The sequence below is a fragment of the Erigeron canadensis genome, chromosome 1 (genome assembly GCF_010389155.1).
Source record: "Erigeron canadensis isolate Cc75 chromosome 1, C_canadensis_v1, whole genome shotgun sequence".
Classification (NCBI taxonomy): Eukaryota; Viridiplantae; Streptophyta; class Magnoliopsida; order Asterales; family Asteraceae; genus Erigeron; species Erigeron canadensis.
Window position 1 is genome coordinate 42,043,468 of NC_057761.1, and position 63,829 is coordinate 42,107,296.

General features: G+C 30.0%; 5 protein-coding genes across 5 annotated transcripts; all 5 read right to left on the bottom strand.

Moving 5' to 3' along the window:
* Positions 1–4,089: 4,089 nt before the first annotated feature.
* On the bottom strand, positions 4,090–9,936 carry LOC122583386. Its single transcript, XM_043755798.1, has 4 exons — positions 9,780–9,936; positions 7,980–8,212; positions 6,823–7,492; positions 4,090–6,070 (listed from the first exon to the last, which is right to left on the bottom strand). Exons 2-4 carry the CDS (start codon positions 8,208–8,210, stop codon positions 4,353–4,355), a joined length of 2,619 nt encoding a protein of 872 aa, XP_043611733.1. The 5' UTR covers positions 8,211–8,212; positions 9,780–9,936; the 3' UTR covers positions 4,090–4,352.
* A 29,413-nt stretch (positions 9,937–39,349) lies between these two features.
* Positions 39,350–39,802, bottom strand: LOC122592744 (unknown protein 1-like). The gene has a single exon (XM_043765042.1). The coding sequence runs from the start codon at positions 39,800–39,802 to the stop codon at positions 39,428–39,430; it is 375 nt and encodes a 124-aa protein (XP_043620977.1). The 3' UTR covers positions 39,350–39,427.
* Positions 39,803–45,147: 5,345 nt separating this feature from the next.
* LOC122607049 (dehydrodolichyl diphosphate synthase CPT3-like) lies at positions 45,148–46,916 on the bottom strand. The gene is made up of 2 exons (XM_043779974.1): positions 46,813–46,916; positions 45,148–46,203 (listed from the first exon to the last, which is right to left on the bottom strand). Exon 2 carries the CDS (start codon positions 46,168–46,170, stop codon positions 45,352–45,354), a length of 819 nt encoding a protein of 272 aa, XP_043635909.1. The 5' UTR covers positions 46,171–46,203; positions 46,813–46,916; the 3' UTR covers positions 45,148–45,351.
* Positions 46,917–48,913: 1,997 nt separating this feature from the next.
* On the bottom strand, positions 48,914–52,138 carry LOC122607038 (hyoscyamine 6-dioxygenase-like). Its single transcript, XM_043779964.1, has 4 exons — positions 51,919–52,138; positions 51,549–51,781; positions 49,955–50,270; positions 48,914–49,450 (listed from the first exon to the last, which is right to left on the bottom strand). Exons 1-4 carry the CDS (start codon positions 52,114–52,116, stop codon positions 49,202–49,204), a joined length of 996 nt encoding a protein of 331 aa, XP_043635899.1. The 5' UTR covers positions 52,117–52,138; the 3' UTR covers positions 48,914–49,201.
* A 6,513-nt stretch (positions 52,139–58,651) lies between these two features.
* LOC122586170 lies at positions 58,652–59,787 on the bottom strand. Its single transcript, XM_043758278.1, has 3 exons — positions 59,473–59,787; positions 59,316–59,388; positions 58,652–59,091 (listed from the first exon to the last, which is right to left on the bottom strand). The coding sequence occupies exons 1-3, from the start codon at positions 59,509–59,511 to the stop codon at positions 58,733–58,735; spliced, it is 471 nt and encodes a 156-aa protein (XP_043614213.1). The 5' UTR covers positions 59,512–59,787; the 3' UTR covers positions 58,652–58,732.
* Between the last annotated feature and the right edge of the window lie 4,042 nt (positions 59,788–63,829).

The following is a 63,829-nucleotide window of genomic DNA, read 5'->3' on the forward strand; positions in this document are numbered from 1 at the left end:
AAAACTTTAAATATAAACCCTACGTAAAGACATTACGATCAAGTGAGTCACAGTCATACTATATATATATATATATATATATATATATAAAAGATACCAGATTTGTTACCTGATCAAATAGAATGTTGATCTTACGAAACTATTCGAATATGCTAACTCGCATAGACTAACTAGCACCACAACAGGGAGTTTCAACTAACAATTATGGAAGCTGCGTTTACGATTTTCTTTTCTTAGGAGATGACCAGCCGTAGACTATAAGGAAGAAGAACCCTAATATTTTATTGAGTTTGAATCGTTTTGTACGTATAGCTAAGGTCTCTTTTATTTTAATACAAATCCTACATAAAGCTGGCCCATTTTATTAACAAAGTTAATTACGTGTTTCTTAACCCATCAAGCTAATTAGTCCAACATTAATATATAGTTCACTTGTTAAAATATATTTTAGCTTTTATTCAAATTGTGACATATCGAGTCCAACTATCTGTTACCTTAATCATTATGTAGCTATAATACTTATGCATATAACACACATTCAAGCATATTATGCATCACAACTAATTACATTTTAGACACATAAAACATTTAAATATCTCAATTAATCATGCTTATATGCCACAAATTAAATATTAGAACATTAAATATATACATTTGAAGTGACATACGAAGCATGTTGACCAACACACAAATCAACAAGCAAACATGAAAAGTTCGGGATATTACATTTGATTACCTTATTTATCTTGTATTTTAGATTTATCTTGTATTTTAACCATCTTACCTTAATATTGATCATTTATCAGAATATAAAATTCAAAATTTATCATGTAAATAAAAATTAAAATTTATAAACTTAAAAAAAACCCTTTTATATGGATTAGAGTTTCAATTGTTTAAGAGAAACATTCAGACATTGTTTTTAGTGACATGATTTTTAGTAATAATTCATTTGATTGCACTTAAAAGAGTACTTCTCGAATTACTTGCAATCTATATTATGACAATAATAGTGGAAGTTGGAGGACTAAAAACGTCTTTGACTAAAAGTCCGGTCAAATACCCTCCGTCCCAATTTAAATGTCTTATTTTGACTTTTGAAGTCTTTCTTTCACAACTTTGACCGTAAATTGTTTCGTGTGTATTATACAATAATTTATATAAAATATATGGATAGAGTGTGTTTTATATGTATTTTTCATTGATATAACTTTCATTGAGTATTAATTATACAAACAAAAATAATTATGGTCAAAGTTAGAGAAAAAAATATTCAGCAAGTCAAATTTAGAAATTTAAATTGAGATGGATGGAGTATGATGTGAGCATTTTGATCGAATGGTGGAAAATAAATGATGAATTTCATTGTAAGGTCTAGGTTTTTTTTCATTTTTCTATTTAAAGGATCTCTTATAATATCTATACTTCTATACTATAAAAAATAGCCCCCATGTTGAAAGTTACATGAAAAAAATGTCCAAAATGCCTTGATGATTATATTATAATATTAGTCCTTTATCTTTAATTAAAACATCTGTATTCACTCTTTACATCAATTACTTTTACATCAGTTATATACACCACTCGACGCCGCCTTTACCATAAACAATCATCCCCACCACTATACCGTCTCCGTCAAGAACACCGCCGCATCGCACGGGTACCATGCTAATATATAAAAGAGGTATATGTGAAAAAGTTCATTCACAAATAAATACATCGTATTAAACTTAATCTTTTCTTTGTACATATGTAATTCTCGCATAACTTTACCCTATATAGGGCAAGGTTCATGTGAGAACTATTCACGTATGAACATAGGTGATATAATAATAACTTGATCTGTTCATATGTTAACAAATTTGTTCACATACACCATTCATATATGATCATAAGTTCTAATTTAAAGGTTCTCATGGTTCTTCCAATTTAAATGGTTCTTATATGAACATTTTCAACCCTATTATATGCATCCAAGATGAATGCACAAAACAAAAAAACATGATTTTCTCGATTTTGAGAAACCAATGTGTTGTTAAACATTTAAATATTGCTCATTAATTATACACTATGTTAGTTTTATGAACTTTTAATACATCAAAATGTAGTTTTTAAGTGTTCTCACTGTGTTCTTATTTTAAGTCTGTTCTTATTTGATTGTCCATATATATATATATATATATATATATATATATATATATATATATATATATATATATATATATATATATTGTTGTTAAAACCCTTGTCTTTATTCAAACTAGTGGGTCTATAAGCCCGCATTGCGGGCCGACTTCAATGATCGTATTTACGTGTACAATTACGTTCGAATGTTTGCGATATATTATAAAAAAAACCAAACACGCATGTTAACTGACAACTAAAAATATATATAAGAACATAAATATATGTCTATGTTTTGCTATATCAAACATAAATAAATATAATAAACCCATTTAAAAGTTTGTATAAACACATATGTTTTATTTAGTTAAAAAAAAAAAGCAAAACTGACAGGCAGTTGCACAAGAAAAAAACAAAAAATCTTTGCAACGTAGTAAAATCCGGAAGGTAATACATGATGAAACATAAAAAATAAAATGTAAAAAAACCCTTAAAAGACACTAAAATAACCCTGCTTAAAATTTTGTCATATTAAATGCATATACTTTACCATTTTTATCAAAGTACCACTAGCACTTAATATGAAATAAACACACGCTGTCATCTTGTGCATGATCCTATAATTAATGCAATTGAGGTAACTTGATGTTTCATCATCTTTTGCAAAAATATACTCGTAGTAATCTTATATCCAATGCAATTTAGTTGGTTTGATGCACTGTTATTTTAAAAACAAACGACGGCTTAAGAAAAATCGATTGAAACTTGGAAAGGAATTAGCGAAAAAAGTAAAGCGTTGCAGATTGTGCAAAAAATAGTCACCACTTTAGCAAATGTCCATAGCGATAGGCTTCCGATGATGATATGATGCTGTTAATGCTCAACAAGTGGCTAAAGAAGGAAGACTTGATATTGAGTAGTCAAGTAAATTGCAATCTCATATTTCATTAAAAATGTTGAGTTTTAACAATAATAAAGTCACCTTTTCTTATCATCATCATTCAGGTATGGATGAAAATGGTGATTCTTTTGTTTTTTTCCAGGTTCATTTTATTTACTATTAGGAAACTCTACCTTTTGGTTTTAATGTAAAGAGGATACGAACAGGAATGGGAACCGAAATGTGAACGGTATATTAGTTTGGCGTTAATCTGGCTGTCGTAAATAAATGGACTTGAAAAGTGTTAGAGGGAAAATTTAAGAAGGAATAATAAAAGGGCAAATTTGATAAAAATCATAAAATTAATGTAGTTAATATGAAATAATAATTCCTATAAAAATATGCTACATATTTAATGTTTCTTACATGTGCCCTTAGGGCATATATTAGAAAAACCACAACTAACGTTTGGCCAAAGCTATAAACAAATATCATCACGATCACTAGTCCTATCAAGACTTGTGATGTTCTTTGTCTATACAAATAAAGAAAAGACAATTCATAAAACCACCTGGTCAAAAGGGATAACACCACCAGGAAGACTGGTCAAAAGGGATAACACCACCAGGAAGACTATTAACGGCGACGTCGCCGCTAATAGTGCGGGCCCCCATACCTGTAATGGTAAATCTGACAAGAAATTAACGGGGCCCCTGTCAGTGTCAGAATATTAACGGCGACGTCGCCACTAATGCCCTAGTGGGGTTGACTTTTGTCTGGTGGTGTTACTTTAAGTCTTAAGGAAACCTATACCACACAAATGAATGACATATATATTAATATTAAACCTATATACATTTCACTTTTAATGACTACAAAAATGACTGCCAAAGCGCATAGTGGAAGGATTTTTTTTTCTTGGCACTATAATTAACATTTGTATGTGAAAATAATAGGTCCCTAAACTGGCCAGAGTCTCAGATAAGTAAGTTCGAACCATACCAAACCCACTCACTCGCCAGAGGTTAAGGTTACCCCGCAAAACAACCAGCGATCTATTATGTCAGCCAATGACTCAACAAGGATTTACAAATGATTAAATACTGTATTTGTCACCATGAAATATTTCTGAATAATACCATGTTAGAAAAACCGAACACAGATAAACATGGGTTGGGCGGGTTTAAGCGAACCCATTTTTTGGGATATATGATAGACAGACATGTACATGGCAATCCCCACAACAATTTCACTCTCAACAAAGCCATAAATGAGCTTTTCTAAAATTTGCTTTACCTCCCTCTGTATAATTCAGAGTTCATGTAGGTATATAATAAATGCACAAAAATTACGTTAACGGGACTGCCACAGAACTACCTGCAGCACACCGTTGTCTCCGGGGACGTCTAGTTGTCTTTCCCCACCCTGTTAGGCTTCTTTCCTCTAACCCCACTACCTCCGACAATGGAGGTGGCAGCGGCGGCGGCGACGGTGGTGCTGACGGAGTGGCGGCAAGAGGTGGTTGGACTGCCACCGCCAGTGACTTCCGCCTTCCCCTGGTTCCGTTCCTCCTCGTCAGTCCTACATTCCATGAATGCCCTGTGGCTTTCATTAATCCACCGAATATTTGAAGATCTTCGGTTACCTCATGCCTCGAAAGAGAAACCAGCCCCGGAAAGATGTCCCTTTGGAAGTCCCTCCTGGGCCTACCACGTCTAGCTTGACCTCTTCTTGGTCGGGTAGGTCCAGCCATCGGGCCCGCTTCTTCGGGCTCCCGAAAATCAGGAGCCAAAGGCTTTGGCATGTAATCTTCTTCTTTAGTCGGCTCTAGTTTCAAAGTCATCTCCTCATATTCATCTAACTCCTTTGAAACAGCCCCCGCATTTTCGATTACATCAACTAGTAACAGGAGACGGTCATTATCATCTGAGCAAACCGCCACCTCAGAGGAGGAGCCAGCTTGATCTTGCTGACTGGACATCCCAGTAATCGCAACTATTGCTTCAGCTGCCACCTTGGCAAGTGATTCATCATTACAATCATCAATTTTCTTGACCACATCAATGGCTTCCTCTTCTTCAACCTCTGGGACAGCAGGAGCTTCTAAATCAATATCCAGTGTTATCTTCTTTACATTATCGCTCGAGCTTTTAACAGATTCGGGTACTAGAACATCTTCCTCTTCAGTCAAACATGAATTCAGGTCAAAATGATTCTTGACCACCTCGATTTCTGTATCTGTTTCTTTCTGTGTATTACAAGTCTCCACGTAAGCGACATTGATGTCAAATCCTTTGTGTTCCATTTCTGTTTTTATTTGTCCATTTCCATGGCAACCAAGAGATGCTGAAGTAGAGAGAAGTGATGAAGAATCGTTTTTAGTAACACAAGAATTCCCAAAAACTGGAAACCCAAGAATCTTTCCATTATTACCCAATGTAGCACCTTTTTCCCCACGATCGTCATAGCGGGAATCATTATTACCCAAAGTAGCACCTTTTTCCCCGTGATCATCAAAACGGGAATCATTTTTACAGATAGCTGGTTTAGCTTGAAGCCATGGTAACGCTGGTTGATCACATTTTCTTGCACCATTGACGTCACTATTTAGATCAGTGCCTTTGGTAGTATCAGTCAAATCTATAAAGTTGGAACCCTTGAAGAAATTTTGAGACCTATCGGAAAGATTATTAAAATTCCGATTATCAAACCCACCAGAAGGCAAGCGACTACATGGATCTTTTGACCCGGATGATGACCCATGAAATAATCCATTTGGTGTAAAGCATCCATTTGTACGCAACTTGTCTCCAAAAACCACATGGTTCTGTTGAGATGATAGAAAAGACGGTTGTTTCTGAAAGGAGGTCAACTTATGAGTAAATGTACCATTCGGTTTTCCCCGTGTGTTTCCAAAATCTGGGGAATTCGTGTATGGGTATGGATTCGATGTACGTGAAGTGGGAAAGGGCAAAGGGGTTTGGTTAAATCGGGAATGATCCTGAATTCTGGTAGAAATCTCGGGATAAGTTCCAGGTGTAATGTTCATACTGCTTCTATTATTCCCTGGTAAAAGAGAGAGTACCAAGTATACCGTTAAATCTACCACGAATATATAAGCATTAGAAAAGACTGCAAATTTATTTAACTACAATAAAAACAAAATCAAAACATAAAACCTCTGCCACATTAAGAGTAGTGATGGCTAACTATGCACGTAGTAAAATAAAGTTCAAGTTTATAACTATTACTAACATTAGAGACTGCAATTTCAACATATTTAACTAAAATGGGCTGTTTGGGCTTAAATATTATCTGTAATGGGTCATATAGATAAAATAAAAAGATAAATAAACAGAGTGGAAAAGGAAATAGGTCAAATTGGTTGAAACTTGAATGTCGTCCAACTCCTAATATGTGTAATTCAAGTTTAATTATAAGATTCACTTAATAGTTTAACGATTTATATAGTTCGAAAACATAAGCAGACCCACCACCACTCAAATATCTAATCTACACTTAAATAAATACAGGACATATTGTGGACCAAAATCAATTAGGTCACAAAACTGTGATAACGACAATGCACGAATACACAATTTAAGTTGATACATCACCAGATAAGAAAAGTTGTTGAGGTGCCTAGAAACCTAACTTAAACAGCAAGTTTGTATCTCTACTCCAGGAACTACTCCCTATTTGAGTTAAAAAGCTACAAAATTATCCAACTTCGGCACTTTATATGCCAGCTCTAATCATAGTTAATAAATAAAAATGAGGCAAACAAAGAACTTAAAAGGAGACAACAAAACCATTACCTGCTTCACGCATATTGGATAACCAATCTCTTCCATTGCCTTTTCCCTCTAGCAATAGAGGGTTAAATGTGCCACCAGGTCGTCCACTATGAGACTTTTCAAAGGGCTCATTGGTTGGGCCAAGAAACTGTGATCCTTTCGGGTTAGCCGAAGGACCCATACCATCAACAGACCTGTGAGCCACCACCGTTTCTTCAACATTGATGGGTTCATTAAGATCTGCCAATCCATTGGACCCTCTAAAACATGGACCGAGTGAAGCGTCTTTATAACTCGATTCTTCGGATGCCTGCTTATATTGAATATCCTCCGGTTCTTCTTGGTCAATGTCATCAGGTGGGAGTTCAAGATCAAATAACTTTTTTCTTACTTTTGAAGGTCTGGGCTCCAAGATTTCACAATCTTTGAAACTATTATTATTCCCTTTAGAACAACTTAAAGGAGAATTACTAATATCTGCTCCGAAAATTGATGGTCTAGCAGCACAGGAGTTGGTCAATGGGAAGCTCGGTATTTGCCATTTGTGACCATCTTCATACGGTTTTTGTGATGGTAATAGACTTGAAGATGATGATGTGTCGATAGAAATCCTATGCTTATGATACTCCTTCCTTTTGATTTCTTCCATCATGTCTCTTTGTCTTCTATAAAGACGATGAAGTTCATAAACCTGATTTTCCAAAAATAAGCTTAAATAAATTAGAACTACCATACAGAAAATACCTGATTCGAGATATAAACTGGTACTTTGTAAATTTAGCTTCAACATTTATAACTTCTTATCTCTGAAATTTTTACAGTCTAGTAAGCTTAATGTATTTAGGGTGCTTTCAATGTGCGCTTTGAAAGTCACCAAAAGATTATTGAACAATCATAATCATATAATCAAGTGTCATAAAACGGGTGGTGTGTTTGGATGTCCTTTTGATGTTTAAAATTGTAATATTTAACATGTTAAGTTGTTCAAGTGTTGGCCAAATATTGATAATTTCAGCTCATATGAAAAGGATTATCCAAAACTTAACATTTGACCCCTAAGTGACAATTGATCAGAAGCTACCCTTATTCATCTGAACACTAGAATATGATTATTGCGACTAGAAGTTGCAAAATAGCTTTAAAACGCATCCGAAGGTCAATGTGTCAGCTTTTTGTACCTGATTCTTAAAGATGGCTTCATGTTCAAGCATTCTTGCCTTTAATGCATCTTTATTGCACCCCGGGTAAGTATCTGAAATGGTCCTTGGTATGAACCCGTTGTAATAATGGCTGTTAGCGGAAGGTTTGTCTCCGTAAAAGACAGGCCAGCTGCTACTATTAGAATCCTCATTTGCGTCCCTCATGGAGTACCTTTCAAAAGAGCTTTTACAGTGTACTTCAGTTCCCATTCCTATTGATCAAATTTATAAAAGTTAACTATTGCAAATACAAATTTTTAAGTATCGGTGCTGCAAAGTTCACAAGCAACTATCAAAAACGCACATTTGAAGTCTTAATGATCCAGAGTTGATATTACAACATTTTGCATAATGACAGGGAATTAATAACATTTGGACCTTAAAACATGGAAACTAATCTATGTAGTATATCTCCACTTACGAATTAAGATATACATATTAAAAAAGGGGAATCTGGGCGTTCCACATGATCCTTGATTCTCAATCTTATCGTGAAAAATGCCATGATAGCTTTTCAGCCAAATCTTTGTAGCTCGGGTTAAGATGGTAGCAAGATAACCACAACTTCGGGAAAACAACAAGATTTCCCAAATCTTGTAAGAAATTCGAAAGTGATTAAACAAATTCAAAGACAATGGAAAACCAAAAAGTAATACATTCCCACAAATGACTTGAAGCAGCAAGATACAATGCAATCTTATGCTTATAGTCAAAACAGGTATCTAACCACGGCCTATGAAAATGAGGTGTGAAATTAATTCCCAGAACAAACCGACAGAATTCATTGACTAGAGATAGAAAAGATTTCATAATCATAAATTAGAAACAAGAAATTTTGTCAATGAATCTACTCTAGTATACTCTGAAATCACATGTGCATTTGATATCCATTTAAGTAACCTCTAATAAGTGCCATACGAAATGAAAATTCAGTGAGCATTATATTCTTGTAAATTTAGACTAAAAAACGCCACAAGATATATCGTAACAGGTTATATATTATAGTTGTTTTGTTCATGGTGGACATGACGACATGTTAGCAAATGTATATGATGCAAATGTCAAACTATTTACAAGTTCCCGATAAAGAAAAAATATGGTTTACTAATTTAAGTGAAACACAGCATGTAACAAGTCTGAAAAACTAATGCTTATTACATTAGCCATATGCCCATATCATGATTATACATATGTACTAAAACCCTTGATAATAGCTGTCTAATACCCAAAAAAGAGAATCGACTTCATAATCTTTCTCGTCACAAACAAAAACAGAGTCTTGTTTCAAATTTAACATTTAATTATCCTGAACTAATCAAGCCCCAAATTTAGCTTTAAGTCCATTTCAGTTAAATAAAATTAAATGCAGCAATCAATCACATGATACAGTTATTCAATATAACCTCAAACCATTTTGTCAGGTTAAACCAGCTATATCATATAGACATATCAATCAATTATATATATGTATATATATATATAAGCATATATATCTATCAAAATTCAAGCAATCTATCACTGTAGGCACAAATTAAAATCTTAAGAACCCTTTTCATATACAAGGAAATTTGTGGAAAAAATAATTCCCTTTTACTACTTAAAATTAATAAGGAATCTAAAAATAGACAAAAATAACAGATCCCCAATAATAATTTAATCATTCATAACAAATACTTATTCTCAATTAAGTAAAAGAAAAAAACCCAAAAATATATTAAATAAAAATCAACCTCAAAAAAATCTAAAAACTATAATTAACAGTAAATTAACAGAATTTACCTTAGACCCACATCCTTATTTCAGCTCTTCAATAATTCAAAGATTCACTTATTCATTTAACAAGTGAATAAAAAAATAACAATTAATTATTAATTAACTAAAAAATTGTTGGAAAAACAATACAAAAACCAGCATTGAAAGAGGTTAGATCATATACAAAAAAAATTATATATAAATAAAATTATATTTATATTTATTATTAATTAAAAAATAAAGATTTTTTGATCTGCTGGGCCACTGTAAAAAAATAAAAAGAAGAATTTTTAGTGAGAGAAAGTAAATGGGTATTTTTATTATTTCTAGAGAGAGAAAGTAGAGTGTGTGTGTGTGTGTGTGTTTTGTAGAGAGAGAGAATAATGAGAAAGAAAGAGAGAGATCCCAGATAAGAAATCAATCTTTCTTCACACAAACAAACGACCTTCTTCTAAACAACAACAACAGTGACATGAAATTTGTCAACATCCGGTCTCCTTTTTATTCTCTGCTTTCTTTATTATTATTATATTATTATTATTATTATTATAGATATAGATAGATATATTTTTCTATTTTATTTCTTTTTTACACATACAGATAGATATACTACAAAAATGATATACTCCGTATGTAAGTATACATACATGAGTATTTTTATTATTTCAGGAAATGAATAAGAAATGTGAGCATTTCTAGATTCTCTCTACCTTGCTTTCGGTACAGATATTACTAATTAATAAATGAATATTTATTTATTACTATAACTGTCCAACATGTATTAATTACCATATATAATATCATTTCATATCATTATATTTTATGAGTATTGTATTTTCCTACAAACTCTACTTTTTATATATGTTGTAACGTTTAACATTATGTGAGTTATAATAATTGACTTTCAAGAATAAGATACAAATTTTACTCGATTGTATACGAACGAATCGAAATATTTGTAATCTAGTTTGTTCTTTTACTATTTATAAAAAATCTACACCTAAAAAATTTTAACATCACTTATTCACGTCTTAATACTAAATCACCTTCGGGCTACTTTAAAAACTAACTACAGTACATCTTTTATTTAATGTTTGTATGGAATTAGTTTAGTTGATAGATATATTTGCCTATTTATATGAATTTCAAAAGGTTAAATTGTACAATAAGGTATCCAAGTTTGTTAGCTTTTAAATTTAAGGTATTCAATTTTTATTTTATTTTTTATTAATAAAGGTATCCAAAATTGTTAACTTTTAAATTTAAGGTATTCAACTTTTTTTTTTTACCAATAAAAGGCATTCAATTTTTCAAAATATAAAAATAAAACTTTTTCTTGACATTTCTTAACCGTGGTTTTTGTTAACTTTTCGTACATGGAGGGACCACTAAGATGTTCAGAACTATCTCTATCCTTATTCTTAAACTCAAATATCTGAAGTCTTAGATATCTGAACTTCAGATATTTAACATTTTGGATTCAGATTCGGATAATGAAATTCATAATTCGGAATTTAGACATCTGACTTTAAAAATCCTCGGGAGTTACCGTTTTTTTTCATCCACCAACACAACATGAATAAATAAATCGTCAACGAAAAATAAAATAGGGTATCCAAAACTTAAATTAATAAATTCGAATTTTTTGAAATTTCGGTACTAAAAATCAAAATATTTTACTCCAAAAGTCAAATATTCGAGGTTTGGATATCCGAGATTTTGGATAAAATTGGATCAAATTACGGGTTCGAATATAGATAGTTCATAGTTTTGAACACCCTAACGGTTCCGCCATATACTAAAAATTAACAAAAATCGCAATTAAAAAATGTCAAAAAAAAAAGGTTTTAATTTCATTTTTTGAAAAGTTAGAGACCTTTTATTTATCAAAAAAAGTTGAATATCTTAAGTTTAAAAATTAACAAACTTGGATACCTTTCTGCGCAATTTACCTATTTCAAAATTTAATTCTTGATATAAGATAGTTTATGATTAATTGAAAGAGTTTAAAAATAGTATAAATTTGATACTAAAAAACATCTTTTGTTTAATGGGTTGGCTTTATTATTTTTTTTTTAAAGGCAGCACGGATAAATGTCAAGCACCCCTTATGTGGATACGTCTATGCCGTTTTGATTTCTAACACAATGGTCTATGTGTTAGATGAGCATGACATTGCTAAGGCCCTCATCAGCCACCAAATTTACATGTGACATGATTAAAACATGAGACCCCCATAAGAAAATCAATATTATAAAAAACTCCTGACCACTATGCTAACACATCAATGGTAGGTTGGTTTTATTATTAGTTTTAATTTTGTTATTTAACTTATCTTAGTCAATGATATGATTATCTACCAATATATATATAACAAAGTCCTAAATTCTTTTATGGAGAAACAAGAGACGTTAGATGAATTCAAACTTTTAGTTACAACTCTTAAATCAAAATAATTAGATCATTACCAAATTTATTATTAAGTTTACACAACATTAGTCCTTCTATTTTATAAAAGTAGTCAAAATATAACAATATATATTTAATAATAAAATATATATTTTAGATATATATAAATTTGGAAATAGTTTATTAAAAAAATATGGTATTTTAAAACAGAAAACTTTCATATGTACATATCAGATTATGGATATTTACAAGGTATGGCTTTAATACAATTACAAGTTCACATCTAAGTTTTCTATCATTTTTCTCAATAAGATTTTATGACAAGTTAAACTTCTATTAATAATTATAAGAATAAGAATAGAAACATATAATATTTAGTAAATCTTAAAAACCTATTCAATCAATTATATAATATTTAAGAATCTAACAATCTAATAAATATATGATAAGGGTATTCCGATATCATATACAGACTAAATGTTTGAAAAAAAAAACAAGTATAACTATAAAAGAGGGTTTTAAAATTATCTTTAAAAAGTTAAAGACTATTCTCTTCAATCAAATAATTTATAACCCTTAAATCACGTTAATTATATTAAACTATCTAACAATAAAATCATTAGTGTAACGAGTTGTGAACTTTCAGCTAGGATATGTCTAGAATTACATCACTTAAACAACTTTATGTTGTTCCTAGAGGCCACTGTGAGTCTGTGACTTCCACATTTAAAACCACAAACAATGGACATCTAGCTTTGGTAGCATTAAATCACTTATAAAGTTGTGAGAGTAAAGACTAATTACCTACATTATTTATATATTTTAAAATGTAATGTTAGTGAAAAAATGATACTTCCTTTGCAAAAAAGTAAACAAAAAATATCATTGTGTCAATACCCCAACGGTATCCTAAGTTCCTCAGTGGAGATTTGGCCTACGGAGACCTTGGTCCAAAACCTAGAAAGGCAAAGATTTACCCCTAATTAGTTACCGTGATGTTTAGCGGACTATTGAGCATTTTAATCTTTTGCTAATTGTGATTTAAAAGCTTATATTTGGTATCATTGTATTTCTTTTATGAACTTAAAATTAGCATCTGAATTTTATTGAATTCACATAAGTTTATACATAATTATCATGAGATTTTAAAATTCAAGGGTATCCAGACTCAATTGAATAATATAAATTATATGATTATAAAACAAACACTTAATAAGGATTTAAAAAAAAAAAATACATGGACTAACTTTAAGCCTTTATAATGAAAATACACAATATTTAAACTAACAAGCAACACTAATTAAAGCATAATATTGTTCTTACAATAAACACATAATATTGTTCTTATATTAGAAAATTACATAACTTTATCCATCTCAAAATTATCGTTACATCTTCATTTTAATTTATTTAAATTTTCTTTTAAAGTCGAACGGATAAATGATTAACATTCTCAGTTTTGTTACACCCTTGCCGGGTTTGAACCCTGACAACGTCTTAGTGCTCATTTAATTATATTAACCATATTACCGCATGCCCATTTTGTTAAGCTATAATGAACCTAATACCTTTTCCAAACAAATATATTATAAAGGCCTCATTAACATTTAATGATAAAATTATCAACTAATTAATATATATTATGATTATATATTTCTACAATCGCATATGATTTTTATTATAAATATTTATTTTAAAATAGATGAGATGATACAAAATGACTTTGTTGTAGTGTGGTTATTGTAATACTATGTTGATTTATTGAATAGATATATATTGTAGTTTAAATTAGTAATTTGATATTTGATTTTTTTTATAAAATACGAAGATAATGTCTTTTTAAGAATTATATAATTAAAAATATCTTTTAGATTGATATATCATTTCACTTAATATATTTATATATAATCTAAAATATATATGACAGCGTCCTAAATTTTTATAGAGTTGCTAGGACTATTAGATGAATTCAAACTTTTAGTTACAACCCTTAAATCAAAATAATTATATCATCACCAAATTTATTATTAAGTAAACACAATATTAACTTTTTTTATAATTAATTTCTTAACACGCTTTTACTATAATTAATAATGGAAGTTCTTCAATTGTATTTATTTTTAACCAGACATAACATAGTCACATGTTTAATAAAGATCAAAAAATGTAATTGGACATTGAGGTTAAATTGTCTTCAAGTATATACTAAATTTATGTTTGTGTCAAAAACAGAGATTGTTTATAACATTTTCTAAATAAGATGATTTTTAAAAAATGTAAACTTAAATGTAAAAAATATAGGTAAAATCAAGTTAAAAGAATATTGTATTTTATCTGTTATAATTTTTTTCTTATACAATATTTGTTTATATTGTTTAATTTAACATGTGTAACTTAAACTATTTTATAAAAACCATAACCATTAAATAAAATATAACTTTTTAGTCATAACCCTTAGATTAAAATGATAATCTTATTTCTATATTTATTTATTGAAAAATTACAACATTAGTCTTTATACTTTATTAAACTAAACAAATTCATGATGTATTTTTTTACAAATATAACATTTAAGTTGTTTTCAATTTGAAATTCTAAATTATTAATTTTGTTTTCATATGTGAAGCAACATCAAATAAATATTAAGGTTTTCATCTATAAAATAAATTTTATTATTATTATTATTATTATTATTATTATTATTATTATTATTATTATTATCTTAGAACAACAAGGGTCGGATCATGGATATCCAGATTGGATACCGTGGACCTACCTGATCCCCTCCCCCCATCCGCCCCACCCGGTAAAAGCTCCACGAAAGCCAGGACCAAATCCAGGCGGGCAATCGCAGGCCGAGAGTATCGAACGTGTGACCCCTTGGACAAAAGTCCGGGTGTCCAACCACTGAGGTAATCAGGACATTATAAAATAATTTATTAATAAAATAAAATAATAGAATATTTTAAAATTCTAAATTTTTTATTTAATATAACTCTAAAACCTTCTTCAACTCATAGTTCTTAAGAATAGACTGAATAACGTTATAATCTGGTCTAAGTTTTAAAAACGTCATGAGACAATTTGTATTCACGATCATAATTTTTCACCATCATTTATTTATATTTGTCAAATTATGATATTATAAAACGCTAACTTTACATTAAATATTTTTTTTTTCTCGCGTATTACGCGGGACAATAATCTAGTTAGTGGTTGATAATACTTACTAATTATTTGAGTTCAATGAACCCACACAATAGATACGATATGGGAAAATATTAGTATCCATAATCTATTGATATGGTATATTCTATATATTTAGATGTCGATGTTTGTTATAATAAATACTTAGTATACATACTATGGAAATTATTTTATTTTTAAAATTAGTTAATCAACCCGGATTGAATACATAAATTTTAATTAAATATTTTAAGCCAAAAAGTATGTTGTCGTGCTTTAGGTACGGTGCCTAGTATGTTATTTTAGAGTGCATAATTTTTCCCCAATACGTTGTTTTGTCTTTGGATGGATAATTAGAGTTTTTTTTTATTAAATATTGAGTGAGAGTGTCTCTATCGTGGATTAAGACAATATAGAGTGTAAACTCTCCACTCAAGATTTTTCTAAAATCACTTTTATTTATTTTTTTAACACAATTCTTCTTTATCTTTATTTATTTATTATATTTCAAGAAGATAAAGATGAGTTTATGTAACACATGATTTTTAAAATAACAAGATATTGTTAAAAAAAGTAACAAAGATATATGTAAAAAATTAAGTGTAACAACAAGTAAAACTTACAACAACAAATTAAAAACATATGAGAAGCAACTATACAGCACATTAATTCATCAAAGAGTCCCACATATTTAAAAATATAATTTTAACTAGGAAAGTTCATCTCGCGTCATTGTTGCGGGCAATTTTTTTTTTCTAACAAGATAAATAACAAGATATTGTTGAAAAAGGTAAAAAATATATGTTTTAAAAAATTAAGCGAAACAACAAGTAACAATTACAACAACAAATTAAAAACATATGAGAAACCAACAATTAATTTTGATATTAAAACAAATTTGCTCCAAAACTATAGAGCACAGTAATGCATCAAAAAGTCCCACATATTTAAAATATAATTTTAACTTGGTTTCGTGCCATTGTTGGGGGAATTTTTTTCTTTTTCACAAGCAATATCACAATCACACGATTATAAATATGATTATTCGGAGTCAGGGGTATTTGAATCACTTTATTTATTGAAAAGGGAAGTTAAGAAAATTCAAGGGGGAATTTTTCGAAATAATATTATTGTCATTTCATTGTACATATATTTGTTTAAAAGTTATAATATCAAATATATACTATTTATTTTGTGCATCAAGAACCAAATTTACAGCCGTTAATAAAATTAAAAAAAAAAAGAACCAAATTTACAACCCATGGAAAATGTAAAAGGAAAAATAAAAGTGACCAAAAAAAGATATATGATATGATTGTATAGTATAACATCTTAATATCTTATAGTATATTTTGTGATGTATAGTTAAATATTGATGATCCTTTCAAAATGAATGTAGTGGAAGGGACATACCCAGGGTTGTAAACGAACCGAACGAATACGAACAAGACTTTGTTCATGTTCATTCGTTTAACTTAACGAACGGATAAACGAACATAATGTATTGTTCACGAACGGATAACGAACATAATGACTTGCTCATGTTCACTCATTTGTGTTGATGGACGAATGTTCACGAACACAAACAAACGATGAACAAACATATAGTTATAAATATTAGACTTCAAATTCAAGATTACAAAATATCCCTCAGCTAAAAGTTTTACGGAAGATTTCTACTTATGATATGAATATTTAAAATTTATCTAATCAAAAAAGAGGTTTACATCATCTCAGTTCCAATAAAACAGGGTTATTGATCGTTTAAAAAAAGATTTCTACATGATACAAACATAAACGAATGATTGTTCACGAACATATTATTGATCGTTCATAAACATATAAATGAACGAACAAGAGCTTTGTTCATGTTCGTTCATTTAGCTAAAAGAACACAATTTTGTGTTTATGTTCGTTCATTTAACTAAATGAACGAACAAGAACGAACTTCCCGCCAAACGATTCATGTTTACAGCCCCTAGGCATACCATATTACCATTGGCTTAGTTGGTCATGGGTTTAAAACCCTCTCCAACAGCTCTCTTTGAACTTTTTACATATATAAAAATAATATATATATATATATTTCACCTGCCTCATTAAAATTGTCCACTTTTAAAGTTTTATAGTCAAACTTTACCAACTTTGACTATAAATATGTTTATCTGTGTTATATAATAGTTGATGAAAGTTATACCAATAAAATACACATTTAAAACACAATCAATTTATATAATTTTCATCAAATATTATATAACACAAACAAATAATATTTATAGTCAAAACTCATAAAGTTTGACTTTAAAAATTTAAAAATGGACAAGTTCAGTTAACAAAGAGAGTAATATACAACATAAGAGGTCAACCACTCTTTTTATTCCATTCTTTGTATGCAATCTCATATTCCATGTATATATAGCAAATGCGACTTTAAAAGAAAAACCCAAAAAATTTATGGTTTTAGTGAGACCATGTATGCAAGTATTGTTCAAGTCTTTATCATGTTACTAGATTAAACTTATACGTTGCATAATTGTTATCGTAAAAGTGTGTTAAATTTAAATAGTTCATTTCCGAATTTGTAACATAAGTCTACAATATTATAACAACAATGTAGTCAAATGCAAATTTATTTATAAAATATTCTAAAGTTGGAAGAATAAAAAGAAAAAAAAAATCACTATACTCATATTAAAATTACTGATATTAATATATAATTATTACTCTAGATAATAATAAATAAGGAAATAAGTTTAAAACTTGAAACTTTTTATTCATTATATAATCCATAAATATTATATTTTTATTAAGTATTTCAGTTAAATAGTATCACAAATACTAAAAAATAAAAGAAGAAAACAAATAACAAAAAGACTTAGTTGAAACTCAAAGAATTAACCACATTATCCTTGAATTCTCCTCACTTAATACAAATAATAACAGTAATAGTAATAATAATAATAATAATATATGTATGAGATAAAAAAAATAATCAATATAATTACAAATAGTTGATTACCTTATAGTCTCTCAACAAAAAAAAAATATCTATAAGCAATAGTAATTTGAACAATGGTAATTAAATTTAAATGTTATGTTAATATAATAACATTTAGGTGAAACCTATTATATATTTGAAAAAAATAATAATTTAAAATAGAAAACAAAACACTATGAAACTAAGAATCAATATGCGAAACAAATGAAATAAAAAGTGGGTCATTTTTTTATTTTTGATTTTTTAAATGTTATATTTTTTTATAATTTATAATTTATTGTTAAAAATATGAAAAGAGATAAACATATTTAATGACAAAGATGACATAAAAAATATTCAAGCAAATTTATATCCATTCGCAATTAAATAAGAACTATATATATATATATCATTTAAATAATGATTATATTTTTAAAAAATGACACATAAGCAAAATCATAGTTGTATTGTAAATAAAGTTGTCACATAGGAAAAACATATATTCTCTTAGTTATATATATATATAGTAATATAGTAAAGGTTCAATTGAAAACCATTTAAATTGGAAAAACCATGAGAATCACTATATTATAACCTGATGTTCATATGTGATACATATATGTGAACATATTCGTTCACATATGAACAAATCAAATTATACTTAATATAATCCATGTTCATATGTGAATGGTTCTCAATTGAACCTTACCCTATATATATACTAGCTAATCAACCCGGATTCAACCCGAACATTTTAACTAAAATTTTAAAAGAAAATAAAATCTTAAAAAGTGTATATAATTGTTGTTATTGATGTATTATAACTCGGCTTGGAGATATTAAATTGATTAAAACAATAATTTATATATATTACTCCGTAGTACCTATTCTATTAATAAAACAAAAAAAGACATTTCAAAATATTATATTAAAAAGAATTTACTATGTTTCTAATAAATGAATAAATTTGTAGACATCATAAATAAAACAAAACATTTTGAAAATATCTAATGGGCTATTTATCTTTAAAAAGATTATTAATTAAATATGACATCATAAATAAAATAAAAATATTTTGAAGAAATTTGTAGACATGACATATCATAATTGTTTTCTAAAAATAGTTTAAAAAACAATCCTACTTTATTATATATAAAGATATAGTGTATTATACTTAATATATATATATATATATATATATATAATGTGTATAAGCTCCAATGAAAACTATACTTAGGGGGTGTTTGCTATTGTGATTACAAAACAGATTATGCGTTTTCAAAATAAATCATGCGTTTTCAAAACTGCGTTTTGAAAAAGCAGGTAGGTACATGTTTCTTCAAAACTGCGTTTTCATAGCATATAATCACTTTTTCACACAAATACTTTTTAAAATTATTTGCGTTTTACAAACGTAATAATCAGATAATCACTTTAAAACGCATTCCCAAACACCCTAGTCGGGTTAAGTTATAAAAGGATTAACATGTGAGTCAACCAACGAAGACTTGGCTTCACGAGACTAAGTTTTACCATTAATTTGTTTTTGTACATAACTACATATGGACACCAGGTTAATAGGATTTCTCACATTGTGGAGTTAAATCGGTTAGGGGATCCATGTTAGTTGGTGCGTATCTTTATCCATTCTGAAGTCGTGTATGGAGTACCCGTCGTCATTCTAGTTGGCCATTCAAAATAAAAACAAGTAAAAAAATATATATTAAAGATTCATGTTCATGATAAAGATAAATCAAAATTAAAAATTAGATTTTAAAAATGATGATAGTTAAAGATGATAGATTTATGATAATAATAATAATAATAAATAATCTATACTACTCTAAAACAAACTATTCTCCCTCAAATAATTAAGATTTTGAAATCACCATATTTCTTATATTTTTTATAAACTAATTTAAACATCTTACCTATTACATATAATACTTTTAATGAAATAAATTATAATATAAATTTTTCAACCCTTAAAGAACCATATTAACCTTTGTTACATCAATTAATTTACATTAACCATAACGCCACCACCACCGTCACCCCACATATCTCCGCCACCACGACCGCCATCGCCATACCTTCGTCGCTACCTCCATCTCCACCGCATCGTGTGGGCATCTGTATAGTTTTTTAAGAATGTATGCAATAATTGACGTTAATCTTATTTTGATAAGAGATCATTTGTGTTGAACTTAAATTAATTGCGTATATAACATATGTTCCATCCATGTGGTTTACCCAAAATACTATGGGTGATCATTTAACAGGTAGAAAAAGATATAAATTTGCTTTCACGGAAGGCGTGTGAAAGAGTTAACAAAATCTAGTTTGACGATTGTTAATATAAATGATCGATCTTGAACCTTATTTCTTACAAAGAATCAACACTGTAATATTAAAGAGAAAAATAAATATAAGGTTGTCTGATATTTAAATTTAGGTGTAAAACTTCTCATATATTAATTTTTTAAATATTTCTTACTTAATGAATAAATGCATGGACCATCCCCCTAATATGAAGCCATAAGATTATGTATGTGAGTATTTCACATTTAAGATTAAATACATAACCATCGAAACATGATGTTTTTGGTAAACCACAGGGACGCACGATCAACTCTTAGATCTAAGTTTGTATATTCATAATTTAACATTAATAATGTTAATTTATGTATTTTTCCTTGGTAGGAAATTAAGGTTCATGCGATGACTATTTTATAAGAGTACATAAACAAATTCGTTAACATATGAATATTTCAAGTTATAGGTAATTTTATATTTTTTTACAAATTTGTTGTCCTCATATGAATCTTTGTTATGTTTTCATATGTGAATAAAGTCATTCATAGGTGATCTAATAAATAACTTTAAATTCTCACATTTTCGTTATTAAAAAACTTATCAAAATAACATGCCCCTGTATATATAGTGAAAGTTCTTGTAAGAACATTTTTTTAAACAGCTAAAAAACCGATATTAGAACATGAATTTATCTCTGTTTACTCGTTTTTCCACCACAGATCCATAATGTCCATTCATCTAGAGGGGGACTTTACGGCTTTGGTAAAGCATTAGTTTGATGGGAGATTGGCCGATTGGGAGCAAAGTGATCATTGTTATAGGTGTCAAAGTGTGTATGTATGATGATTTTAAATGGCATATTATATAGTGTATTGCTAAACTTATGCTGGAGTGGATTAACTGATGTTGGATCCTCTCACCAAAACTTTTGTTGGTATAATTGTAATGTGAATTTGTGACTTATTTAAATGCAAAATAGCGTTGAAAAAACAAGCATATTATTTTAAAAAGGTTTAAGATAGTTAAAAGAAATATTTAACTAATTTTTTATAAGCTCGAAGTAGTTATAAATTTTTTTAAAATTTCTAAGAATTTTCGGTAGCCAAATCATTTATGAATTTTCGGTACCATATCCTCTTACAAGTTGTGCGCCAAACGTACCCATCATGCAGGGTATTGTGAGATACGCTATGTTTGGCGGAAGCTTTTTAAGGAACATTTTAAGAGCTTTAGCTTTTAAATTGAATAAAAAGCTCCTATAGTATTAAAAGTTTTGTTTGGTAACAGTTAGTTGTAGCTTTTATTTTGATGTTAAAAGCTCTAAAACTCAATGTTGGTTGATTGAACGTTCTGTGAAAAGCTTGAGCTTTTGATGTTTAAATTTACACATATATCCCTATTTTAACTCCAGCACCCACAAACTCCTTTAACAAAGTATAATATAAAATTAAATATATTTAGATAGCTAAAGTCTCTGTTGTAACTTGTATGTACCGACTACCGAGTGTGTGTTCTTTTATTTCAAGGTATGTATAGTATAAAAGAAAATATAAAATATAAGATTTGCTTGGAATTTTATTGATATTTTTTAACTATTTAGTGGGTACACAGTATATAATTCAATAAAATTAACAGCAGTTGGTTTATGTGTACAAACAAATACACAAATGTGATGTTGTGTTTAAACAAAAATTGGTATGTGTTATTGACATATAAGAGATATAGATAATATTAAGCTTACTATATATTTAATCAAATGAAATCTTATGCTTAAATTCTAAACTTATTAACTACGAAGAAGTGACCATCGAAAATTATAAGAAACATGTGATACGTATTTGTCTTTTTTGGTCATTTTATACTTTAAAGTTACAGCTACAACTACTGTATCAAACACTTAAAAAAAAAAAAAGTTCATGTTAACAGCTTTAATAAAAAGTTATAGCTTACAACTATAGTTACTTTTGCCAAACATACCCATACAATTTTGAATATGTTGATTTATGAAAATGAGATATTTCATTATTTTGGCATGCGCTTTACGAGAGGCTAATCAATAAAGGTTGCTGTTATAAAGAATAATACACATGGAATTTCACCAAAAAGGGAAAATTCGTATTTTATTTGTAAAGATAAAAAAAATAAAAGGAAAACAAAATATTCAACAACACTGTTTAACTAGGAATCAACATATGTAATTGAAATGACCGAGACCATCTATGGTTACTGGCTTGGTTGGTTCACTACTCAATTTTTTATTTTTTTTTTATAATTTTTTTCACATACACTTTCATATAACTGAAAAAAGGCAAATTAAAAAAACATGCATTTAGCTAGGCTACTTAATCAGCAAATTAACAAGCCTACATGATTAGTTCACTATCACTTCGCTCATGCACCTTCCCTTGATAATTGATACATGGGTTGATGTGTCAATATTTCAGCGTGATGTGTTAGAAATGCTTTTGATGGTAAGACCTCGAGTATTAGCATGGTATAATTGCGTAAAGAATGGTAAGGGTGTTGGCATTGGTTTGCTTCATTTTCTCCTTCCCCTCACTTTCAATCAATCCGTTTATGTCACTTCATCGTCCTCTCACTCACCCCCATTTCATTATTTTTTTGACATCCATTCCTTTCACTCACTCCTTACACTACATTATACCTTATACATAAAAACCTCACAAAAAACCTCATTTAGGTGTATTTTTTCTTAATAAAAATCCTGTTTGTTGTAAAAAAAAATTAAAAATAAAAAAAAACTCAAAAAAACAAATAATATATCATATAAGACAAAAATGACACTCACAAAGATTCCCTCCCCTCACAGACATCGTTGCGCCATACTTCAACTCAACTTCGCTCCTCTGACCTTTCCCTCACCGTCGGCGGCGATGTTATTGTGTGATAAGGGAGAATCTTCCACCTTTTTAGCACCTACTGTCAACCCCCTAAGTTAACAACAATGTAACATACAGTCGAACCTCTATAAATTGATACTCGATTAATTAATAAACTCGATAAAACTAATAATTTGTCCGGTCCCAACTTGAGACCGGTACAAAATTGGACCCCAATCAATAAAATAATAAAATTATATGTTTTTTGAAATCCCAATGTATTTATAGTGGTTCCAACGAAACTATAAATTAATAATTATTAAGAGCTTCCAAATGTTATGATTGTTTACTAAAACGCCGCTTGTTTAGTTGTTTGAACTTCAAATTTATATTGAATTTATCTTTAAATCTTCTCATTTTACTCGAGAGTTGCGACATTGTTTTTCGTATTGCAACAAAAAGTTGAGAAAAGTTGTTACCCTTTACCTCATAACTTTCATTATTTACATCACGGTGAATAAGTAAATGATTCACAATCATTTTGTGTTGATAATGTATACTCATACAAGTTCTTAGGCTCATGAATGTCTTCTCCGCAACTTACATCGTAAAACCTATTTAAATTAATAAAATATTAATTTATCAATATAACAATATCATATTAAATTGATAAAATATCTTCATCCCAATATTATTAATTTATAAAGGTTTTATTGTATAATAGTATTTTGGAAAGAATAAGGAAGTGGATTGTGTTAATGTTTGATTCAGTAACAATCAAAATTCAGATCTATTGCAACAATACGCAACCACCAAGGTAGGCATGACAAATCTTCTAAAGCTAAAGCTATAGCTTGTTAATCTCCATCTTAAAATAGTAATGATCATTAATTACATCTCAATGTTGTCTCTTAATTGGCTAATATGCTTAGACAAGGGACCACAAATGGGCCCCATCTACTTTATCAGATATAGGGATGAGGTTCCTTCTTGAGGTTATTAATTTATTATGTGTAGCCCCACTTCCAAGGTTGTACATATATGAAATTCATATCCCAATTCCCTAGCACTATTTTTATAACATAAAGTATCATCTTTCTCACGGATTTTATATGGTTAATAATTTAGTAGGTGATCATATACAAATTTTGTTAAAAAATTCCAATAAAATTATAAGAAGTTGACATGTATCATCGAATATTTTTTATTTTTCCACATATTATTATTTAATAGTTAAAAGACTTTTCAGGCTATTAGTTTATGAGGATTAATCATTTTCATATACAAAATATTTTTACAATACAAAAAAAATATGTATCGGATGGTTATACTGTAACTATATTGCACATATATTTTTATATATGGCGAAATACATTATGTAGAGATAATTACTTTATAATAAGCGGATTGAGATCTTTTAGAGTTGATATTAATTTTATTGATAAAATTAGACAATCTTAATTTTTAGATTAAAGTTAATAGTCAAAATTAAAAAATTAAATTGATTCTAACTTTAAACCTCATTCTTTGTATAAGATATACATTTGATATTTGCCCAGGCTAATCTGGTGTTCTATAAAATGAAAATTTTGTTGGTTGTTAGATACACCATATACATAGTATTTTAGAAAGTAAACGAGGATTTTTTACTAGTTGTTGTATCAAGCTGTTTGATATAGTTAGTAAGTTATGCGTTACTACGATTACAAATACTAATTGTAGTGATAGATCTTAGCAAAAAAAAAAAAAATTACTAAAAAGGTTAGAAAAGAATAAGGTAGAAAAGGAAAACAAGTTGCTCAATTAGCTGTTATTTTGAGAAAATTATATTTTTATTATAGTTTTGTTTTAAAAAATAAAATAAAAAAATACTCGTATTTAATCATGTAATTTTTATTTTTTATATATATTTAAAACAGTGTGTTAGTTGGTTAGTGGTTCGAACCCTAGCAGTGATATCTAAGCGGACAATATGTTCGAAGTTGTAATCCGAAGACACCCTTGGAGACCAAGGGTGCGATAATTTAGCCTGCATGTGTCTGAAGAGGTAAATGTCTAAAACCATAACACTGTATTGTTTAGTTTATTTATAGGTGGAAAAGAAAGGAGAAAAGAGTGGAAAATTATAAAATACATTCTTAAGATTTTTTTAAGTGTGGAAAGGGAATGAGTGTAAAGGATTAGGAGGGGGAGTGTAGATGTTTTTTGCTTCAAAAGTTTTTCTCTCATTTTTGAGGTGATTAGGAAGAAAAACTTTCTATCCCTCTTTTCTCCTTTCCTCTCTTAAGCTGACTAAACAATACAGTGTAAGGAATTGAGATTCGATATTTGGTCTACAAACCAACATCCCATTCGATCAACTAGTCATTTTTTAAAGATCATTTTAGTATGTATCCTTAGACTAAAAGAAGTGAAACATTAAGGGAATGCCCTCAAATGTTGAAATCGTTCTCAACTACATAGAGTGGTATCCTAAAACATATCTTAAAACTTTATAACTTCATTAAAACTAGTTACTAAAAATTAAAACTAAAAATAAAATAAAAATTTTAACTAAAAATACTTAATAAAAATTAAAAATTGGTTATTATGAAGATTCGGATCCAATGTTCATTGTACCAAGTGAATGAATAAAATCCGGGTTATTATGAAGATTCGGATCATTGAAATCCGGTTGGATGGGTGGTCTTTGATTGTTACCATCGTCTTGGTTCAATAACAGGTTGAAACCCCACTGGTTGAGATACATTTTCAGTTTAGATAGATAGATAGATAGAAGTGTGCTATGGTGATTTTTGTTGAAACGTAGGAGAAGATAAATAGATATATAGTAGATGATAGATATGGTGATTTGTATATGTATAAATATGTATATATATATAAAAAAGATAGATATAGTTGGTTCAAAAAATATATATAAAAAAAATTTGCTTTTGACCGAGGCAGTCAAACTGTCATTATTCCCACATAAGTCCAAAATTCCAGACGCGTTATGAATGCAAAGTGGCACGCGTTTTAAAAAGCCAGAACGCCCCCCCCCCCCCCCCCCCCCGGGACCGATTTTGGGCATTCTGGATGAAATTTTCGAGAGGAAACAGGCTATTCCGTTTAGTCTTACTACCCCAAACCCAATAGGCAAAATTGATTATTTGCATACCAACATACCAAATACTAGTAGTATTTTAGTAAGTTATGGGGACCCTTAATTAAAGAAGAAGTTGAATAAGATTTTCCTTACATAAGTTATTAAAGTAAAAGCGTATTTAACTTATGTGACTGTTTTTTAAAACTTTTTATCCTAACCATCTTTATAACATATTAATGAAGTTTGAAGTTAAAACCTCTTTAGGATGCCTAACCACCTGATCACATCAATGAAAATTACCCTTAGTTAAAGAAGTATTTGTTTTAATATGTATCACAAACAGTAATCAGTTTTAAATAGAATCAGTTTACTCATATTTCAACAAATGTTAGGTTCGTACGAAAGTGTTAATCCAAAAATATCACATACCACATGTAAGTTTAAAAAGGCAGTAATGAAAAGGAAAAATGATTTGCCCTTGAAGTTGGTGATAATTACCAAGGAAAGGATCAAGTTTAGTTGTCCCCATTTGATTGATGGATGGATTGATACTCTGTCACCAACAAAGAGTCCATAATTTGTGTATGTCAAGGGTACTACTATTTGAAGGTATATTATGATTTGCAGATGTCCTGGCACGTGGCTCATGCTTTTTTTCCCCCTTCATTTAATGGGCCAGTCCAACATAAAAAAGATACAAGTACTACTTTCCTTTATACTCATTTTGTGAGAACAAAAATACGGTATAATATTATCATTTTCTTCGTTTAGCTGTTAAAAATAAATTAAATTATTTTTCTTTTCCTTTTTTAAGTGATAAACTACTCTAGAGGTGTTTACGGTTTGGTTTTTACCCAGTTAAACTATAAACCAAACCGTTTAAAAAATCGAAAAAAACCAAACCGTTCTTAAGTTTGTTTTGGGTTTGATTTGTAACCAAAACCGAATAAAATATGTGGTTTTTGGTTTGGTTATGTTTATATGATAATGAATTTGGTTAAACCGAAAAAAGCGAATAACTTATATTACTATTATATATTATTAAAAATATTTAACGCATATATTTTTTTGTATGGATAATTATTAATGCATTTTTACTTTTTATGTCTATTTGTCTATTATGTAAACTTTTTATTGAAATTATAAAAATTCAATGGACAAACAATGAAGAACTCGATGGAATTTTTTTTTAATAATGATGACAAACAAAAGTTTAGCAGTTTCAGTTATGTTTACTTATTTATCCATATTGTGTTTGAAGTCTAAATTACTACTTTGGTGAAAATTGAAATTAGAAACCCATTTTGATTGAACACAACTTAGACAAAAAAAAATGATGAAATTGAGTTTTTCATATTTAGCTTTTTCGGTTTTAAACCGAGACCGAACCGATATCTAATTTGGTTTTTGGTTTGGTTTTCTAAATTTGAATTAGGTTTTGGTTCGGTTTTGATTTTGAAAAATAAAAATAAAAAAACCAAAACCCAAACCAAATAAACCGAATAATCGAAAACCAAACTGATGAACACCTCTAAACTACTTTATTATCCCCACGGGCTCACACACAGAGCCGTAGCGAAAATTTGTACTCCGCAAGAAATAATTTTGGTGGCTTTATACAAATATTAAAATAATGAAACCTTATAATTAAAATAGTTAGTTCCAATGATAGTTGAAATTTATGTTTTACGTTAAGGTTGAAAAGGTTCATTGGAGAACATTTGAACTTTTATATTATAATTTGATATGTTTAAATATGAATGATATATGTAGATAAATTTGTTCACATATAAACAAACCAAATTATACTTAATATTACATGTGTTAATATGTGAATAATTCTCACATAATATCAAAACTATATATCTATGACTTTGCTCGATCATATGTGTTTTTATATAAAGATACTTTATCATATGTGTTTTTATATAAAGATACTTTGTGCATCTTGCTTTTACAACGTTTTATGCATACAAACATTTACAAAATGTATCACCGTGACACCTTATTATAACATGAACTTGTGAGATGTTGCATGTATTCGTTATGAATAATGTTTGGATATTCTCATCTCCAATACACATATTATGGCTAGTGCAAAATGTAGAAAAAAAATGAAAAGAAAAGAAAAGAAAACGACGTGATAATTTTTATGGTTTTATTTAATAATGGTATGATGTTTACATTCATAGGTTTAATTTTATTAAGTTTGTGACTTCGTGTAGTAGTGGACTCATATCCCTTAAATAGATCAGCTAGCACTCTTAGCATGGAATAATGGCCATATTGGCCGGACACAAAATCGAGGAATTGTTTTATTAATCACTATCGAACGATCGAAGGCAAATCTGGATGGTCTTTCTGGTGTAGATCATTATTGGATTCAACTTAATTTATTCTTAAACCTACCTAGATAGGTAGTATTTACTAACGATGTTTGCTCTTCGAATCCAACTTAGGTTCTTTCTGAAATTGTGAATTATTGATACTTGATCGAAGTTGTTGAACATGATGCTATCAATCCTGTCTTTATTTTGACATCAGGCTTATCTCACATATTAATTTTTAAATATTTTGAATAAATGACTTAACCTTAATATATGTATATATTAAATTCAGCATGTAATATGTTTTTTATTCATATTGAATGTGTGATAGTTTTATATTCATTTTCCCTTCATAATATTATTAGAATAAACTTGATATGTCGTCTTACTTGTTATTCATATCAACATATTAATCGTTTTATGGATTTATTATATCTCGGGGTTAATAATGTTTTGACTATGTCTCTACAATGCATGATGCATACATTATGAATTAATATGCATTTTACATAAGTATAAGTGGTTAATCTTATGTCACGATCATTGTATTAAAGAAATGTACTTTTCAAACACAAAAACAATAAAAATATATAGATGTCGTTTTTAACTATTGCCCACACATAAAGGTAGTCCATTTTAATATCAAAACCAATCGTTAAGTGAGTCAAAGCCGTCATGATATATAAATTCTTAAACAAACGAAAAACTAAAAATCGTTGAACAACTAGTACGTATTAATTAGTCTATCTATAGTACCTTATATAAAATGAGAACTCCCTCTCCAGAATTTCAAAGATAAATTGATATACTTATTATACTAGATTTAGATCCGTGTCCAACACTGGACACGAGATATATTTACGATATTAACAATATTAGATCTTCATACATTTAAGTCATAAAAGCTTACAATTTTAAAAAAAACACGGTTTTAAGTGTTATATTTTGCAAGTTATAGTACAATAATTATAGGTTCCTCACTGTCATTATTAGCCTAGACATATTGATGGAATTGTTTGCCGTAGTCATTCCAAAGGCTCATGCTATATATAATAGTTTATCCATTATAGAATATTTTGAAACAAATGTACTCATAATGTGATATTATTAGGAAAATAATTAAGAATCAAAATATAAACATATTTGTGACCCTGTACTTGACATTCAAGTATATGTATTTAATCATGATGCGCGTTAATAGCACGCATGTGTTTATTTTCAATCGCTTGTTCTATGATAATATGATAACAATTAAGATTGTTTTTATATTCTTTGATAACAATTATGACTCTTCTAATATTTGTTAATAAGTCATTAGGTTTTCAAATTATTTTTTGTAGAAAATATTTCATATGTTAAATTTTTTTTATTTAATTAAATGATTGTAAATTTTAAAAAATTCTCTCAAGTTGATGGCTAAAAATAAATATAAATGAAGTATTCAGGATTAAAAAGTGTAAATTATTGATGGAAAACAAAAAAATGTAAATTAATGAGACTTTTTCTACAAATTAATATAATAATATATTTGGATAATGATTTTTAGGATCTTTAATTTGTAGTTTATCTAATTGATGACATCATCAAAAGTCAATTTGATGAAATCGAACGATGTGATTGGTTAATTAGTCATTAGTTCAACTGTCTTATAGTTTAAATTAAGATATATATTTTTAATTCATTAATTTAAATATTTCACCTGATATAACTATAAAGCTATAAACTCTTAATGAAATAATTTCACTACAACAAAAATGTCCTTTGTCCACACATATCTCTTCACACTTTTAATGAAGTATCTAGAAATGTGTTAATTTATTCACATTTTAAGTTGTGTAGAAAGTTCATACTTAAAAGTGTGAAGAAATTTTCAAAAATCATAATTTTTACACACTTATAAATATATTAACAAAATGTTCACATTAAGAAATGTGAAGAAGTGTCAAACATTTTCTGACTTTAAATTGTTTAAGTTGATTTGTAACACCTAATTTTTTCACGCTCTCCTAGCGTGAATAAATTTAGTGTTACAATTTGACTTTTCACATTAAAAAATGTGAAAAATTAATATATTTTTACACACTTTTAAGTGTGAACTTATTTTTCTCACATATATAAATGTGTAAAAACTAAAATTTTTAAAATCCTTACACACTTTTAAATGTGGGTTATTTATATACATTTTGAAATGTGGAAAAAATTTACAAATTTGTTCAAGTTCTTTTAAAGTAAGTGTAAACAAATGACATATTTGTTGTAGTGTTTACAACATAAATCTCTCAATTCTTAAAGTAATTAAACTACCTCCTAGTTTTAACATCAATTACTATTACATTCACCACCATTCCCGCCCCCACCACCCTGCGTCGCAACCCCCATCGTCGTCGCATTGTGCCGACATGTACGTAACTCGTACTATTTAATACATCAAACGACTCTTTTTTTTTCTCTTAAACTTTCAGCATTTGAAAAACCAAAATACCTCATCTTCTTATTCAGTAATTTAAACATCTTCACATAATATACTCATAATACCCTTAATGAAATAATTTAGAAGATAAATCCCTCAATCCTGAAAATGATTACATTACGACATTTAACATCAATTAGTTTTACATTTACCTCCATTGCCGCCCCACCGCCACCCCGTTATTGATACTGTCGCCACCACTATCCCCACCACTATCCCCACCGTCGCCGCATTGTGCGTGCATAAATCTATTATATATATAGTTGATATATTGTTATGATAACTTAAACAAACAAAGCTAGAAATTCACTCATCAATCATCATATTAATAGGTAAACACATGCTATTACTTACTCAGTACTTACTATTTATGTGATCTCCAATTGATCGATAAGTGATAATTTTTTCAAATAAGATTTTACTTATGGTTTTCTGTCAATTTCAATAAGTGTCAACGGGTACAGTAGGACATTATGTTTGAGTTTCACCACCAAGGTGACCTACGGATAAGATGCTTTGATATCTTCATAAATAGTTTACGTCTAAATTTCACTAAGTAAACATCCTAGGTTATCTAGAAAAAAACCCTCAAATAGTAGAACTAAGAGTTTTGAATAAGTCGTATCTAAAAACAGGAAAAGAAACTGCCCATTGTCGTATTTTATGGGTTTTAGGCCTCAATATCTTGATGGTGAATGGGGGAGGTTAAGATATAGAGTGACGTTATTTGTCTATAGAGGTTGCTTCCAGACTGTACCTAAATGGTAGGAAAAAACCTCCAACCTTTACATGAGATGATGATCGAACTTTTCACCTCTGTCTCTATAAGTCAGAGTGTACCATTAATGCAAACCACACTGTTATTAAGTCATATATATTATAGTCAAAATAATCATGGAAAAAAAGTTGTGAGTTTTAAAAACAAAAAGTTTGTTAAGTGACACTTTACCATCCTTAGTGCAAAACATGTCATTTTGCATGCAAATGGCACCCATGTGGCCCTGTATCATATGTTAACAGTTAATAGATTGAAATATTTTGTAAACGGGATGTGTAACCCCATCAGGAAAAAATGTGTAACCCCACCATAAAGGGTATTAGCGGCGACGTCGCCGTTAATACTGCGGGCCCCTATGTCTGTAATGGTAAATCTGAACGAGAAATTAGCAAGCCCCCTGTCAGTGTCAGAGTATTAGTGACGACGTCGCCGTTAATACCTTGGTCGGGTTAACTTTTGCCTGGTGGTGTTATCCTCTGTCGTTGTAAATCATAAATCTTACGAGAAATGTGATACATTGTATGGTGACGCTCATAATAAAAAAATATTTCTATTTTTCTTATGTGGATGATGAGTTGATGTTCGAAAAATGAAAATTTTGATGAAGTTTATAAAGAATGTGATTTTATTTGTGTGAAAGTCATCCATGTTTGTGGAATGGTTTGACAGAATGGTTTGTGAACAATGGATTGACGAAATAATTTCGTTTAGTAATGACATTTTTTTTAAAAATTTGTGGTAAGTTGTGACATTAATCAATTTTCATTTTATGGTATTATCGTTGATAAAAAAGAAAAAATAAATAAAATTGAATGACAAGAGACCTAAACATGGCGTTGACACGCCGACGTCGGCGTTTCCACACCACCACGATCCCGGAGGGTGTGGGGATCTACTCCTCCAACCCGATATCGTTTGCCTTCATTGTGGTCGTCGTCCATCACAGTGGGCTAAAATCTAAATAAAATGTGTGGACTTGGTCACTACACATATGACAGATTGTATAAGTAGGTAGAATGTGTCATCCTCTTATTGATTCACCATCATGATTCATGAATATATAAGTAGATCTGGACCAACTAGGATAATGAGATGATTTTATTTAAGGGGGTCATTTTCTCTTGTATCATACTATCTTAGGCCCTTTATTACATAATAGACATAATATACTTTTTTTAAACTTTGTTTCCTATCTCAATATAATTAGTTATAGAAAGAGAAGTAACATGTTAGCTTACTATATTAGTCCCTATATTTTTTGACAACCAGATTTCTATCAAAATAAGGATAAAGTTATTATCCAACAACTATCGATTATAGATTACATCTAATTTCATATAAATATATAATCTTTGTTATGGACATTTATTTTGGAGTGCAGACAGTATAAAACGAAGATGCAATCACAAATATTGAAAAAAAGGAACATATATGATGTTCTTTCTTCAATCGACTAGGTTAGTTATTAGGGATTAATTTGTGATTAGTATATAAGAAATCGATACATGTCCTGTGGGTATCGTTGTATCCTCGTTTTTCATAATACAATATTCTTTTTCATAATGTATTATTCAATCAATAAAAATAATCACATTTCTCTAAAAGTGCTATTATATATAACTTATATATATATATTTCTTTCTTGGATTCAAAGTTACAACTTTAGTAGATCATGGGCAAAACTCACTTTTTGAAGCCCTTGGCCATATTCCACTTATAAATAACCAATGAATCAACACAGTAAAATTTAGTTTATATATACGACTTGGTATCAATGAACTCTGTATAAAATGGCAATATCTGTTTGTAGTTAAGCCATTTTCGAAAGGTGTAATAATACTAGATAGATGAATTGGAGAAAAGACCAAGGTTCAAACCTTGACAATGGTGTTTCTTGGTGTATTTAAGTAGGGTACTTTAGTTTAAAGTTTGCTGTTAAAAAAAATAATAGTGTGACAAGCAGACAAATAATAGACGGCCGTTAGAAAATTTTTTTTTGTACAGATAACGTAAGATTGTGGACTTAATTGACAAAAGGAAGGTAGCAAGAAAACCAGAAAAGTTATCTATTATATTACATGTGATATTGTTGCCTAGGGTACATGAGCACCTTTTCCGTGTTATTGTTTTCTTTCCCGGTTAATATCTAAATTGGAAAGAGCAACTTTGTACTTTTTATTAAATATTTGGATTCTCTTTAGAACAGAAAAAGTATTTAAGTTTTGCCATCTTACAAGAAAGGGAATTGTCTACTTGCTACTTTTATTTAACACTCAAAAATCCTACCTATATATCAAAAGAACGAAGAAAAGAAATATGGTGTTGTCAACGAAGAAAAGAAAAATGGTGTTGTCATTTGTCTATTTGGTGATAGTTGTAGACTTGTAGTAAATTTAGCGCTTTTAGGGGTGTTTTGTGTTGTTTTTCAAAACTGAATTTCCTAACAACTAAAGTACAATTTTTATGTACCCAATTATTTATTATCAATTATTTATTACTAAGTACCCTTACTAATAAAATCCATGTTCTAGATTTAAAGTTTGTAATAATCTTTAAAGTTTTACTAAGCGTAGCCCTAAAAACTTTAGCTAAGAAGCAAAAATATCTATACATCATCATAACATTTAGGGGATTTAAGTTTTGATATGAAAACTAAAACTTTTATGCATATTTTATATAACCCTAAGGTCTGATTTTAACATATTTTGAATCTTTATACTCAAAATTAATATTAGCTTTAGATAAATAAATGTGTATTAAAATCAAATCATAAACACAAAATTTGTTTTTTTTTTCCCTCGATATTTTTGGATTAATTTGCATTTAACCATTCATCCGAAAATGTGATGCATCGTCATTAAAAAAAAATGCTTGAGTATGACAATATATCTATGTAATAATAACTATATCCAAAATTGTGACATCGTCATTAAAACAAGAAAAGAATATTTAAAGTGTGATACGTCGTCATTGTAATGTGATAACTATATGATGATCAATTTTTAATTTAGTTTATAATAAGATAAAAAAAATATTATTTAAAAATAAAAATACGTTGATGTAATTTGATATAAAAAATGTCGGTTTTATATAAAGGATAAAGTAGAAAGTATTCTATGAGTATAAGACAATATTTCCACATTTTTAGTTGATTAAAACGTTAAGAAATCTTGTATTATTATGAAGTTGAAGCTTAAAAATCATGTGGTCCCTAACTATGAATCCATAGTCACCATCATGGGGAAATGTGTGAAACTTTCAACTAGTGGAAGATTTGGGTAAATTAATATGTTATTGAGGGGCCTACCTGTAAACTCAATTTTTTTTTTTTCAAATTTCAGTTTAAACATGTTAGTATTTGTTTTATGGGAGTGATATTTGAACCATATAACTTGATGAATTTAGCACATGGTAAAGTATTATAACACACTATATAAACAGTTAATGCATTTTTGTTGTAAATTATTTAAGTTATTTGGAACTAATATCAATTCCTTTGTTTTATGGATTGAATGCTATGAAGTCGATCCAATTTTAAATTTAAGATTTAAATTTCATTGGATTATATCTAATGGTTAACATTAAAATTTAATATTTAAATTTTGATATTAAATTTAATTCAATAATTAAAGTTATAAAATTATCCTTTTTTATTCTGTCAATAATATTGTAGGAAATTTAACCATCAAATACATAAAAATAAACGTAATTGTTTTGACAGGAATACTTATTGCGATCTTTTCTAAAAAGAATTTCTGACTATTAAATATGATTTCTAACGTTCACAAAAAGTATATAGATACATTTCTTAAATAAGTTTAAATTGATTTTGATTTTATAGTAAATATATGAGGTTGCCCGACCAATTTAGTGATAATTTTTCAACATTAAGTATTTCAAAGTTATAAAATCATCATTAGTTTTCACGTGATTGGAGTGCCTAACTTATACATAAGAAAGAGCATACTTATATGAATAGCTGTTAATATAGAATCACACATAAATTAAATTTGTGATCCCAGGCAAAGATATTTTTACGGACAAAGCGTTGTTATAGACCGAAAAGTTAGTCAAAATGGAATAATCAGAAAATTTTCTTTGAAAATGAATGTAGTCTAACAATATATATAATGGGGGAAGTGAATATGTGAAAAACCTCTCACATACTTTTTTTAAAATTATGGGAACCAAACATTTATTCAAAATATTAAAATATTGATATGTGAAAGGTTTTTCACCCAAATTGAGTGCATAACAGCCTCATACTATATAATAGACAAATTGAAATAACACGTTAAAAAAATATTCATTATATTATAATATTCAGTAAAGTCCTATAGGGACTAACGAAAATCAAATTTATAGCTTTATTTTTTAAATAAAACATCATAACATGTAAGAGTGCACACACATAATTAATTTGTATGATTATGTATTTTGGAAGTGACACTCATAAAGGAAAAAAGATTCATAGTTCTTTTTTAGATGCAAAGTTTTCATGATTTAAGACATTCACCAAACATATATTGGTCTCATGATATCAAGTTCAAATACAGTCGTATTCCACTCCAAAAAAGTTATATATTGTTATACCGTAATAATAATCCATTGGGATTCTTTAGTATGATTTACTACTCATGACTTCCGAATTTATTATTATAAGTCAATTGGAGTTGGTTAAACATATCACAATATTTGATTCAATATATATCACAAAACATGTATAACAATAAAACTCCCAAAACTAAGTCATAGGTGGTTTTTAGTTATGCTTAGTGATTGTTGAGATATACATAATTATTTAAACTTGTAACCACAAAAAAAAAAAACAAACTGTACTTCGTATTAGAAGAGCGATATATAGCTTATAGATAGATTAAGAGACTTAATGGTTTCATCATTCTTACCTCACCATATATATAATGTTGACAATTTTGACAATTTACTGATTTGATTTGATTCCGCCATTTTAATAAACTAGTGTTAGTACTTCTATTATTATTATTATTATTACAATTATTATTATTATTATTATTATTATTATTATTATTATTATTATTATTATTATTATTATTATTATAAAATCGTCACTTTCATTAAAAATTATTATTATTATTATTATTATTATTATTATTATTATTATTGTTATTATTAATTATTTTGATTACGGAGTATTTGGTTGGGACTCACGTGGATTCATTAAGGCTACAATCACTAAGAAAATGATGTGCACCACACCCTACCAAACTATGCTCTCTTAGCTCATTTTTTCAGATATGAAATAGGCCAAAGTCTAATTGAAAGTTTACATTTCGAACCATATAAGCATACAAAACCCTTTAAATTTCATTTAAGTCGTTGAAGAAATTGTTTCTGATTCAGCAAAATTTATGATTTTACTAAAACAAAAGTTGATCTACGAACAACCATTGAAGTGGCTTAATGGTCAAGCATCTGGTTTCCTTATAATAGGTCGCATGTTGGAACATCATTACATAATCTTGTTGGTGGTCAATATATGTACACGAAAATGATTACCCGTATTATCCATGTTAGATTGTAGACATCTTAATTTAGAATTTTTAACTTCTTTCTTCTAATAACATGAAGAAGAAAACTTCATATAAAACTTTAATAAAGTTGAACTAAAATAAATCAAGTGGTACCAGTCAGGCAGTCACCAGTGTACTACATACCGCTGGAGTGGGTTGGTTTAATCCATAAGTCCAAACTTTGTTTCCACGTCTCACCCCAATAGGCCCATGCATAAGCCCAAATTTATATCAATTATTCCTCAAACTTAGTTAAATAGTGAAAGACTTAAAATTTCAATTAAACAATTATTCCTCAAAATTAAACAGTTTTCTGTTTTCTTATAAAATATTTTTGAAAACTATGATTTGATTGTGTTTTTTTTTCATGTTCTTTTAGAAAATTAAAAATGAAAAACAATAGGTGTTTTCTTCGACCAAACACGGCCATAAAATTTCTTTTCTCTACATTTGAGCATTTGACAATTTTCCAGACACATGTTTCAATTCAATTATTAAATTTCATTTCTATTTTTTGGAGCCTATCAATTCTTACTTTGGCATTTTCATTTTTGTCGGGGAGATGTTTTATGTGGGTTGCCTAATGTATATGCCTAGATATGGTTATCATCTCTAACATTATCCAACTAATCTTATATAGAACGAAAAGACCTTTTTTACCATATATATTTTTATATATTAATCTATATAAATGGAATACAGGTGATGTTATACTCTCTAAATGATATACAAACAAATATATATGCTATCTACATTATGCATTTCCAATATTGAAAACAAACAAGATTGAATCTTATTCGAAAACTCTAGATGTCTAACAAATATGTGCCATGGGCTATATATACCCAAAATATACAAGTAAAGGTTAATCATTAAGCCACGGAAATAGGAATCAACAAATTGTGCCATAAATTCTCATTACCAAAGTATGAATATAAGATCATCCATAACACGCTATCGACTTTAGACTCAATCATTTTTACCATTAACCCCACGTTAATTGAACGCATTATCATTTATATTAATAATAAACATAACAATATATTAAACTAAAACAACATAATCTATAAAATAAAAATATCTTTATCTTTATTTTTATATAAGGCAAACTACTCATCCCTCTTTTTAAACATTAAGCCTTAAAATGTCTAACCCACATCTTTAATTTTTTCTGTATCTTAAATATCTATACATAATCAATAATGCAATTAATAAAATCATTTACAACATACATTCATCAACCTTTAAATTAGTTACTCTACCCTCATTTATATCAACACTTTTACATTAATAACCACAACATTACTGCCACTGTCGCGGCCACACGTCACCTCCATCGCCACCACTCGCCACCCATCACCATCACCACCGTCTCCGTCGTCATAACAGATCACTATCGTCGTTGTATCGCGCGGACTTACATCCTCGATAAATACAAAAGGGAAAAAGACAAATAAAGTTTCCTTTGCCAACAAAGACAAAAGCTATTGGAGCAACAAAGTGACACAACGAACACATAAAGCTAAACAAGCAAAAAGAACAATAACTCGATACGCCCAAGCAACCATATATTGTGGTGGCCGAAACATATATTGTGTCGCATAAGTAAATCGAAACGTAAAGCTAAACAAGCAAATTAGCGACTAGTTTAATCAACGGCAATAAAAAATAAGGCTAAATATATCCACAAGATCGACCATAAAACCACCAATGTCGTTGCATTTGTTTTCGTACTTCAAAATTCAAGTTCTCTGCACTCACTGGCGTCAATGGTCCTCGACGTGACTGCCGCAGACTTGATAGGCGCACCAGGGCACGTCTCTAGAAGCCGACCCACACACAGTGGTGTCATGCAGCCATCATCAGGAGCCGAGATTTCTTCAAGAATAGCCTCACTTTTAGCCCCGAATTCTAGGCTTTTTGTAACATAACTACTTGCGGTGTTTTCAGAAATCTTGACACGATTCAATCCCAACACAAGCTTTTCGTGACCTGCAATAGGGGTACACAGATCTTCGTTCGTAGGCGTAGATCTGGATGCCGAGTTCATGCGTTCTTTTCTTGAATACGGAGTAAGCGGACACATATCGAGCACCTTTATGGATTCCATGGTAACAGAATAAATTCTTGTCCGATTTTTTTAGAGATGTGATGTAATATATAATATTGTTAACCGAGACGAAATTACATCATTATCATTTTTATATAGAGAATGATTAATTAACCGACTTTTTGTGAAGTTATCTCCATCTTTTAATCTTCGATTATTATCAACGGTAATAAAAGTTTAAGAAAGATATGGTTAGTTTTAACGTAAAAAGAATATCACCATCTGGTTTTACTTTTGGGTTATATTGGGCCTTTAATCTAACTAACCGGGCCATCAATTATTTGGGGTTATCATGGATTGAAAGAAATTTTTTTTTAATGGGATGAAAACGGGTCTATTACGGGGGGAATGTGATTATGTGAATATATTTTATAACAAAAGTTTTCTTTTTTCTTTTTATCTTTTTATTATACTAAAGGCACAGTCCCTCTAATAACTTATCGACCAATCACAACTTTTGATTTTCCAAAGTTGACTTTTGTTTTTAATTTTGACTTTAATTTCCATTTTTTAATTTTCCATCACAAATTTACACTTTTTACCCAGTAATTTTAATATAATAAATAAATAATAATAGCTAATATATATCCGATAGATTAATAACTAATATTTATCCACTAAAATAACAACTGATATATATCCAATAAAATAATAACTATTATATATCCAATAATATATTTTATCATATAAGTATAAAATTAATTAATTCAAAATACATAAAATTTAATAGAAATATATTAAGAATTTAAGAGTAATTGTCCTATTTTTTTATATATATAAATGTTTAGATATTGTCAAAGCGTATATAAAATAAAGCATTAGGGAAAATATATTACATTGTTATATTCTAATTGCAATATTTAAGATATATATATTTCATCTAAAGATAAACTATAAATTCTAATAGTATAAAATAAGAATGTAATACACTTTGTGTAACAATAAAGCATATATAAAAATATTATTTCTAATAGTGTAAAATAAAAATGTAATACACTTTGTGTAACAATAAAGCAAATATAATGATAGTGACCTATTATAATTTTTTAATGGTCACATATCATTAAGTATGTCACAGTTTACAACTTTTGATTGACATAATATATTTTGTAGTATTTAAATATCGTTAAACATGTTACTGTAAACAACTTTGATGAACATATTTTTAAAAAATATATCAATATAAAACTCAGTGTTGGTATATAGATCAATTTTTTACTACTCAATATATTAAAATTTTAACTATAATAAGTTAACATTTAATATTGATAACATCGTAAGCTTCATGTATTAAACACGGGCCTAAAATCTAGTTTAATAATAAAGTTTAGCTTTGTTTTTTTAAAGCATCTTATGATGAAAATTTTTGGATTATTTTTCAAATTCAAAATTATAAAGGAAATACTATAAAAAAAATAAACACCACCACAACGATATTTTTTTATTTTTATATACCCGTAAATTTAAATTTTATTTTTTTTTAGTTTACAATTAGCTTAACATTAGTTTTTTACAATAATCTTTACGGATATAGTATTGGTTTAGGATTTTCATTTTATTAGAAGTTAAATTTACTAATAAAGTTGTGATCTTGTCATTTAGTTTAGTTTAAATTAAGGGTTAAGATTCAAGTGTAGTTTTTGTATATTGACTATTAATTTTAGGGAAATGATAATCTCTTATCAAATTAGCTTAAAAATCCTCCTAACTATTGGATGATGATATGTGGAAAAATTAAAGGGGCAAGATTAAAAAAAAGAGAATTAGTGGATACCACATAACTTTTAAAGTGTTAGGAGGATTTTTAGGGAGGATTAATCATTTTCCTTATGGATAGATTATATTGTACGTGCCTTGATCATATATGCCTGAGTTATCAATTCTCCGGCGATTAGTTTTTAAATCACAGGTAAAATAGTAAGTGTAAATATACATAGGTAATCCGTATATTAAAAGTAATATCTATATGTAATAGACGGATCGATTAGGGTGGAATACAATTCGATATGGCTGCGGCAGCTGGTGATATTGATTATGATATGACGGAGCAAATCCTCATACGATCGGATGCGGAAGATCTGAAGAGAAGCAAAGGCGTTTGTAAGTCATGGTATTCTTTAATCTCAACTCCTTGTTTTGTTGGATCTTACGTAAAACGTAGTTACAACTTACAACAACAAAGGTCCTCAGGGGAAAGGCATGAATAACTGTTTTCTAGCTAAAAATAGGTTGTTTGTGGTTGGTTCTGCCAATGGTCTTGTATGTGTCTCTCCTACAGGTTTTCAACTTTTAGTCGTCAATCCATGTACTACACAGGCCATTAAAATACTTGAACCCCCACCCGAACCGCTTTCTGAGAGGGGGCTTCAGGTATGATTCATTCAATAATGACTACAAGATTGTAATAAGCGAGTCTTTACACGTTTTTATGTTCTTTCACTAAAAACATGTTTTTGGAAGTTCATTGGAGAATATGAGTATGTATACCGTTTGTGCACTACTGTTTCCAGCATCTTTTGTGATGGTGCACTCCACTGGCATATGGAGAATTATCAGACTGTCATTCTCAATCTGAACATGGTACTTACTACACCCTGGGGGTCATGGAAGAATCTCTATTGAATCACCGTTCACCAAGATCATGTGGGTATTGAGAAGCGACAATACTAATCGTGGAAAAAATCTTGGGTATTGTTGCCGGTGGATAATTATGTGATCAACTATGACGCTGTATACCTCATGAACGATGATGATTACTCTATCGATCATGATACACTTCATGTTTTGTCCAACACTCGTGAATATATATCTGCTCCTATATATGTGAGGATTCCTGTATCTCCCCATGTCAACACTTTTTTTAGTGCTAAATCTGTAGTTATTTCAAGCTGGCATGACAAAGAAGAAAAATGTTATAATAAGGTGGGTTAAGGATCTTGTTATGTCATGCTTCTTTTCTTTTATTACATAGTATTCGATTAAAGATTTAACTGCTTCATATTTATTCTCGTATCACTTTTCATCGTAATAAAAATATATCACCTTTATATTGAGCACTGTTCTTAATCGAGCCGGTTGTTTTACTAACTTCTTGTTCTTATTTCTCAGTTAATCAAAGGATCATCACGTCGTCGCCAAAGGAATAAGAAAAAAAAAACATGGCTTGGGTGTATGACCTTTTTGCTTCTTCTTCAACACTACGTTACTGCAAATCTATTTTCAAGTAGTTTCTAGTATCTTGTGTTTGTTAGATTTCAGTAAATCGGGTTTGATGGTTCTGTTAACCAGGCTCTAAACTCTTGTTTATTATGTTTGAGATTGTAGTAGAGCCTTTTTATTTTATAATATGGCATTTCATTGTTTCAAGAAAAAACCAGATTCCTTTTCTTTTTCTATCAATGTTGCTCAATTAGAATCCTTTCATTAAAACATCAGATAGATCAGGAAATATTTTAAAAATATGTGAAGGGGCAAACAGGTTGAAAGACACCCAGTGTGTATTTTTAGTGTATAAAACCTCCTAAACCCCCTAATGCCTGAACTTGTTCAAGTTTAATATATTGTCAGCCAAAGATGGATCATTTAAATCCTAAATAAGTCAATAGTAGCATTAGCAGAATGGCAGTAACATACTTTACAGCCTGTATATATATACATATGATAATTACCATTGACGTTTATACAAAGATGCAAGTTATGTTCTTTTCAAGAACTTCAATCTCTGCCTTGAGCTTTGAGGATTCAAGACTCCAACTAGCTAGCTGTGCACATACTTTCAGTAGATCAACGGTTCAACATAAATCTTATCACAATTTTATAGCATATGGAAGTTAACATTAGACCCAAAACTAGTCTACTCCAATTTGTAAGAAAAATCTTATGAATCCAGTGTGTTGTCAAACCTTTCAAAATGCTGAATCCTGTGTATGGTTGCTGATCTTAACGCCTAGACTACCGATTAACGATGGTATCAAGTAATCAAGAACTTCTATACTTGTTGGACTAATGTTACCGAGAATAATAGCTAAAGTTGAAAGGGTTATTTCCAGCACTAAATATATCAGGGAAATATGCAACAATGATGAGGACTGGGGACTAAGGTAATAGGAATATGTTGGGTCTTGGGTGATATCATGATACTTTACATAACAGAAAGGCTTCATGCATGTCCGCTAAAACAAAAATGTATGCAGAACTTACCTTGTATACTTCAGTTATAGGAATATGTTTGAACCATGATCTTCTCTCTAAGAGGCCAAAACCTCTGGTAAGTGGCCTAACCTGCATTGGACATAAAGTAAAAAATAGACATACTTTCCACTGTTTTCACTTTTTTTCTTTCATATCTCCTAAACTTTAAAAAAATATAATATGATTTATAAAACAGCTATATAACCGTTCAGAAAAGTGTTAATCAATATTCTCAATTTGGTAACGCTTGAATGGGTAGTATGGGCACCACTCAAACACGTCAGTCTCTCGGTGCTTCACCAAACCAACCTCACCGAAGAACTGTGCCGACGGTTCTCCATATCGACGCCACCGTTGGCACGGGTCTAAGCAATAAGCTATTTTAGCCAACCTATAACCATCAGCTCACTGCCTCACCCATAACAACATAGACCCGTAACCCAAATAACGCATCGGCAACAATAAAAGTTATAAAACCTATCCAGCTACTACAGCCCACTGATACTTCATAGTAACAATGTAACATGAACTCTACAAGAAAAGTCAATAAAGTCGACAATATTTCAGCAGGTAGGATTTCTTCCCTTTTTGAACTCCATCCATAGACTGCGGATTGAGTGATTTTGATTGACAGTCTTAAAACAGGTTGCACAAGTCGTCTTAATGCCTAACCCGAATGAAGAACCTATCTCAACATTCATGCTTCTTTTCTTTTCTTTTTTACTTTTCTTTCAAAACTGCCAATTAACCTGGTCCATTGGAGACACAGTGATTATTTAAGAAATCCCAACTAAACAAAAGCATGGAAGGGAGGTACAATGAGACATGAAAATATGTGTTGAAGTTGTGAGGAGAAAACGAAACCAACTAGTATAGCATACGAATTAAAAAAGCAATTTCATCCCATAACTATGATCACCAGGGAACCACTTGCTACCATTTTCCAATCTTTGGGTGACGTTTACATATTTAAAGGTACACCTTGACCTTTTTAACTTCAATCTAATGCTAAACAACCATCATTCCACAGTCACAGGATTAATTTTGGCTCATTTTCACATATAAAATCGGTTCCAAAACAAGAAGAAATAAGAAAGATATAGTAAGTAGCCTGACGGCAATCATAGAACTTCATTTAGGTGCTTCATAAGCGATAAAAAGAAGATATGAATAATTTAATCCCCATTAGAAGTGTATACATTGACATATGATCCTAACTGATGCCCAGATCGCTACTATAATCATCTCAACCCTTGTTCAGAATCAATATTTAAACTAAAATACAACAAGACACATAAGTTAAAGAACAACTGCCACTAGGAAGTAATCCTAGAAAACCATTCAATCTGTACTTCAGTTCATGTCTGCTTCTGTTTGCTTAAATAATATAAATGATACTGGAAGTCCAAGATTGCCCGAACCAGGTGCCGGAAACCAATCTCAGGCCACAAAACAGATGGTGAATACAAGAGACAGTTAGTGCTCTGCCACAAAAGAAAATTGCTCAAACGGGTCTCACCAGATGTACGGATTATAATATCAGGGTCAGGTACGACTGACATGTACATATGCCTTTCAATATCTAACACATCAATGATATTCTTTTCCTGTTTTGTATCACTCGATACTTTATTATCATCCCATTTTTCATCACAAGATTCTTGAACAGCATGCAAAATCTCATCACTGGAAGTATATGCAATACATATTGAAAGAACAGCTTTTGAGTTCTTTGCAGTTGCATCCATAGCCCTTTCTGCAGCCAACCTTACAGGTTGGCTTAATAATTCAAGGTTTCCAATAAAGTAAACCCGAACTCCATACTGGTTAACCAAACTCTCTTCTTTTACCAACCCTTTGATCTTTTCCTCCATCAAGTCCATTAAAGATTGCACTTCTTCAGGACTTCTTTTAAAATTTTCTATGCTAAACGCATAAATCGTCACATACTTTACCCCCAACTCATAACAATATCTAAGCATTGACATTAATGAAGAAAATCCAACCCTGTGTCCCCCACCATCAATCAAATTATGCTGCTTAGAGTATCTTCTATTACCATCCATAATAAAAGCAATGTGATTAGGTAATGCAGCTACAGAAAGAATGCAAAAAACACATTTCCTTGCAAAACTACCTAAATTCTCATATACTTTACTTCTTTGTTTAGCATCCATACCGAAAGCCAAAAGCCGTGTACTCTATTAGACCTGCTAGTTTAGAGAGCAATTGAATTAGTTAAACCACAAGGGAAACATGAACAAGAATATAAAAATCACAAAACTTTAGAGCTTAACACACAAAGGGTGTTTGAAAAATCAATAAGGGATAATCATCATAATCTGATAATCATTTGAGAATGTATTCAATCGGTAAATTGTCAATATCAAACTTTCATAAACTTCTCCGGTGACAGACACTTTTCCGGACAAGACATCTATATAAGTTGCCACATGGCATCCAATTAGTGGAAAGATACATACAATAACAATATTTGGAAGCCTGATACATCATATATAGACATATATAAAGTCAAATAAGCTAATCCAAACAGCCTCTACTGTCATATTCATAATCATTGTTTATTCATGCAATCCCCTAACAAAGTATACTTACACAGTTAGAATGTAAATCTAGTAAAGCTTCTAGCTTTCTTTCTAATTAGCAAGAAATATTAAAAAGATTACATCTTTTTTTGCTAAAAATAATTCCCATTAAAGTTCATATTACACTATATTTAGATATTTAGATTTGATGATTAGAATATATATATATATATATGTGAAAAAAAAAAACAAGTGTGATAAAGTAATTCGAACCTGGCGGGATCAGGAGGAATGAGGACGACGGCGATCGGGTTTTGCTGCCGGCGATTGATGATTAAATTTGTCGGCCAAGAGAATTTGGGGGTTTATTGCAAGTCCCTGGAATGATTAATGTTATGTACTTTTCTAACTAGTTGTTCTTATTTATTGTAGGAAAATAGCTGTATTTAATTTGCATAAAATAATTTGTACTTTCCATATTAAAAGTCTATTATCTGATTTTCATAGTAAATGTGTAAATAATTTATGTACCTTAAACACAGCTTTAAAGGCTGTATTTAGCAAACCTCGTTCTATTTTAGTTAATTAATTTCATTAGTACTTTTTAAAAGTTTGGTGTGGTATTTGATTGATTGTACTATTATTTTGGAAAGGAAATAGGTTTATTAGACGCACTCCAAAGTCCAAACATGTCACGATCGGCTCTCCTTTTATAATGTGAAAAAAAGTGGGCGTCAATTGCTATTTGCTCTATGGTTGCGTGATGTGTCTATGTTGATGTTCGGAATTTGAACTCGACATGTTGTGTTATTTCTGGTAAATACTAACATTACCTATTGTTAATAAATTTAGTTATAAGCCATTGATATTTGTATTTTCATTCTCTAAGTTGGTTTGTTTATGTGAATTTAAAATATCTATAAAACAATGGTAGTTTTATTGCTAATAATTTATTTTGATGATAAATAGTTATTTAGTTTAGGATTCAAATTACCTATATAAACATACTTCAGAGTTCAGAAGAGTATGATATCTCACGTTGAAGATTCTTAAAAAACAATGCGACGTTATTTGTGAGTAATGCTCGTGGTGATGGCGTGTATATGTTTATGTATAGGAGGAGAAGTCGGAAGGGTATATCGAAGAAAAGATGATTTGAATAAAGGTTTTTATTAATAGAGGGTATTACTGAGATTATTAATAAGAATGTTTTTTAAAAATAAATAATATTTAAATAAGAATTGCTGAGATTATTACTTAATTCTTTTTTTTTTATAAAAGAGTTTGAATCTAGAATGATTTGAAGGGATGAAAACCAAAATTAATACAGTATTAGAGTTAAATGCAAGAATGGTCTCCATGGTTTGTCACTTTTTGCAATGACAGTCTCTTTCTTGATTTTTTTGCAATCATGGTCCCTGAAGATATGTTTCAGTTGCAATGGTGGTCCCTCACTAACAAAACCGTTAGTTAATGTCGTTAAGTTTCTCATGTGGGTAGTACATAAGAGGTATTAATGTGTTTCTTCCTACATAAACAGATGGGTGTTCAAAAGTATCCGTATCTGAACCATCATCCCAAAATTCGATCCGATTTTCTTTGAAAAGTTGGATACAATAAATTTTGGATTCAAATTCGGATAGTGATTTTTGAAAAGATCTAGAACTTTTTTTTTTGGTTAAATTTCAATATCATTTTTAAAAAAATCGAAAATATCAAAAGATATCGAAAAATGCTAGTTTCAATATCCGAAAGTATTCAAAACGTTAGTCTCAATATCTAAAAATATGAAAATATCTATGTTATTTTTTTTTCCTTCTAAAATTCAGATACCCGAGATATTTTTTTATTAGGATACTTAATTTTTTTTTCTAAAATTCGGCTATCCGAATTTCGGATATTAAAAGTTTCAGATATTAAAAATTTCGGATAATGGATTTAAATATTCGAAATATCTAAAATTTTCAAGATAAGATAGGCATAATATCCCTTTTGGATATCCAAAATTTGATCTAGAAATTTAGGATATCCAAAAGTCGAATATCCGACTTTTGGATATTCGAATAACCGAAGTTTTCAAAAATCTTTACATAAATCTAAATCCAAATCCGAACCAAACTTGAATATCCGACATTTCAAATAATACCGGATTAGATTTTTAAATAACGTGTTTGGGTACAAATATTTTTGAACACCCCTATGTTTGTGTAGGTGGAATGACATTAATACCCCTCATGTGTTACTCACATGGGAAACTTAACGACACTAACTAATGATTTCGTTAGTGAGGGACCACCATTGCAATCGAAACATATCTTCAGGGAGCACGGTTGCAAAAAAATCAAGAGAGAGACTGCCGTTACAAAAAGTGACAAACCACGGAAACCATTCTTGCATTTAACTCTAATTCTTACTAACACCACGTAATGAAGGCACTTGACCAAACTTGATTTAAAAACAAGAAAGCTCTTAAAGAAAAGGAAAGAAAAAACCTCTAAACTTTATTACTATTATTAGATAGATTAGACTTTTATGATCTCAAATGACCACTAAACACAAGATAAGACATAAAACATAAACATAAATTATTTCTTATTTTTGGTAAGATTTTTCATCAAATGCCAAGAGCAAACCAAGAGTTTTCTAATAGCCTTGTGATGTCTCAGCTTTCTGAAATCCTTGAATCTGCATATAAAGCAGCAGTGTAGTCACCAAAAGCGTTGTTGCTGTTGACATACTCACCGTATAAACTAGCTTTGTAACGTGCTGGTTCCGATTCATTAACCAAAACCTTTGCTGGTTCAATAAGACAATTGGTAGACGGGTTCACATGGATCGCAATGCTTATTCTAGCTTTAGTACTATTCAATACCCGATGCTCAATACTTTTCAACTTTCCATTGCTGATAATCTGTGCTCAACAAAATTTCATATCATCTTCTGTTAATGCTCTAAACACACCACAAGATATTACTTATCAATCATGAACGCATGCAATTTAACCAAAATATAGTATAAACGTAATTACCACCATTTTGCCATTTTAATTAGCCAAACGTTTGATAATAACCACAAAGTTTTATTATTTTAAGCTAACAAAATGATAATCCGAAGACTTTTTGACATATATGGTTAATTTTGTATATGAAATTATTGGTCTAATTTGTTTTTAGCATTACTAGATTGATTTATATTATCCTCACGAATATCCTTAGCTTATTTGTTATTGTTAAAAAAAAATATACTCATAAGTTTCAAAATTTTTAATTAAAAAGCTCAAAACTAGTATTGATGTTGCGATTAGATATGACTTGCCAGGTTGTAAGTTTGAAGATTGCCTTAATGATGAAAATAAAGTTGATTACCTCTATATATGTACACTCAAATCTTTAAGGAAAAGACTAATTTAGCATACCTCAAGTTGGTTACCAATGTTAACAACAAAAGAATTCTGAGTGGTTCCAACATTGACCCATTGACCATCCTTCAAAATTTGGAGACCAGTTGAATCGCTTTGATACAATATGGTTATGAGGCTAGGATCTTTGTGTGCTGGTAATCCGATGGTTAGACTTGGGTCTGGACATGGTGGATAAAAGTTTGATGCCAATAGTTTAACTTCACTTGTATCTTTAATGTATTCTGGCTCGAGTCCCAGTCCTTCAGCAATCATCTCTAAAATGTTTTCACTCAATTTCTGTATCTCTTGTAAGTAAGATTGAATTACCTCCCTACATGTAACTTTTGATTAGGATAATTTTATTTGAAGCAGATAATAAAATTTCGACCCATATATTTGTGTATAAAGACAAATTAAGTTATGTTTGACCTCAAATGGTCAAATAAAAAAGATTTAAACTATGGATTGTTTACTTTTTGTTTTGTCCTAATGTAAGGAATGAACTTCAAAAAATATCATTTGTAGGTGACATAAATGCAAGTTTTGTTCTAATGCAAGTAAAGAACTTATTTTATTTTTTGTTTTTGACCAATATATAAGTAACATAAGCTGAAATTTTGTTTCAATTTAAACAAAAAAAGGCTTACATGAATTATCTGTGTGGACCAATCATTTAGCGACACATCATCATTAAAAGTTACACATCAGATATTGTATGTTGAACCAGGTGAAAATAATTATCCAGATTTGAAGGGGTTAAACGACTTCAAATATTTCCAATCTACTTCTTGTTGGCGATAAGGAATGACTTTTCATAACCTCGTACTGGATTTAATAGTATAGAATACAACATGATATCATCAATATCCTTATGTAAAAATAAAAATGTTCGGATGAATTAAAAATTGTATTAATAAATGAATTCATCAACAAAAATGTAGGTTGTATATTAATTTATAATGACTTTACGTATTTATAACTATCTTGAATGAAACTTCCTTTAATTTTTATGGATGATTTTTTGAAAATTAAGCCTTTTAAAAATTAAAAAAAAATAAATTATAATGTGTTATACATATGCTACATTTTAAATTTTTATTCACATTATCAAATATGTTATTGTAATAATATGGTTACATTGAATATATTCATATATAATTTAAGACATCCACTGTTTCATTTTTTTTTTATATTTTTTAAAATAAGGAATAAAATATTAAAAAGTGAAAACGAATATGTGGATTAACCCAGTCCGTATATCTTTACTCTCTTACACTCTAAACCTTTATTTTAATAATTAACACTTTAAGCCCTTATCTTCTAAAAATTTTCACTATCACAATTACATCAACATACACCACTTAACACCGGCACCACCACCAATAGTACCATCGCCGACACCACTAGACCGTCTTCCCACCACCACCGTCGTATTGCACGGATACCATGATCGTTTTCTTTACTAAGAAAATTGACATGTTTCAATCTGACCCATTACATTTACCCAACCAACTCTGGCCCATAGATCTTTGCCAAATCCCAACTAAAAGTGATGTTTAAACTTTTAAGCAAGCTTGTATATACTGAAAATGGGAATATTGGAACTTACGAATATTTGGTCGGTTTTGGAGGCCATAACTTTATACATTCTTCCAAAGGATGACAAGGATGCTTAAGACTTTCCCTCCATAGATATACACCATCTTTCGTGCTATTGTCTTGGTGAGCCCAACCTTTTTTGTGAGACCCTCTTATTGCTTCTTTGGATGGCATTTCATGAAATTCCTTAAGAACATTCATTGCATCAACAATCGTCTTTATTGGGACGTCATGATTAATCACCTGGTTTAATTTATATTTTGTTATAATATACAATACAATACAATTTATATTTATATTCATTATATAAAATTTAGAATACCACATGATGATAGATATAGAAAAACATGGATTATTTATTGTCCAAACTTATTAAATACCTTAAAAAAACCAAACTCTTGAGAAGCCATCAAGATTGCTTCAACTGCTTGCCTATGTTTTGCAAGATCTATAACAGGAACCGAATCACAAACCTGACCATCAATGTTTTGTGGTCTATCTTCTTTCGCTAATTTATACTTATCGGGCACGAGTTTAACATCGTACCACCTTGAATTTTTATCTTTCTTGATATCCATATATACACACCTCCTCAAGTAAGTTATTCACTAGTGTGTTGTACAATGATGAGGGATCACGTATGTGTGATATATATAGGGACGAAGTCAGAACTTTTTTCGTGTGAGGGTAAAGTTAAAAGTTTTTATAATTATATTTATAGGAGTCATTTTTTAGAGAAAACTTTATTTTAAAAAATTGGTCTCTCACCTGAGAATTAGAAAAAGTTGACCCCTAAAATAATTTCGTGTGAGTGCCAATTATGAGAACATATATCTTTAATTTAAACATTGGTATTTGCAATTTTGGAGCATGTGGTGCCGGAATAGTTGCGTTATATTAAACAACATAAAATAAGTTCATCGAGATCAATGATATACAATTTAGCCTCTACACAAATTTTTACCTAACTATTGTGAATACTATTATATAATAATTTGAAAAGAAAATAACATTTTCACATACAGCTATACTATTTATCTATGATACATTTACTCAAACAAATAAAACACTTTCTCCAATTTCTTTTTTCCAGCTCTATTGAAAATCCAAATAACTCAAGATTTTTACTTTACCAATAAATGATTTTATAAATAAACTAATGCTTCCAACATAAGCTACATACTTCCAAAGAAGAGACTTATGACAACAATAGTGACATGTGGATGTATTTTATGTTTACTTATATTTTTTAGGAATAAAATTACAAATATATGTTTAAAAAATTACATTGTACCAAAATTGGAATGGAGGCAGTTGCCCACACTGCCCCCATTGTAAAACCGTCAGTGTATATATATATAGGAAAATGCTAATGCATCCTCTTAGGGTTGTACGTGATAAGAAAATTGTTTCTTCTATATCAAAGTTTACCTTTAAATTTTATGAAAAATATATAATTATTTAAAATGTTATAACAATCCTTTTTTATTTAATATAAAGATAAGATGTTCAATAAAATTACAATTTTATTATTTGTGGTCAATAAAATATAGGAAAAAATCCATAAAAAGTAATTTTTTTTACTCAGAATTCCTAATAAAAAAAACCTATTTAATTTTCGTCTATTAAAAGGATTCAATTTCTAAAAATTTTCTAATAAAGGTAATAGCGTTAATTTTTAACGTGAGACATCCGTTAAATGCATTGTCATTAAAAAAAAGGCCTACATAAACATCTACTGTAGCTATACTAGTCCTTTTACCTCTTATCTTCTTTCTCAAAGTCAATCAACATCTATATTTATTATCTGTACACCATATGTATCTCAATATACATATAAAAAAAAATCTATATCCTCTTTCAAGATTGGGTAACAAACAACCGCAAAAGATTTGATGACAAAACTTTGATAAATTCATGTACATACATCCTCCATATACATACACAACTACTCCCTCTCCAACCGCCACCCACCAGTCGCCGGTAGCCATTTCGACGCCGACCACACCTCCTTGACTCTTTCATCGCCGGCATCCCTTCCCTAGCTGTCAATGGTTGTCCTCGTTGCTGGCTCTTTCGATCGATTGATGAATAGTTTAATTTGTATCTATATATCATCGTTTAATTAGTATATATATATATATATATATATATATATATATATGGTAACACTCCGGTGAGAACATTTTTAAATTAAGAACGGTGAGAACACTTAAAAACATCATTTTGATGCATTAAAAGTTCATAAAACTAACATAGTGCTTAACTAATTATCATTATTTAAATGTTTAACAATACATTGATCCTTCAAAATCGAAAAAATCATGTTTTTTTTTGTGCATCCATCTTGGATGCATATTCATCAATATGATGCATCCAACAAAAAACGAGATTTTTTCGATTTTGACGGATCAATGTGTTGTTAAACACTTAAATAATGATAATTTGCACTATGTCAGTTTTATGGACTTTTAATGCATCAAAATGTAGTTTTTAAGTGTTCTCATTTGTTCTTATTTTAATTTCCTTCTTATTTGATTGTCACCCTATATATATATATATATATATATAAAAGATCATCATCATCATTATCAATGCTTCTCGTTCGTTTTAGTGGCCGGATTTGAATTTAATGGTGGTGTCGTCATTGGCCGAATTTGGTAGTGATTATTGTCGGTCAGTGGTCTGGTGGTGCTAGTTTCCGTCACTTTTTGCTGCTCTCCTTAAATGAGTTTTTATTTTTGAAGAAAGAGGAATAGATTTGATGGTGATAACGTTGGTTTTAATTTTAAAGAAAGGGGACAAATCTGAAGAAGATGATTGGATTTGTTACCGGATAAAGGTCACCGGACTTGGTACCGAAAAATTCCAATCTCGACTTGATACAACTATACAAGTTACATGAATATAATATAGATAGAAAACTCCAATGATTCTCGATGTTATATTTTACTTTCTTTTCTTTATTTTTTATTTAAATATATATACATTTGTTTTTATTACCAATTCTCATAATGTTTGTGATATGAGAAAATATAAGGAATATTCATTGTTGTGGCAAGTTTGACATGACACTTAATGGAGGTATCATATTAAAAACTAACGATATTATTTTTATTAGGAAATTTTTAGAAATGAAATCCTTTTAATAGACGAAAACTAAATTATTAGGAATTTTGAGTAAAAAGATTATTTTTTTTTATGTATTTTTCCCTAAAAGATATGGTACCTTATAATCCATTTAGATGTATCTTAATTCTTAAAAACAAATCTTTATTTTATCATTTATGTTTATATTATATTGTTATTGTTATTTCCTAATCATTTTCATTTCTAAATATTTTACCAATTATAATATATACATATTTTTATAGGATAAAGATCAAATGAGAATATACCTTAAAGAGAGCAGAGAAAGAAGATTCATTTTTTGATTTTTTTTAGCTTCTTTTTTTGAACTTTTTTTTTTTTCATTTTTTAATTATTTCTTTAATTAAATAATTCTTTATAAAAATTAAAAAAAAAAATTCTCAAAGGGCATTGCCCGTAAATTATAGGCGAAACCTCTCAGTCTATGGCGGAGCCATGATGACTAAAGGCGAAGCCCGTTAGGTAGATCACCCATCACCGATCATCCCCTATGATCTATCACCCTCTATGACCTATCACTCCCATCATCTACCCCTTATTAATATCCTTAAGGGCGAAACCAATACCGTATGATTACATGTATAACTCACTAACTCAGGTTAAAATTATTTTTTTTAATAAAAATTTTTTTTTGTGGATTAAGTTAATTAGAAAAAGGAGAAAAAAAAATCCTAAAAATAAGCTAAAAAAATTATTAAAAAAAACAGACCTTTTACCTTCTCTCTAAATCTATACCCTATTCTGATATATTTGTCTACTAAACAATCTAAAACCGATAGCCAACTACGAGCCACTATCACATTTTGACTCATACAAACTACAATTTATTAATTGTTTTTAAAAAATATCCAGCACTGATACTTCTCATTAGATATGACGTATACATATGTTAATTCTTTATGATTCTTAAGTCATCAAATACCTTAAAACATCAACAACTTAATTGCCATCGCAGAGCTACCAACTAAAAATTGGACGATATTAAGTACTCGTATATTTAATATATATTACATAGAACATAACTTTTACATATATCACATATCAAATTATATATATAGTATTACATATAATATTAAATTATTAATTAATCTTATTTATTACTTGAACTCAACTTTTTTATATCTATCTATACTTTTATATATTATACTATAGAAACATTATAACCCCGTGTTGAAAGTTAAGAAAGATAAAACACACAAATTGATCAAATTACTCTTAATGAATTAAAACATCCACCAATACTTAATATATATATAATTAAAATATCAGTCATTTATATTATAAAATATCTTCACTTCTTTATTTAAACTATATACCTTTACGTCAACTTATATTATAAAATATCTTCACTTCCCTATTTAAATTATATACCTTTACATCAACTTTCTATACCATTTAAAGCCGCCGCCACCATCACCATCGTTCCCCGCTGCCGCATTGCGCTATACCGTGCTAGTATCGTAACATAATCTAGTATTCTATACCATCAATATACCTAACCATTAACAACTTTGGTCTATCAAATATTAGGTTTCATTTTGGGCTAAAGGGTTGTTTCTTACTTATGATGTGTTTATCCTTTAGCCCGTCTCTTACGTATGATGTGTTTTCTCCTTTAGCCCAAAATGAGAGAACCCTTTAGCCCAATATATATGGGCCATATTAACCAGCTTAACTAAAACCACCAGCACCAAGATCAGGCCCTTCCATCATTCCATGTCACTTGGGAGTTGGGAAGTCCTAACCAAGTCATGAGCTATCCACTTGGACGAGGTGAATATCTTTATGAACAAACATCTTTAAAATAGTTGGATATAATTATATAAATAAATATTGAAAAGATAAGAGAACTTTAGACCAAAAATGGGAAAGTGTCGTGTTTAGAACTGTCCACATGTCTTCGTCCAACATATTGATGAAGGATCAAGATCCTTTTATGGTTACTTGAACTTGATAGATTTTTTAAAAGGGCGTGAATTGTGAAGTTTGTTATACGTCGTCTTAAACAGATTCATGCTAGAAAGCCTAGCGATGAGTAGACAAAGCCTTTAACACAAGACATTAAGTTTTAGGTAAAACTCCTCCGAGACACAACATAAGTCGTCATACCACTATACCAGGCCACCAATAGCCAACCCACTTAGATGAGTTGGTTATTTGAACATGATAATCGTTTTTAAAATTTTGGAAGTGTAGAAAAATAATCAAATAAACATATGGATCCAGCATGAATAATGCATTTAACTTTATTCTCACAAAAATTACAGTATGAATTGTCATGTTTATTTTGAATACGAGAGAATCTCAATCTATAATTCTATATACTCCTAATAATGTAGTGTTTTGTTGAAACTAGATTGAAAACGATTGATTAAAATAATTTGAGGGTTGAACAAGTTTTAAGACGTTAAACAGAACACGCAAGAGATATAAATTTATCATGCAAGCTTAGTCAACCTTTGACTTGGCTAATTTGATTATTTTATGTAAGAAGATGTGTTAACTATCGATTACATTGTCAAATTAAGCTTTATATATTTTGCTACTGTTATATGAAAACAAAGGTATGTTTGACATAAGTAGCTGAGGTATGAGTTGTGGTCTAATTTGGTTGTTAATTGGAGTTGTATGAGCTTGATACGATAAGTCCCAGAGACGACCAAGGATGTCGTTCCCAACAAGCGAAATAACCATCAACTCCCAAACGATCAGAATCCCAAATGCCAATTCCCTTCATTTCATCCCAATCTCTCTTTTCTTTCTCCCATTTAATTCATCTTCTTGGCCCATATCATCGTTCAATTCTACTTCTCCTCCCCTGAGTTTGATGTCGACACCAGCTTTGAGCCATTCAACCTCCTCCTACTCAAAGACAATAATCACCACCTATCAAAACCAACACATTCTCATATCTTTAATCACGCTCCTCGCCTTCATCTTCTTTGTTATACTCCCATCAGTGGCCGGAGTAGCTTTGATCATCTATAGTACAAATCAAGCCATCCAAGGTAGACCTCTAACCTTTTCATCCACTTTCAAATCACTCACACAATCATACATCCCTCTTCTTTCCACAATCATAGCTGGGTCAATGAAACTAATTCTCATTTTTCTATTATACTTACGCTTCCCCCAATTGCCATCACCAAAGCTATTAAAGCGTTTGGGTTCCATTTCGCTTCATTCATATTATCAATCATCATAAACACAATGGCTTCATATGTTCTAGTAATCACAATACTCTATTTCATGGTAACATGGGGGATATCAGGAGCCATTGCAGTTTTGGAGTCAAAATCAGGATTCAAGCCTTTACAGCAAAGTGGAAAACAGTTAAAGGAGTTCAAATCCCACTCGTTTTTCATACTATTTCACATGGGATTTGTAATCCTCCCATCGTTGTCATACTCCGCCATTGCCCAAAACATTAATGAATCAACAACAAACTGGATCTTGATTATGCAAGTTTGTGCCATTTATTTGCAGTCTTCATTGATGATCCTATACTATGTAGTGGCCAATACTACTGTCTTGTATGTCCAATGCAACGTAACACGTAGCAAAGACGTTTCTGGTGAGAATGTCAGGGTTTTCGTGAATGAAAACGAAGATCAAGTTTCCCATGAACTGGCAATGGGGGATGCTAAATGGAGGTTTTAGTTACATGATGTGTTTGTTATTTATAATTTGGTTAACTCTATTATTTTTGATGTTGTTTAAACAAGCATAGTTTGTGCAATCACCTCTGTACAATTTTACTATCTTTATTATGTTCATTAGTACTATATATTACTAACTATTTTGCCACACGAAATCATGGTCTTTCATCTAATAAACATTGTAAGGGCTTTAAAATCTATAACTCAGACAAATACTGCAATTAAGTAAACCACAATCATATAATTTTATTTTTCATTAATCAAAATGTTGAAACTGGGGAAAACAAAAAAAATATAACCCCAGTCCACCATTCATATAGTAATTAACTGCTAGAATGAGTACTTGAATACTTGTACCCATTCATAAGTTTATAATAAAATTCTATCACATTATACCGCAGCCTGTATCATGTCCACTTGATCTTCTTGGCTTTTCTGTATGGCTGTTGTAAGCATCATTACTTACATATCCAGGGTAGCCGTTTGCATAGTAACCGTTGTTATGATATCCATTGTTGTTATAACCATAGTCATAACCATCTCCGTAGTAATAGTTGCTTGACCCGTGTCCATAATAGTTCGAGGGCGCTGTCTTATCATACAAGTTGCTAGAACATTCACCATATTGCCAATGCACAATCTGTGCATCTTTTCCTGCTTTCCGAAAACATTCCAGAAGTACATTTGGATTTATGAAACCCTGAATGTTGACCCTTCCATCGTTTTCCATTCGGAATTGACTTACTTCATTTGACCAAAAAAAATAAACAATCAAGTTATGTAAGTGTTATATATTACAGGTTTTATCACAGCAAACTTTTTATATATTCTTGATCTATATGTATATGACTATAACTGAACTAGAGATTTTAGCAATTATTACAAAACATAATGTAGAAAAAGGTTTGTACAAAAGATATATAGATCAATCAATAGATAGAACGACTAGATTATAAAAACGTGCATACCTTTAACACTTTTCAAAACTTTTTCCACCGTCTTTTCCCAGCTGCGGTCAACATTCACCTTAATGGTAAAGTTCTAAAACAAAAACACATACATATGATTTCAATTCACAAAACGTGAACAAGTTTAAGTGTTGTTAGGAATTAAGGAAGAACCTACAGTGAATGCAGAGTCAGAGTCTTTCTTTTTGGGTGCCATGGGGAACGAGCAAAGATTTGATAATTGGCCAAAAAGGATGTGTTAGTATTTATAGATAACCATAAGAACATTAATTTTGGAAGTAAAATCTTGAGTTTAAACGGTTTTGTAAATATGTATATTTGTTTGTACTATGAGAATTGATATATTTTCCTACAGCTAGAGATCTTACAATTATAACAAAGATTTACTAGAATCATTTCCTTAGAAAAAAATGCAACAATTTCTTATATCTCCAACTTAGAAGCCACAATATTCCAAATTAAAAAGATATGATAAATATATACTTAGATTTTGCAGGATATGATGGATATGTGTTAATTTTTAAAAGATTTGATAATATGACGAATATAATGTTTGTTCTTGTTACTTCGAACATTATAATATTATACTTCATTTCATATTTATTCATCATGGAATAATCTATAAACTAGTGTCTCAGAGACTCAGATATGTTATGCTATATGAATAGACATGATTACGATATGAGAAGCTGAGATTCGTCAAGGTTTAGACGCCCTCTGCAAAAAATGAGACCAAAAAATTAATGGTTTTAAACTCAACGAAGTTTGACTCCCTTTGTTTTGCAATTTGTTCAAAAATAATTTTCATTACTTCATTAGTCCAACCAAAGATTCCTTGGCACCGGCAACAAAATCAAAGTATACGGGACCATTTTTTAGCATCAACCATTTACCCATGTAGGTAGGAATGGCAATGTAGCAAGTTCGTGGCGTGTAACACCATACCCGATTGCGGCCCGTTACATAGCTGAAACCCGACCCGATTTTTGGTGCGAAAAATATTAGATAAACCAGTCGAGTTTGATCTCATATTCTCATCCCATGACTGAGCTCCCAATGTGCAACGGAATGAAGTAAAAGGATTTAGAGAATGATAGTCTAGAGTGTTTTCTCAGAACAATGGATGAAACATACAGATCCAAAGATAATCCCCGTTAACGGCCCCGAAATCTGATAAGCTCGTGTGGGTCCGATCCTAAATTTTAGGACATCTGAGAGCTTGGACTTTATTTCCTCACCCCCTACATGTAAGCCCTATTCGGCCAGCATATTCTGAACTGTATGTAAAATTACAACAACAACAACAACGAGACCTAATCCCTGGACGGGGTATGGGGGAGGTGAGCTGTAAACAGTCTTACCTCTACCCGAAAGGTAGAGAGACTGTTTCCAATAGGGACCTCCGGCCGCAAAGAGATGAAATCAAAGAGTGGGGAAAGTTTAGTTACCGTACCTGTCGTCCAAAAATAGCATACGAAGGTAAACCTGTCTGCTAAGTACACCCGACCACATAAAGAGAAGGCTGTATGTGAAATTGTATACCTCATTTCTTTTAGTCATTAAGTGGCTAAGTAAATAAATAATATATGTATAATTGACGATTATTCTTGTTTATTAAATAAAAGGAAAACATGATTTCACACTAAAATGTCCAAAAAGAAATGTACAGTGTAACATGAAATCATGATTCTAGTGACAGCTTCCATAGCACTTATATCCGTAACAATACTCGTAATTCACACTAAAATGTACAAAAGATATAATTAAGCTAGAGTGGTCGAGTTTAGTGTGTATTAGTTAACAAAAGAGCCAATGCAAACACGAACAAACCCAATCATGGCAAGGAATAAAAAGAAACGAGAAAAACCACTCGACTCCCAGCCGGAACAATCCATTTTCGTAGGTCGATCGATATCGGCCTCCATGTTACATTGGAAGTACAAAAGCGTGTTGGAAACAACATACTGCAACAGAACCAAACACAAGGCCAAAATATAGGCACATAAAAATGGAGTTATAATTGATGATTACTAACGCGGAGTTATAATTGATGATTACTTTTGTCAATTAAGTAAAAAAAACATTTAAAGTATGAAGTAACACGAAATCACGTGACAACTACTTCCATAACAGTAATAACACTATCCATAATAATACGATGACAAAAACAAGAAAATTATCCAGTCCTGTGGGTTGCTGGTTTCTATTAGTATTAATTAACAAAAAAGCCAATGCAGAGTCGAAGAAACCCAATCATGGTAAGGAATAAAAAGAAAAGAGAAAAACCAGCACCACCACTAGACTCCCGGTGGGAATCCATTTTCGGACATGGATCGCCCTCCACGTTAGATTGGAAGTACAAAAGCGTGTTGAAAACAACATACTGCAACAGAACCAAACACAGGGCCAAAATATAGGCACAGGCTTGCACATAAAAATGCCATTTGGTTTCCAACTTCACATCCCTAACCACCACCACACAATAATACATTACAGAACCAATCATGATTCCCGTAACCAAAACCGCTACGAACGAACTGACCCGAAACGTGGTGTTCGCCCACCTGCTCCGACTCTCACGCAACGAATCGAATCCGGATTTCGACTCGAGTACTGAAATCGAAGCGGATGAACCCCAGACTGATACCAAGTAGAGGATCGTGAGGTTTGAAAGGAAGGAATAGAGTGCGGTTATTGCGCTTGAGATGGTTGGATGATGATCCATAAGAATAAGAAACGACCTCGTTTTGATGATGAGAGGTAGTACGTTAATGAAATGAGCGAAGAAGAGATGGATGATGGTGAGTTGTAGGAAAGTGGAGAGAAGAGGGAGGAAAGAACGACGGAGAGAATCGAGAGTGGATTTGAAGGTGAGGACGGGTGATGACGTATTGCTGTTGTTGATGGTGAGGGATGTGCTGTAGGTGATTAGGGCTGTGGCGATGACGGTTGGGAGGATGGTGAAGAAGAATGTGGAGATAATTATTAGGAGTAGTACTGTGGTGGTGGTGGTGAAGAAGAGAGTGGCGGCGACGGTGGAGATGATGGGAGGGAGGAAGAGGAGGGAGAGGGTGATGAAGTGGAAGGGGTTTGTGTTTAAGATCTGGAGGGTTTCGTTGTAGATTTCGAGGATGTTGATGATTGTTGCGGTGCCCAAAATCGACATTGTGTTGAAGAATTTGCAGATCGAGAAACAAGTGAGGTGATCACAGCATTTATATACCGGAAAGAAGACGCAGGTTGGTTTGTGTATTTACCAAGTTGCCCACCTTCACTAGTTCAAATTTGAATGCAACTTTTTTTTGTTAATGAAAATTTTAATTGAATTTTTGGCATCTATAATGGTTAAGTTTTGTGTAAAAGTTTTTAAATTAGTTTTTCTCTAATGATAAAAGGCTTAAAAGTACTTCAAAAACCTAAAAAAACGATGAAAGAGATGGTTTAATTTCATCAATACATTGATGTTTTTCGACTTATTCAACAATACAAGTCATCTACTATAATAGAAAAAAAAAACTTTTGAAATACATTTTTTCACAAAAAGAGCTTTTGATTAACTCTTCGATGAAGATGCTTTTATACCTAACTCCGACCTCAGTCATTACCCAGGGGAGATATATATTTTTTTTTTACGACCAACTAAAATAATGTCATTAAACTATAATAATATTCAACTTTTTATTCCAGTATTTAGATGTGAATTTTTAATATTATATCTTTACCATTAATTAATTACTCGTGCTTTATATTCATTTTGTTACTATAGTATTAAATATATGATACCTCAGTAGAGTCAATCTTATTCTATATCTTTACTAGTTAATCAACCCGGGTTTAACCCGGGCATGTTAATTAAAATTTTAAAATATATAATAAATTATAATTTTTTATGTAATATATGTTTTTAAAATATTATAACTTGATATAAATCTAATAATTCAATTAAAACAATAATTATATAGTTAATAAATCAAATAAATAAAAAACATACATTTTATTTGTAATAATATTATATAAGAGAGATTTTTTATCTTTAAATAAATGATTGATATTTTAATTAAACATGTAAAGAACTATTTCTATTTTATTTATATATATATGACATCATAATTAAACAAAAAGAATTTTTAAGTGAAATATGGATTTGCCACATCAAAATCTTTCTAATAATACCTATAAAAAACAATCTTGTTTTATTATATATAGAGATTATCCTTCAATCTAGTAAATTCAGCGATCGATTGAAAACTTAATTTATGAATAGTTGGTTTTGTAATTTATGTATAGGTTTTGATCTATTGAAAATATGTAATATGTTATCCCTTTATTGAAAATGAAAATGCTAATAGTTGATTGAAGAAGTCATAAGGTCATTAACTTTTATAGTTGAATCCAAAAATGTCATGAGTAATTGATATTTATGAGTTTGTAAAATCGAAATGGCACGAGTAATCGATCCTTCATGAGTTTGTAAAATCAAAATGACATTGTGTAGTTGATATAGAGATTTAGGG

Coding starts and splice junctions, on each gene's coding strand:
- LOC122583386 (XM_043755798.1), bottom strand. CDS start 8,210: ATGGGAACTGAAGTACACTGTAAAAGCTCTTTTGAAAGGTACTCCATG. Junction 7,493..7,979: donor AAGCCATCTTTAAGAATCAG/GTACAAAAAGCT, acceptor TTGGAAAATCAG/GTTTATGAACTTCATCGTCT. Junction 6,071..6,822: donor ATCCAATATGCGTGAAGCAG/GTAATGGTTTTG, acceptor CTCTTTTACCAG/GGAATAATAGAAGCAGTATG.
- LOC122592744 (XM_043765042.1), bottom strand. CDS start 39,802: ATGGAATCCATAAAGGTGCTCGATATGTGTCCGCTTACTCCGTATTCA.
- LOC122607049 (XM_043779974.1), bottom strand. CDS start 46,170: ATGGATGCTAAACAAAGAAGTAAAGTATATGAGAATTTAGGTAGTTTT.
- LOC122586170 (XM_043758278.1), bottom strand. CDS start 59,511: ATGGCACCCAAAAAGAAAGACTCTGACTCTGCATTCACT. Junction 59,389..59,472: donor ACTCTGACTCTGCATTCACT/GTAGGTTCTTCC, acceptor TTTTTGTTTTAG/AACTTTACCATTAAGGTGAA. Junction 59,092..59,315: donor AGTTTTGAAAAGTGTTAAAG/GTATGCACGTTT, acceptor GGTCAAATGAAG/TAAGTCAATTCCGAATGGAA.
- LOC122607038 (XM_043779964.1), bottom strand. CDS start 52,116: ATGGATATCAAGAAAGATAAAAATTCAAGGTGGTACGATGTTAAACTC. Junction 51,782..51,918: donor AAGAGTTTGGTTTTTTTAAG/GTATTTAATAAG, acceptor AAATTAAACCAG/GTGATTAATCATGACGTCCC. Junction 49,451..49,954: donor ACATTGGTAACCAACTTGAG/GTATGCTAAATT, acceptor TGTTGAGCACAG/ATTATCAGCAATGGAAAGTT.